The 55,308-nt window shown below is 45.2% G+C and overlaps 1 protein-coding gene and 2 pseudogenes across 2 annotated transcripts; 1 reads left to right on the plus strand and 2 right to left on the minus strand.

Annotated features, from left to right (window-relative positions):
- Positions 1-18,143: 18,143 nt before the first annotated feature.
- LOC147003928 (large ribosomal subunit protein uL11 pseudogene) lies at positions 18,144-18,705 on the minus strand (annotated as a pseudogene).
- An 8,529-nt stretch (positions 18,706-27,234) lies between these two features.
- Dusp11 (dual specificity phosphatase 11) lies at positions 27,235-48,637 on the plus strand. 2 transcript variants are annotated; one of them, XR_015047607.1, is made up of 10 exons: positions 27,235-27,654; positions 29,820-29,895; positions 30,402-30,533; positions 35,407-35,530; positions 36,536-36,596; positions 38,315-38,361; positions 38,781-38,856; positions 39,080-39,259; positions 42,249-42,503; positions 48,424-48,637. XR_015047607.1 is itself a non-coding variant. In XM_085840428.1 (9 exons), exons 1-9 carry the CDS (start codon positions 27,425-27,427, stop codon positions 42,418-42,420), a joined length of 1,098 nt encoding a protein of 365 aa, XP_085696554.1. In that variant the 5' UTR covers positions 27,235-27,424; the 3' UTR covers positions 42,421-47,266. The 2 variants fall into 2 exon arrangements, 1 of the variants encoding a protein (XP_085696554.1); XM_085840428.1 differs by lacking the exon at positions 48,424-48,637 and having other exon boundaries at positions 42,249-47,266.
- A 1,412-nt stretch (positions 48,638-50,049) lies between these two features.
- LOC147003929 (prohibitin 1 pseudogene) lies at positions 50,050-51,488 on the minus strand (annotated as a pseudogene).
- Between the last annotated feature and the right edge of the window lie 3,820 nt (positions 51,489-55,308).

The following is a 55,308-nucleotide window of genomic DNA, read 5'->3' on the forward strand; positions in this document are numbered from 1 at the left end:
CACAAAACATCTAATAGAAGAGACCAGACAGAGCATAAACCAACACGGATACACCCTACTTACCTGCCAACTCTTGTCTAACAGCTGGGCACATAGGCACAGGCTGAAGAACTAAATCTCTTATGAAATTCCTTATTTGTGACACCACCACCACTGAATAGCAAGGACAAGCATGTGTGTGAGCCGCCAGAACCCTGGTTAATACAGTGACACTGTCAAGGTCTGTGCTGTCAGCAAAGGTGAGAAGCGTGAACAGGACAGGATGCGTGAGGGGTTGGCCGTGGGAAAGGAGACGAAGCTGCAGGTTCTCACATTAGAAATTTATGGTATAGGTTCTTGTAGATGCCTGCTTTTGTAATGTACTGATGTCATAGCTAGGATGTTATTTCCCAGGCCAGAGTAGGAGGGGCAGGACATGTTTGAGTTGATTTCAACATTTTAGCCAAGACCATTTACAATCCTGAGTGGTTCTCATGGTGGGAGACGTATGTCTTGATGAGTACCAATGGAGATTGAGACAGAAAAGACATCAAAACTAGCATTCCAATAGTGTAGCATGTGTGTAAGTGTTAGAAGAAACTAGAGCAAATGAAATACATGATTCAGCTTGGTTTAATGAACACTGGGATACTCTCACTGTAGTGATAAATTCAACATTCAGTCCCAAGCTACCTGTGTTACCATGGGGACGCCCAAGTTCCATGCTCTCCCTTGTCATCTTTTTTTAAAGGTTTTATTTATTATTATACATAAGTACACTATAGCTGTCTTCAGACACACCAGAAGAGGGAGTCAGATCTCACTATGGGTGGTTGTGAGCCACCATGTGGTTGCCAGGATTTGAACTCATGACCTTTGGAAGAGCAGTCAGTGCTCTTACCTGCTGAGCCATCTCACCAGCTCTTGTCTTCTTTTTCTCCCCTTATGTTTTTATTTCCTTCCGTGTCTACAGGTCCAGGTGGCCTGTTCTTTCTATGAACATCTCAAACTGCTTTTCCCCTGAGCCTCCTTATTGCCCTGTGCTCCTTGGCCCCCTTTTTATTTCTCTTTAACTAGACAGAAGGCTCCTAACACTGGGAATGCTAACTTTTATTGGTTTTATATACCTAGTCTGTTCTTGAAAGCACTGTGTAGACAGAGACTGACATGGTCTTGATTTTTTTTTTTTTTTTTTTTTGCCTCTAATTCCCAAGCGCTGAGACTGAGTATATCATCAGTATATCATCAGGCTTTGACTAATCTTTGTGTCTGGGGTACCTGGTCATGTAGCTAAGTGTAAACCCTGCACCAAAACTGGGTACTATCCTCCATCAGGAAGGTGCCTGCCTTTGACCCAGTGTGCAGGGTGAGACGGAGCACGGCTGTTCCTGTGCCCGTGACTGTATCACACAGTCCTGCTCTGCCAGGGAAAGAAGACTTTCCTCTATCACACAGTGTCTGGGGAGGCACACATGCAGGCATGGAAGAGGAAGGGACATCTGCCCAGCAGGAAAGGGTCGGCCAGTCTCAGCTGCGATCGCACAGCAGCAGATGTGTTACTGAGTCCCCTTAGAGCTCAACACTACCGTTCACCAGCACCAATTGTGAAGTACTGCCATGGAAAACCTCGTGGAGGGCAGCTGCTGCTGGGAAGCGTCTTGGCCTTCAGTGCTCCTGTCTACACACCCAGCCCTTTCTCTATGCTGTTTAAAAGGTTTATTTTACATTCAGGAGCTCCCTGGTTTCCTTCTCTATACCTTGCTCCTAACATCTTAAGGTTTCTTTGCTATGAAGAGACACCATGACCACAGCAACTCTTATAATGCAAAACATTTCATTGGGGCTGGCTTATGGCTAAGACATTTAGTCCATTATTGGCATAGCAGGAAGCATAGTGGCATGCAGGCAGACATGGTGCTAAAGAGGTAGCTGAGAGTTCTATATCCAGATCATCAGGGAGCAGAGAGAGACACTGAGCCTGGTTTGAGCCTCTGAAAACTCAAAGCCCACCCCTAGTGACACACTTCCTCCAATAAGGCCACACCCACACCAACATGGCCTCATCTCCAATAATGCCACTCCCTCTGAGTATATGGAGGCCATTTTCATTCAAACCACAACCTCTGAGAACCCTGAACCCTGCCAGCCTGTTTTCTCACCAAGGAAACTGAAAAGACACTTCACGATATATGATCGACAAAATGTTTTGTCCAAAGTCACGACCATAGATGTCAGAGCCAGGACCACAGTTAGGGCACCGCCACCTTGTAGTTCAGCACATTTCCCTTTATCCCACATTGTTTTGACACTTCCCATTTAGGGAACTGCCAGGTTATACGAGTATTAAGGTTTTCTACTAACAGGATGAGAAAAAGGGTTGTTAGGTTTCACAATAAAAATTTATCTCTGACCTGAGACAGCATTAGGGAAGCAGAAAACCCAGCCTGACCAGGGTCACAAGTACCTTCCAGTCGGTGCCAGCACCGGGTCATCTTGTGCGCAGAGTCGGCGGACACCCCCAAGGTACCTAGAGGACTCTCCACGTGATCTTAGGACCACTGACCAGACAGCTCCACGCTCCTCAAAGGAGACACCACTTCCAGGCACTGTAGCACTCCCAGGATCTTTGACAACAGGATCCCAGGATAAAAGGAGCTTGGTCACACCAGTATTTCAGAGTCTCAGAGGAACTTGACGGCCAAGAACTCTGACACACCCAGAATCTCAGGTTCACAGGAGCCCACAAGCAAAGGACCACAGAGAAAGCTGGACTCTGAGGAGTCCTGAATCAACTGGGATTATAGGAAAGACAGGCTCCAATCAGATATATTGAGGACAGTAAATACTTGAGATAATCAGATGGCAGGAGGCAATCGTAAGAACAGAAGCAACAGAAACCAAGGTTACTTGGCATCATCAGAACCAAACTCTCCCACCATAACAAGTCCTGGATACATCATCACACCAGAAAAGCAAGATATGGATCCAAAGTCACTTCTCATGATGATGATGGAGGACTTTAAGAAGGAAATACAAGAAATCACAGGTAAACACCTAGAAGCCTTTAAAGAGGAAACACAAAAATGCCTTAGAGAGTTACAGGAAAACAATACCAAACAGGAGATGGAATTGAACAAAACCATGCAGGATCTAAAAAGGGAAATAGAAACAAGAAAACCCAAAGGGAGACAACTCTGGAGATAGAAACCCTAGGAAAAAAATCAGGAACCATAGATACGAGCATCAGCAACAGAATACAAGAGATGGAAGAGAGAATCTCAGGTGCAGAAGATTCCATAGGGAACATGGACACAACAATAAAAGAAAATGCAAAATGCAAAAGGATCCTAACTCAAAACATCCAGGAAATCCAGGACACAATGAGAAGACCAAACCTATGGATAATAGGAGTAGATGAGAATGAAGATTTTCAACTTAAAGGGCCAGCAAATGTCTTTAACAAAATTATAGAAGAAAACTTTCCATACCTAAAGAAAGAGATGAACATACAAGAAGCCTACAGAACTCCAAATAGACTGGACCAGAAAAGAAATTCCTCACGATACAATAATCAGAACAAAAAATGCACTAAAAAAATAAAGACAAAATGTTAAAAACGGCAAGGGAAAAAGGTCAAGTAACATATAAAGGCAGACCTATTAGAATTACTCCAGACTTCTCAGCAGAGACTATGAAAGCCAGAAGATCCTGGACAGATGTTATACAGACACTAAGAGAATACAAATGCCAGCCCAGGCTACTATACCCAGCCAAACTCTCAATTACCATAGATGGAGAAACCAAAGTATTCCATGACAAAACCAAATTCACACAATATCTTTCCACAAATCCAGCCCTTCAAAGGATAATAACAGAAAAAAAAAAAAAAAAAAAAAAAAAAAAAAAAAAAAAAAAACAATACAAGGACGGAAACTTCGCCCTAGAAAAAGCAAGAAAGTAATCCTTCAACAAACCTAAAAGAAGACAGCCACAAAAACAGAATCCCAACTCTAACAACAAAAATAATAGGAAGCAACATTAATATCAATGGACTCAATTCCCCAATAAAAAGACATAGACTAACAGACTGGCTACACAAACAGGACCCAACATTTTACTGCTTACAGGAAACCCATCTCAGGGGAAAAGATAGACACTACCTCAGAGTGAAAGGCTGGAAAACAATTTTCCAAGCAAATGGTCTGAAGAAACAAGCTGGAGTAGCCATTCTAATATCGAATAAAATCGACTTCCAACCCAAAGTTATCAAAAAAGACAAGGAGGGGCACTTCATACTCATCAAAGGTAAAATCTTGCAAGATGAACTCTCAATTCTGAATATCTATGCTCCAAATGCAAGGGCAGCCACATTCATTAAAGACACTTTAGTAAAGCTCAAAGCACACATTGACCTCACACAATAATAGTGGGAGACTTCAACATCCCTTAGTGTTTTCATTAATACTCTTAGTTTATGTATGAAGCACGAGGCTTGAGTTTTTATGCACATAATCATTACAATTTGCTTATGGTCACTCCCCCACTACACTTCCTCTTTGTTCTTTGCACCCCCAGCTGATTCCCTTCCCCCAAATTATGCACCTCAGACATTCATTTCATATATATATATATATATATATATATATATATATATATATATATATATATATCTGCATAGATATGTATGTGTGTATATGTATTCATATTTAAATTTATATTTCACATGTGAGAAAAATATAACTTGACTTGCTTGTGACCCAGAACCATCCCTTGTTGCCCCTTCCCTACTCTTAGAGCCTTCCATCCTCAGGCAAAATCCCCCCTTTGCACTCATGTCCTTCAGGTCACCTCAGTATTTGATTACAGGCTGAGTTATAGCCGGGCTACAGAAGTGCAGTCTATCCTTGGTTTGGGTCTTACACATTTGTGGTGGCCACTGCATTGTTTTGTTACCTTCTATTTTCAAGATGGGGCAACAGGAAGAAGGGAAGTAGATAGGGCTATCAGAAGGAGGTGTGTAGGTTGAGCAGCAAAAGGCAGAGCTGACAAGCTGTGAGCTTGGGCATAAAGACACCTTTATTCCCTAAATGAAGGGTTTATTTCTTCAGCCAAAGGCAGGAAGGGCAATGTTTCCGGGGTGGGGATGGGAATACATCTTCTGCTGATGGTGAAGGGACTACTTTCTCAGGTGAGAAACCCTTGAGAATCCAAGGGTTCAAAGTACTCAGCTTCAATAGGGTCCTCCCACACATCTTTTCTTTACTATTAATGCCCTTAACTGCTGACACCCTCTGGGGCTGGGACTTGGATTTTCACTGTAATTCAGCCAACCTTATGATGCAGGCTTCAGTTTGACTTTCCACAATTTGAACCCTGTGGCTGCTGGAGAGAAGACTCTCTTCCAGGCACATAGAAACCTTTAGACCGTGGATGTGCATCTGAAGCCACTCTGTCTTATCACCAAGTTCACTGCTGCCCTTCAACATATTGTGAGATACTAGAAGTCGGTTAGTTTTATCACAGAGTTCATCCGTTTCCTTTGTCAACTTATCCAGAGATGCTAGGAGCAACCAACCAGCAGCATTTTTTTCCGTATTTTTCCACAAATTGTCAAAAGTTTTATATACAGATCACCAAATCCACTGCCTCTCGAGATGAGTGAACCAGGATAATCAAGTGCCTGCTCTGACTCATTAAGTGTTACCTCCTTCCAGCCTAGCAAGGCTGGCTGAGACCATCTGCCACTGAGGTGGAGCCACCTGCTGTGCTTGCTGCTTCTCATCCCTCTCCTTTGATATGCCACTACCTGCCACCTGCCTGAGGCTGAACCGGCTGGCTCACCAAGATCTTCCAGAGTTAGCACCGAACTGTGATCTTCCACGAGTTCCTACTAAAAGGCTGATCTGACAACTTCAAAGGAACTTTGCATGAGTGGGAATGGGCCTCCCCTCTTCTTTATAAAGGGTGTTTGCCTACATTAAAGTTGAGTCTTGATCAGAATTCAGTCTTGACTCCACTTCTCTCTTTACCCGCCTAGATTCCCTCTTTTCTTCCAGATTCCAAGATGCCTTCCAGGCTCGAACCCAGGCTGGCTCCAACAATTAAAAACAATTCACACCCTGGGCTTTCAGTAATCTCTGGACTTCTACACAAGGTTTCAGTGACTGTAGGTGCTGACAAATTGGAAAGCCTTTGCCAGATATTCAAAAATATTCATCCTTTGCAGGCAAATGGATGGAAATAGGAAATATCATCCTGAGTGAGGTAACCCAGGCCCAAAAGGACATGCTCACTTATAAGTGAATATTTGCCATAAAGTACAGTATATCCATGCTATAATCCACAGACCCAAAGAAGCTAAAACACAAGGAGGCCACAAGTCCACGATATTTTCACACCTCAAAACATCATGTTAGAGTCACATCAGTAGGTGATTATTGTAAAAATGAAATAAAATATGTACCTGATGCCCTAAGCCCTAGAAAACATGGGGTAACATTAGTTTGAAGGGATCAGAGAAATAAGAGTATGTAGAGCCCTGAAGCCAAGTTCAGAAACCATCCAGAGGAACATTCTAGACTGTGATGTAGAAAAGGAAGACGTGACACTTTGCTTTGTCCTCCTGATTCATGGAAGGAAAATTAAGGTAAATGTCTCTCAATGTGTTCCCATTCTAACCCTCCCCTGCATCCTGCCTGCCTACAGCAGGCCCTCATCCAACCTCACTGAGGTGAAGGCTGCCTGAGAAGGGGTTCTATGACTCCTTCCAACATCAGTTCGACAGTCTCTCTGAATCTGCAGTTCTCTGACTTGAGCCCTGATTCGGAGGGCTGTGTGCTTTCTTCTTATACAAATACAAGCCCCTTGTGCCCTTCTGATGTGATGCTGTCCTAAGTCACATTATTTTACCCCACCTATCATTTCCCTCCCCCACTGCACCCTGAGTGTAAACACACACACACACACACACACACACACACACACACACACACACACACACACACACTCCAGACAGCTGCATGCCAGAGTGTCTATCATTCTTGAAGAGGTTACTCAGAGGAAGCCAAATGTAAAACTTAACATATCTTACAGTTGTATTTCAAGAAAGTTAGAGTAAAGCAGAGCTGAGGAACAGTGTGAAGGGATGCAGATCTAGGCGATAAACTCAAAAGAAAGGGAGGAAAGGATGGTAGGAGCCAGAGAGGCTCACTCTTGGAGCTAGGGCGTGGGAGGGATAGAGCAGGCTCTTAGCAGCTTTCTGTTTCCCTAAGTAGTGCATGCACATGTTTGCTTAATGATTCAGGAAGCTACAGTTGGTCCACGTACACTCACAACTAGGCCAGTGTTAACATACAAAGCTTTTAAATAAGCAGAGCCAAGTCAAAACAAAACAGGACCAAGTCATTGCACACCCAACAAACAAGCAATCAGTCTGTCAACCCAGCACCAAGAGCTGACTCATCTCTCTCCCTCCCTGAGAGCCAAGCTTCAAGGTGGCAGTCTCTATCATAACCATAACCTTCATCCCCTAACTAAAGCAGCATCCAGACTCAGCTTCCAACTTCTGGAGAAGATCTGAGTCCCCTTCGTGCTGGAGTTGGAGGTCCCTGAACATTCAACATGCCCTCTTCAACTGTCCCTGCTGTGTGGCTTCTTTGCCCCTCACAACCTCACTTCAGCCTTCAGCATCCACTGTGTACCCTGCTCCTCTCAGTAGCAACGCCTGAAAGGTCTGTGATCCAGAATTAAAAACACTGGCAAGAGTGGGCTTTTCTGGCTTCCTATATAAAGCCACAGATGCTGAGATGAACCATACATCTCCCTCTTGGCACATGCTGAGCCTAGGATTTTCGCTGCAACAGCCAAACAGGTCTTTCCAGAGTTCGGGGATGCTTTGTGGAGAGGCCCATCCCTCCTCTGCACATGTCCATAGCAGCTTTCCTGCTCAGGCCTCCTCCTTTAAGGTCACAGTTGGACCTTTAAGCACTCCTTGGTTTGTTGGGCAGTGAGGAAGGAGTTCACGTTTTCTGTTCAGGGGCCTCGCTTTCATCACAATTCCTAGACTCTTCCTTCACATGTTTCTCAGCATTGCTCTTTATTCTTGGGTGACTGCCATCTCTAGAGATGACTACACATTTTGTGGACACATGCCAAGACTTTACCTATTTTATATTTCCAGGCTCACCACTAAAAAGGTGCTCAGAACGTTACACACAGGGATTAAGTCTTCCTACTCAGTTTAGAATTAAGTTAGCCAAACTGCCTGCTTTTCCCTCAAGACAATTTACATCCAAGGCTGCCCTTGAACTTATAGGACACCCACTGCCTCACATTACTGTTGTACTGGCATTACTGTTGTGAGCTACCAGTCCGAGTCAGAACGAAATGTTTCTAACTATAGCATTATAGCAAATAGTTTAATTCAAGGGGCTTGTCTAAATCTGAAAACATCCAAATATGAATTCATTGATTTAAATGTGACCAGTGATCTGCCTAGAACCAGACACTGAATATCTTTTCTGAGAGTCAAAGGAGGCCAAAAATGAAGAAACCATCTTAACCGAGGAAGGAATTCTCTCTTCTTAAAATGTTTTTTAAAATATTTATTATTTATATGTAAGTACACTGTAGCTGTCTTCAGACACACCAGTAGAGGGTGTCAGATGTCATTACGGATGGTTGTAAGCCACCATGTAGTTTCTGGGATTTGAACTCAGGACCTTCAGAAGAACAGTCGGTGCTCTTAACCACTGAGCCATTTCTCCAGCCCCAAATTCTCTCTTCTTTACCTGTGTTCCCCAGAGGTTCCAATGCTTTCTATGGTGTTCTTATGGGCAGCAGAAGAAATGAGAGCAAGTTAATGAGGAACAAGCAGAGGGCTCAAGCCTCGGGTACTGTGAACTGCAGTGACCAAGAGGGAAAAGCCAGAGGCCACAGGTCCAGGTTTCCCCAAGCAGAACTCAGAAGTGGCACCCTGAGAGTCAAAAGTTAAGTCGCTGGGATTTCCCTCTGTGAGCCATTCTCTCATGAAGGCACCACAAAGAGATCACAGAATCTCCTTCTCCAACCTCTGGCCACAGCTGACTGGGAGCCGGGACCAAGAAACTTAATGTCAACCTAACTGAATGGAACATTATTTCTGGATGAGACCATGAAGTGTTTCTAAGTAAATTATGTGGATCCAAGGATGTTGTGCGCAAGGTCCACTCTCAACCTGGGTGGGTACAGTGTAGCCAGCTGAAAACAGCCCAGGACACACAGGCTGAGGAAACTTCTTCTGTATCTCTCCTGGGACTGGCATGCTTTCCTCTGTCCTTAGCAGAACTCCAAGTCTCCTGGACTCTAGGTTGTGGACTTGTGTTTCCCTGAGTCCTCTGGTCTCTGAATGATAGTCACATAAGTTGCTTTCCTACCCTCTAGTTTTCAGAAGTAGACTGAGCCAAGCTACCAGCACATTCCAGAGTCTTGGAGAAAGCCCATTGTGGGAATGTTCATCCATATAAGCCAAATCCTCCAAGGGCAGGCCAAAAGAACTGAATTTAGATATCAGAAGATGTCATCCCATGGACCCATCAGAGACTTGTTTCTAGGGGAGACCTATACAGAGTCCCCGATGTGGGGCGCCACCCCACATCGTCGCCATTATAAGATGGCGCCGACATCGCCTGCCTCTGGAGATGAACAAGTGATCCGCACATGTGCTGGCATTAACCGTTCATGGTGCCAGGTGCCGGCCTGACAACGTCACCTCGGGTGACAAGAATTTGGCCTATAGGGAATCGCCACGTCCGAGGCGAGAGAAATCTCCTATTTAAGGGAGGCGGTTTTCGGGCTTGGGGTCTCCGCCTTGAGAAGCTGATGCTCTCCCTCTCAAGACGCATTAAAGCTTGCCACAGAAGGATCCTGTTTGTGTGCCGCGTTGTTTCTTGCTGGCGGGAAAATTAGCGCGGGACATTTGGTGCCGAAAAACCCGGGAATTGTGACCAGACCATCGTCAGCACCTTCGGAGACCCCTCGGCGACGGGGAGGGTTCAGAACTGTGGCTAGACTACGCATCGGAAAGGTATGCCTGAACATGAACTCTTTTCTTTAACTCTTTCCCAGGCATTGGGTTTGTCCGGATTGTGGTTTGGATTTCCAGAGGCCATTATCATCGTTATTTTAGCTCTTCTACTCTTCCTCCTGGCCAGTTATATCTGTGAACATAGGCGGTGGTGTTAACAAGTTTCCAACAGCATATCAGTCCGTTGTAGATAAGCGGCGTTGCACTCCATCGCGGCGCCAAATTAGTCTCTTGTAAATAAAAGAGCAGAAAGGCGAGCCGTACTTTCGGTTTCTCGCTGTTGCCGTAAGTCGGACGTAGATAAGCCGTGGGCCGCGCCAAGACATCTTTTGATTCTAAAAGTGACTTAAGGCGGACGTAGATAAGCTGCGGTTACTTTTGACCCGTTATGGGGTCGTCACAGTCAATCCAAACATCACTTGAAAATCTCCTTAAGAAAAGAGACCTAAAGCTAGGGGACAAGGTTCTTAAGCACTTTGTTGAGGAGGTAGATAGAGTTGCCCCTTGGTATGCCGTTTCTGGCTCCTTGACCTTGGCCTCATGGAAAAAATTGGGGAAGGATCTTGATTTGTGCCCCGACTTACGTATGGGCACCAAAGCAGTTTGGAAGATGATCAAAAACTGCCTTGAGGATGAAACATGTGAGGAAGTCAGAAAAAAGGGACAAATAGCGTTGGAGACCGTTCAGGATGGCATGTCAGAATCTGAGCGTAGTGAGAGGATGGGTGCACGTGCACAAACTAGGAAGAGGATCCCAAAGAATAAAAGTGAAAAAGGACCTCCCAGGAAGCCTAAGAGGGCGGGAGAGAGGGGAACAAGCAGTATACCTGCCTCCCCACATGAGGAATCGGACTCCGAGGGAGTACCGATTTTTCAACCTATATCTAAGCCTGGGTTGTACCCAACCCAAGAGCTTGAAGCACTCAATATTCAAAGCTCTGAAGAGTCATCCGGAGCAGAGAGTGGGAGACTAGATACAGAGGAAGAGGAAGAACTTGATGAGGAAGCAACCAGATATGAGAGAGAGAGGTATTATCCTGATGAGAGGCCGTTAAATAAACGGACCTCTAAACCTGCCATTTCAACAAAACCTAATGCTTTACCCAGGAATCCCGTACAGACAGTTCCCTCTGCCCCACCACCTTATGAGATACGCCCTAAAGCTTTCTCATTGTTACCTGAAAAGGTGCATCGCAAGCTCAGGCTCGCTTACCCTGTCTATGAGCAAGATGGTGGGAGAGTATATGCTCCTGTTGATTATAACCAAATAAAGGAGCTTGCAGAATCAGTTAGAAAGTTTGGAGCAAATGCCAGTTTTACTCTAATGCAGTTAGATCGACTGGCATTAACCGCCCTGACGCCCAGTGACTGGCAAACAGTGGCGAAAGCTGTGCTACCAAGCATGGGACAATACATGGAATGGAAGGCCCTATGGCATGAGGCGGCACAGGCCCAGGCTAGGACTAATGCCGCAGCCCTGACCCCAGAGCAAAGAGACTGGACCTTTGAACTCCTTACAGGACAGGGTCCTTATGCAGCAGATCAGGTCAATTATCATTGGGGAGCTTATGCCCAAATATCCAGTACTGCTATACGAGCATGGAAATCACTCAACCGTAAAGGAGAAACTAGTAATCAGCTCACCAAGATTATACAGGGACCTCAGGAACCATTCTCAGACTATGTGGCCAGGATGATGGAGGTAGCAGGAAAGATTTTCGGGGATCCTGATTGTGCCGGACCCTTTATAGAGCAATTAATCTTTGAACAAGCCACTCAGGAGTGCAGAAGTGCAATAGCGCCGAGGAAAAACAAGGGATTGTCAGAATGGCTTAGAATATGTAGAGAGATTGGTGGACCGTTGAGTAACTCTGGGCTCGCCGCAGCCATTTTACAGGCACAAAGGCGACCTCCCCCTACGGGGGGCAGCAGTCGCACCTGCTTCAACTGTGGGAAATCAGGGCATCTCGCAAAAGATTGCCGGGCACCTAAGCAAAACCAGAGAACTCTTACCCTATGTTCCCGATGTGGAAAGGGTTACCATCCAGTCAGTCAATGCAGATCAACTAGAGACATTAAAGGCAACCTCCTCCCGCCTGCTATCCCTGTTAGACAGGAGCCAAAAAACGGGCCTGCGGGCCCCCGGCCCCGGGGCCCTCAAAAATACGGGACCCAATTCGCTGGGACCAGTCCCCTGAGCGAGGAGGCAGATCAAGCCAAGGCACAAGAATGGACTTGTGCGCCACCACCTCAATCTTATTAACACCTCAGATGGGGGTTCAACCTGTCCCTGCCATGCCCTTAGGGCCTCCCATACCGGACAACGCGGTGGGACTTATCATTGGCCGTGGTGCCCTTACCGCATGCGGACTAATAGTCCATCCAGGCATAACAGATAATCAACACATCCCAAATATGCAGATTCTATGCTCCAGCCCTCATGGTGTATTTTCTATTAAAAAAGGGGACAGGATTGCTCAGCTCCTCCTTCTCCCGCTGCTGGGAGAATTACCCAATCAAGATAAAAAACTTATGGGATCTTCAGAAATGGATTCGGCCTATTTGACATTGTCACTTGATTCGCGCCCGAAATTAATCCTTAACATAAATGGTAAAAATTTTGAGGGCATTCTTGACACCGGAGCTGATAAGAGTATTATTTCCACACATTGGTGGCCTAAAACTTGGCCAGTGACAAAATCTTCTCATTCTTTACAAGGCCTGGGGTATCAATCCAGTCCAGACATTAGTACCAACCGGCTGGTCTGGACGTCACCAGAGGGTTTAAAAGGATGCTTTTCCCCCTACGTTCTACCCCTACCTGTAAATCTCTGGGGGAGAGATGTCATGACAGATTTAGGACTGACTCTGACCAATGATTATTCATTACGTCTTAGAGAAATGATGGAGAAAATGGGTTATCAAGAAGGCCAGGGTTTGGGACGCCATGAACAAGGCGAACCGCGCCCAATCTCACACAAGGCCAATAAGGACAGAGCAGGCCTGGGTTTTTCCTAGGCGCCACTGAGGCAGTACGACCTATACCATGGAAAACGGAGGATCCTGTGTGGGTTCCTCAGTGGCCGCTAACCTCCGAGAAATTGAGCGTTGTAACACAAATTATTGCAGAACAACTAAAACTCGGCCATATTGAACCCTCTACTTCCCCCTGGAACACCCCCATATTTGTAATAAAGAAAAAGTCTGGCAAATGGCGTCTGTTACATGATTTAAGAGCTATAAATGGACAGATGTCCCTGTTAGGGCCTGTACAGAGAGGATTACCTATGCTGTCCGCCCTTCCTAAGGGCTGGAACATCCTCATTATAGACATCAGAGATTGCTTTTTTTCCATACCGTTACACCCTGCGGATAGACCTCGCTTTGCCTTTAGTGTCCCCTCTATCAATCATACAGAGCCAGATAAGAGGTATCAATGGAGAGTCTTGCCCCAAGGGATGGCCAATAGCCCTACTATCTGCCAACTGTATGTAGACCAAGCACTCGCCCCGATAAAGAGACAATTTCCACAAATAGTGTCTATCCATTACATGGATGACGTCCTGCTTTGCCATAAGAATCCATCTGTACTGCAACAGGTTTTTCCTGTGTTACAGAAAACATTAGAGCAATGGGGGCTACATATAGCCACTGAAAAGGTGCAATTGGCAGACTCTGGACAGTTTCTAGGTTCTTTTATACAGCCCAACATTATTAAGCCACAAAAAATAGAAATCAGGATGGATAATTTACATACTTTAAATGACTTTCAAAAATTGTTGGGAGATATCAATTGGCTTAGACCTTTTTTAAAAATCCCTTCAACAGAATTGAAACCCCTGTTTGATATCTTGGAAGGGGATTCTCATATCACCTCTCCTAGAAAATTGAATCCTTTGGCAGTGGAGGCACTTAATAAAGTAGAAAAAGCAATAAGTCAAGCGCAGCTTGTTAGAATAGATTATTCCAAGCCGGTTTTGTTATGTATCTTGGACACTCGAGGCTTACCAACTGCTGTCATTTGGCAAGAGGGGCCCCTATGCTGGGTTCATCCACAAGCCTCCCCTGCAAAGATTATCGATTGGTATCCGGCCGCAGTAGCACAATTAGCATTAAAGGGATTAAAAATGACAATCAAATACTTCGGCCTTGAACCTAATATCATTGTCATTCCCTATACCCCTAATCAAATACAGGTGTTAGCTGCTGCTTCTAATGATTGGTCCATTCTATGTGTCACATTTAGTGGAAAATTTGATAATCATTATCCAAAGCACCCATTGTTACACTTTGCCCTGACCCATCCATTAGTTTTTCCCAAAGTAACAAGTCATTCCCCACTTAAAAATGGTCTTGTAATTTATACAGATGGCTCCAAAACCGGGCAAGGGGCCTATGTAGTTAATAACATTACCCATATCAGACAATATTCGGAGGTTTCCCCTCAAATTGTTGAGTGTTTGATAGTATTAGAAGTTTTACAGCAATTTGATTGCCCGCTCAATATTATTTCTGATTCCTTGTATGTGGTTAATGCAGTTCGCCTGCTAGAAACTGCGGGCCTAATAAAACCTTCTAGTAGGGTAGCACAAACCTTTGAACAGATTAGAAACCTTCTATTACAAAGAAAACATCCCTTTTATATCGTACATATGAGAGCCCATTCTGGACTCCCTGGCCCCATGACAGAGGGTAATGAGCTGGCAGATCAGGCTACGCGACTTGTGGCCACAGCACTATCCTCACCACTAGAGGCCGCCAAAAATTTTCATAGTAAGTTTCATGTTACCTCTGAAACACTTCGCTGGCGCTTCTCTTTAACAAGGAAAGAAGCCCGCGAGATAGTCACACAGTGCCAAAACTGTTGTCAGTTTCTGCCCACACCTCATTATGGTGTCAATCCGAGGGGACTCTCCCCCCTACAAGTTTGGCAGATGGATGTCACTCATATTGCATCTTTTGGTAAGACGCAATACGTTCATGTGTCTATTGACACTTGTTCTGGTGTGTTATTTGCAACTCCACTTTCAGGAGAAAGGACATCTCATGTAATTCAACATTGCCTCGAGGCCTGGAGTGCCTGGGGTAGACCAAAATGTCTTAAGACAGACAATGGACCTGCTTATACCTCAAATAAATTCAAACAATTCTGTGCACAAATGCAGGTGACCCATATCACTGGACTTCCTTATAACCCTCAAGGACAAGGCATCATTGAAAGAGCTCATCGAACGCTCAAATCCTATTTATTTAAACAGAAAGGGGGAGCGATAACAGAGTTGCCCCCTGGCCCAAGAGTGGCACTATCCATGGCACTCTTTACTCTAAATTTCTTAAACCTGGACGATGCAGGAAGGAGCGCTGCAGAGCGCCACTGCTCGGAACCAAAGAGACCAAAAGAATTGGTAAAATGGAAGGATGTGTTAACAAATCAATGGAAAGGCCCGGATCCTATCCTAATAAGATCCAGGGGAGCTGTTTGTGTCTTTCCACAGAGTGAACAAAATCCTTTTTGGATCCCGGAGCGGCTAACACGAAGTATAAACCAAGAAGATGATCATTCTCCTGATCTTTCTGTGGATAACCCTAGCGCCAACGATAAGGACACATGAGTTTCGATGGGGAATCATGTCAACCTTCCCACTTCCAATGCCGGTGATGTATAACGCCCAAGTTTTCCCTCGCTTGTTTACTACTGATAAAGAATTAGGCCTTCCGTTTTTGCCCTGGGATTCTCAAATAGAACGAGTAGTGGATAATAGAACTCACTACCTTCTGGGTAGCCTATGCTTTAGCATCAATGGGACGGTGCCCAGTTATATTGGGTTACATACTCAATCTATGTCAAATATTATTAATGGATGGACAAATGCTACACATTGGGGCGGGAATTTTACAGAATTATTTGGAACCTGGCCCCGGGCTAATTATTCTGAAGGTCTCAGACAACCAAAGTTGGCCCCGTTCTGCCATGCAAAGGAGGACTCGCATTCCCCTTTGCCTTGGTCAGGATGCCAATCTCGTATGGTGGGATCTTGTGTGGCATTAATGGTAGTTGCACAGACTTGTCTCCTGTATCCATGCTTCTGGGAGGGAAGGTAGAGAAGGGAAGTCTGAGCTTCCCCTTAAATAAATCCAATAAGCATGGCATTCAGAGCACAATAATCCGCAAACCTATTATATCCTATTCCCCCGCACCAACATGCGTATGGCCCCCTTTTCTTTAGATTGTTAGTAATGCTTCCTTGCCAAGTAATTCCGATAAGCTTGATTGTATGATGCAACCATGTTATTATGTTCTGTGCTGGAATGCTTCTGAGTTCCCCTTGGCCCTGGTAGCACGCCTGCCCCGATTTGTGCCTGTTCCTGTGGAGGCCCCAAGTTCAATGGCATTATTCAGAGAAAGGAGAGATTTTGGAATTTCTGCCGTAATTGTGGGCATCATCGCAGCCACCGCTGTAACAGCATCGGTTACTGCTTCGGCCCTGACCCTTTCGGGCACGGTGCAGTCAGCTGCCACCATAAATAAATTGTCCTCTACGGTGACCACGGCCATGGAGGCTGGACATCTAGCTTATACCCAGATTCAAGGCAGGTTATTGCTAGTGAATCAACGCATAGATTTAGTCCAAGAGCAATTAGATGTTTTGTGGCAAGTTGCCCAATTAGGGTGCGAAAGAAGATTGCCAGGTCTTTGTGTGACCTCTGTACAGTATGACAATTTCACACGGGCTGCTAATCTTTCTAAAGCTTTATCCCAGCATTTGTTACAGAATTGGACAGTTGAATTTGACCAGACCCTGCGGGAACTCCGAACAGCGATATTACAAATCAACTCCACCCGCCTAGACCTGTCCCTCACCAAAGGCCTCGCCTCCTGGATTTCTTCAGCATTTTCTTATTTTAAAGAGTGGGTGGGGGTGGGAATGTTTGGAGCATTTTTCTGCCTCGGACTGGGCTTTATGCTTTGGCTAATTTGCAAAATTTATAGTAAAAACAAGAGAGAAAAAATTATGATAACTCAGGCACTCATGGCCTTAGAGCATGGAAGGTCAGCGGAAGTCTGGCTTGCGGCACTAAAACGGCAGTAGATGTTAGCAGCCGGTCGCCGGCCAGGCAGCTCTTGCACCCTCAGCATCTCTATGCGTCGCACGAGGATGAGTGCCTGGTTTGAGCAGCCCATGAGGGTTGTTGAGCTAAGCATCGCACAGAGAGATACCCCCGCTCTCTCTGGGAAGCATGCCGTCTTGAAAAGGGTTGCCTGTCCTAGTGTCCCTTCCTCAAGAAAAACGACAGAGAGATCGGTCAGGAGTATGTCGGGTCCCACCTAGAGCCTAGACAAGACCCCTGCACATATCTTTTGTTTTTAAATTATCTTTGGGGATTCGGCCTCTACTTCCGCCCTCCTTGAATGGGTGGCTGGCTTGCCTTTGTATAGAAAAGGGGGAGATGTGGGGCGCCACCCCACATCGTCGCCATTATAAGATGGCGCCGACATCGCCTGCCTCTGGAGATGAACAAGTGATCTGCGCATGTGCTGGCATTAACCGTTCATGGTGCCAGGTGTCCGCCTGACAACGTCACCTCGGGTGACAAGAATTTGGCCTATAGGGAATCGCCACGTCCGAGGCGAGAGAAATCTCCTATTTAAGGGAGGCGGTTTTCGGGCTTGGGGTCTCCGCCTTGAGAAGCTGATGCTCTCCCTCTCAAGACGCATTAAAGCTTGCCACAGAAGGATCCTGTTTGTGTGCCGCGTTGTTTCTTGCTGGCGGGAAAATTAGCGCGGGACACCCCTTTATGGAAATGCAGGCATAGGATGACCTCTTGAGACCCTGGGACTGTACGGTGATCCGTGAACACCTACAGCCTTGAAGAGCTGCAGCTCTGGGATCCCAACTGTGAGCAGCTGGTACAATGAGCCCAGCAAGGACATAGCAACGAGGTTCTAGACATAGTTGGGTTCCATGGTTTTTTCTCCTCCCCTCTTGAATGGAACTTAACGTCTTATGCCATTTTTCCATTGTGCTTTAGAAATGTGTGGATCGCTGACTGCACAGGTTACAGCTGAAGGCAGACTGTAAAGGTGTGGGCTTTTTTTTTTTTTATCAGATAGTCTTTTATTGAAATATTTTCTTGTTGCTTCTTAACTAGCTGGGCACTCCACTGCACCACTGTTGATGTCATCTATGATGTCATGAGGGTGGCGGCCATCCACATTGCAGCCCCACAGACTGTGCGGTACCCAGGATCTCCTTGATAGTTCCAGAAAGTTCTCTAGCCAAAGGCCGGTGTCTCATCTGCTGGGCAATGGTGACAATCTCATCGAAAGTAATGTTCCCACTGTGTTTAATGTTCTTCCGCTTCTTCCTGTTTCTCGGTGGCGCCTTGAGGGCTTTGATGATCAGGGCGGGGGCAGAGAGGGCACCACCTCGATCTGGGCCTGTCTGCTCTGGATGGTTTCACTGTAATTCTGAGACCTTTCCAGTCACCGGTAGCCTTGGCAACGTCATCGCCAACTTTCTTCGGAGACAGACCCAGAGGACCGAACTTCGGGGCCAAGGCTGATGTGGCGCCGACCTTGCCTCCGGTGCACCTCAGGTACACGACTTTGACCTCGTTGGGGTCGAACTTGGGCGGCATGGTGGAGGCGGCTGGTGTCGGATGAACCCAGATTTGGGACGACGGAAGAAAGTTGCACCGTTGCCTCCTCCGAGCCGAAAGCTGAAAAGCTGTGTGGGCTTTTCTATGCCTGTCATTGCTTTGTGTAATGAGACACAGAAGCATTGAAACTTATTAATAGGATTCAGGCACCAGTGCTGGGCAGATTCTGATCTATTCTAGCTGGACAATGCTGGCCTTAGACCACTTCCCAGCCATGTAACCTGTCACCTGTTATCTTAGTCCCACATGGCACTTCCTTCCTTATCCATGTCCAAAGGTCACTCCTCTGGTCCCCCTTGAGACTTTCTCCCTCTATCTGGGCCAGGAAGTCCTGCCTTTTCCTCTCCTGCCCAGCTATAGGCTGGTCTGCCCTTTATTTTAACCAACCAGAAGGTGATGAAGTATGTTTTACAAAATTCTAAGTTGGAAGATGCTTCACAATAATGACACTACCAAAGTCCTGGACTGCAGCCAGATCTCTACATACAGAAATCAGCATTTGAATACACAGTGCACAAAAACACCCCCTACAGCTGTTTCCTCTGGATCTGGAAGTGTGTGGACTGCTGACCACAGGTGACAGGAGAACTACCTCCACACATGCCTTTCCAACTCAGGAACCAGAGGTGACTTACCTGACCTTGTGAGCATCACACGTTTCCTGCCTGAGCAGATGATGCTCATAGGCTGGAGGCCAAATATTTTAAAATAATACTTCTCTACCCTGAGTAGCTGATGCTGATTGGAGTCACATCTTTTTAAGTGGTACTTTCTACAGCATGAGTGGCTGATGCTGATATGTGGGGGGCCACATCTTTTTGAATGTTACATTCCCCAGCATGAGTCACATCTTCAAGGGCATCTTCTAGGTCATGTGCCTGCAGTGGCTTGGTGGGTGGGGTTCCTATTTAACAGGCTTCAGGCTTAGTGACTGGTCATGCTGTTATCTTCACGGGGCTTTTTCTGCATCAGCCACCACCAGTCCAGCTGGACCAGAGTCTAGTGAAGTCTCTAGAAAATTGTTTAAAAAAATTTTTTTTGTTGTTTTTTGTTTGGTTTGGTTTGGTTTGGTTTTTTGAGACAAGGTTTCTCTGTGGAGCCCTGGCTGTCCTGGAACTCACTCTGTAAACCAGGCTGGCCTTGAACTCAGAAATCCACCTGCCTCTGCCTCCCAAATGCTGGAATTAAAGGCATGTGCCACCACTGCCTGGCTGTTTAAAATTTTAACTCACCCCAGAAGGCAACATTCTGAGCTATCTCCTCTTCCTGCTTCTTGTGCAGAGAAGAAAACCATTCAGGCATTATATAGTTCATATCTTAGGAAAAATATCTTTTCAGCATGGATATGTCCAAAGTGTAGGTTTGTTCTGGTCTAATGACCAGCAACGATTCCATATTCCCTGAATAGCCCTGAGTCATGGAGTCACTGCGCCCTACCGACTTACCATACAGGTGTCTTCAGGGAAACTGAAGTCTAATATTCCCAGTACACTTTTATGTGTGTTTGTATATATGGGTGTGGGTGCATGTGTGTGCATATGAGTGTAGGGCATAACCATCAGGTTTAGGTGGCCATCTCCAGTTGTGGTCTGGTCTACCTTAGGGTTTTTTTGGGGGGTGGGGTGGGAGCCTTTCATTTGTGTTGAAATTCACCCTTGTTTTGATTTTTGATGGCCATTAAGCACCAAGGATCAGTCTGTCTCTTCCTTCCTAGTGCTGGAATAAGCCTGTGACTGGCTGCCTGAGCAGCAAGAGGGCAGTCCAAATACTCACCAATGTCGACACACTGCTTCCCTGCCCACTCTTGTCTACCACCTGAGCCATGTGGGCGCAGGCAAAGCTAAATCTCATACTCAAGAAATCCCTTAGTTGTGACACCACCACCTTAGGTCCCCATGTCTCTGAATAACAAGGACAAGCATGTGTGTGAGCTGCCAGAACCCTGGTTAATACAGTGACACTGTCAAGGTCTGTGCTGTCAGCAAAGGTGAGAAGCGTGAACAGGACAGGATGAGTGAGGGGCCGGCCGTGGGGAAGGAGACGAAGCTGCAGGTTCTCACGTTTAAAATGTGTTATATAGACACAGAGCCCCCCTTACCACCGTGAAGCTCAGTGTAGGAGGAGGAAAACAGACAGAGACCCGCTGAGCACCAGGCCCTGCACTGGACAGGAAAGACTCCCACACTCCTGCTTCCAACCCCAGCATGGCTGTAGACACACAGAGCCTTGCCTAAAACCATGTGATGCAGTATGGCGGTGGAGGGGGGGGGGGAGGTGTCCACAGATTCACCTGCAGCCATCCCACACAGGTGGGCTGTAAATACCTAGAGGCCTGTTAGCTACCATGCACTGAAGACAGAGGCCACTCAGACAGAGCCCCTCCCTAACGCCGGCCAGCCATATGGCCCTCCTGCAGTGGGAGCCACTACAATGTACAAGGATGTAGACAGATGGAAGAGAAAGAGAAGTGGAACAGATTGAGCATTGTGAAGGAAGAAGGAACTGGAGTCGGGAGGATGGAGAGTAATAGCCTGCTGTGAGTGACCAGCCCTCCCACCTATGGCCATGGTGAAGTCCTAACCGGTGCTGTGGCTGAGGGCCCACGTCTGGGTCCATGACTATGTAGCAGTAGGAATCAGTGTCAATGTCATACATATGTGGCACATATTTCCACTCGAGAGCACAGGGATGTCCCTGGTCTGGGTAGGCACCAGGGCTCACATGGATGTCCAGGGAGGGAACAGAGCTGGCCCTACCTCTCACTGCCTATGTTGCTCTGGAGAGTTAGCCCCATCTCTCACCAGCCGCAGCGCTTGGTAGAGTGGGCCCTGTACTTCCCTGGACAGCCAAGCAGAGCTGGCCCTGGTGGTGGGGGCACTGTATTAGTTAGGGTTCTCTAGAGTCACAGAACTTATGGATAGTCTCTATATAGTAAAGGAATGTATTGATGACTTATAGTCTGCAGTCCAATTCCCAACAATGGTTCAGTAGTAGCTGTGAATGGAAGTCCAAGGATCTAGCAGTTACTCAGTCCCACAAGGCAAGCAGGCGAGGGAGCAAGAGCGAGACTCCCTTCTTCCAATGTCCTTATATTGTCTCCAGTAGAAGGTGTAGCCCCAGATTAAAGGTGTGTTCCAGCCACCACTATGGATTCCAGAAGATTAAATCTCCGAGTTCAAGATCATCTGGGATTAAAGGTGTGTACCACCACACCTTTAATCCCAGATGAAAGGTGTAGCCCAGATTAAAGGTGTGTTCCACCACACCCTTAATCCCAGATGATCTTGAACTTGGAGATTTAATCTTCTGGAATCCATAGCCACTATGCCTCAAGATCTCCATACCAAGATCCAGATCAGAAACTTCTATCTCCAAGCTTCCAGATAAGGGTCACTGGTGGGCCTTCCAATTCTGGATTGTAGTTCATTCCAAATATAGTCAAGTTGACAACCAGGAATAGCCACTATAGGCGCTTAGTCAATCCTGAGGGTGATTGCATGGGGGTGCTGGCCATGCCACTGTCTGGGATAAGGTGGCAGAGGTGGAGAGGTGATGCCTCACCCCCATTCACTCCTTAGTACATGTAGAAGTGAGGAGAGCTGGCCACATGGTTGTGAGACTGGGAGACCTGACCCTGACTGCCACTCACCAGCTGCAGCACTTGGGAGAGTAGGCACTGCACATCTCCTGGGCAGCACAGTAGAGCTGGACTTGGTAGAGGAAGCTAGTTCTAAGAGAGGGGAAAAGAGAGGGGGAGGGGGGAGGAGAAGGGGAGAGGGAGAGAGCTCACCTCCCCATACACACACACACTCATCTACCTTGAAGTATATAGGGTGAGAAGGTGATGCCCTCCCCCACTTTGCCCCTCTCCACTTGTGTTAGTCAGGAGAGCTTGCCCTACAAGACTGAGAATGGGAGAGCTGGCCCTGCCTCTCACTGGCTGCAGCACTCAGAATGGGCCCTGTGCTTCCCCTGGACAATGCAGTGGTCCTGATGGTGAAGGCACAGCTAAGATGGACTCCAGGATGTGAGAACAGGAGAGCTGGCCCAGCCCCTCACAGGCTGCAGCACTTGGGAGAGTGGGCCTTGTACCTTGACTGAGCAGCACAGTGGAGCTGGCTCTGGAGGCACCGGTGGGTGTTAGAGACCTGAGGGCACAAACAGAAGAGCTGATCTTGCCTCCTGCAGATGGCAGCATTGGGTGGCCTCACCAGAGCAGTGCTGGTGTGATAAAGGAGAGGCCAGTGGGCTGACTAGCTCAGCTACCACCCAAGCCCAGACCCAAGCCTTTGAGTTGGCCCACCCAAAATCTACATCGTTTGCCAACTGTTGGGCCAAGTGAAAGGGCCAGTCCTGATGATCTAAAACTACAGGATCTCCATGACACAGCTCAATACAGGAGAACCAAGAGGAATCCTTGTGAGGATCAAATATTGGTTGGGTCACAGAAGCCAGAGACCTCAAACCAATGGCTCATTGCAAGCAACACTTAGAAGTGAAGATGTGTGGCCAGAATGGTATACTGCTGGCCACACTGTGACACTCTACAGCTTGCACAATGAGTTGTTTTTCTATACTTTGTTTTGGTTGGTTGGTTGGTTGGTTGGCCGGTTGGTTAGCTGGTTGGCTAGCTGGTTGGTTAGTTGGTTGATTGGTTGGTTGGTTAGTTGGTTGGTTGGTTGGTTGGATGGTTGATTGGTTAGTTGGTTGGTTGGTTGGTTGGTTGGTTGGTTAGCTGGTCTGTTTGTGTGTGTTTAAATTTCAGAGCAGGGGAGGTTGAGATGATGTGCATTTGGTGCAGGATGTGAAACTCACAAAGAATCAACACAGAGTTAAAAACAACTAAATCAAGTGAAACACGTTATACAAGGGGAAGCCCTCATCCGTGCTGCCTTTTATGATAGCTGGCACCATGCCAATGTTCCCACAGCTGGTACTGTCATCTGCACTGAATTTGAGTTTGTGGCCAAGTTCAGTTGAATTCTTCATTTGCTCTCATGATAGGAGACAGAGACTGGGTCACTCTGAGAGAGAGAGAAAAAAAAAAGAGAGAGAAAAGAGATTTAACCCTGTTCCAGTCGTGCCAGTGGTCAGCACAGAATGTGTGTATACCACAGACTGCTCCTCAGGATATCAGAGAAGATAAGACACCAATGCAGTGACAACGCAGATGACTCCAGTGAGCAAGTCCAGCTGGAGACAGTAACACAGAGGAAGCAGAGTGATGGAGTTGGCACCAGGGACATCTGTGACCTGGGGACCATAATGCAAAGGGGCTCTTGGGGAGAGTTTGGCTTAAACAAACAGCTTAGATATTGGCATCATCACAGACGACTTTAGGTAGCTGTGAGTGAGACACTTCTCAGAGGGCTGTGCATAACCCAACAGTCACCACACACAGCCTTCTTCTATCACCAAGGGACATAGGGGACAACTCAGCTAGGCAGGATCCCAACGCATGCCTTCTACAGTGTGACAGGAGCCAGAAGCTAAAGGCATCAAGGCCAGACACCCTCATTAATTTAGTAAGTAGCTATCATACCCAAGTCTATCTCAGCACCTAAGCAACAATGAGAAAGGAAAACTCACTTCCCGATGTTTAAGGATGTTTAAGGTCTAGGGCTGAGAAGCAGCAGAAGGAAGAAATAAACCTCTGAGAGCTGCGTGTACCAGAGTTTGGATTCAGAGGAAATGGAGCAACACAGTGAAAGGATCAGAGCCCAGCGAAAGGATCATACATATCTCATTCTGCTCTAGAGGTCTTTGCATTCACAAATGTTTATTTATTATTATATCTAAGTACACTGTAGCTGTCTTCAGACACACCAGAACAGGGCGTCAGATCTCATTACAGATGGTTGTGAGCCACCATGTGGTGGCTGGGATTTGAACTCAGGACCTTCAGAAGAGCAGTCAGTGCTTTTACCCACTGAGCCATCTCACCAGCCCTCAAATTCAGACTTCTTGAGGTCTTTTCTTAGAAAATAGGCAACATTGTTTCCATATCTTTTAAAGAGCAAATTCTGTTCTTCAGAGTATAGGGTTTTAAGGAAGCCTTTCCGGGAGCCAGTTAAGACAATTTGTCGATTTTCTTGCATTTATAAACAGGTCTCAAACATAGAGCCATTTTGCTCTCCCAGAACCACATCCCACATACTCTCTGTTTATATTTGGAGGAACACATCACCATGACCGATTCCGGCATCATCCTTAGCTGCCCAATATGGGTATATAACTCAACACTGGACAAGAAGGCTGTCCCAGGTTGGATGGGTCTGAGAAGACAAAAGCTGAGAATTCCTAATGAGTCCAGCCAGCCATGTCTGATCCACCAAGGAAGGCAGGCCAGGGAACTTCATGAACTGGCCCCACCCTGATTCCCCAGATCACGCCAGGGAAACGCTCTGGTCTGCTAGGTGGAAAAGGAAGAGGGGGCGATCTGCTTTGTCCTCCTGATTCAGGGCAGTCAACATAAGCTGAGCTTCTCTGTTTCTTCCTAGCTGGGCTCTTACTGAGAACAAGGCTTCTTTGTTCATTCATGTTTAATTATTTTTTATGTCTAAACCATCCCAAGCTTTGTTCTCCAGCCTCTAACTCCCTCTGCTTCCCTTCGGTAGGAAACAGCCAACTCTGAATCCCCATGACTACTTCAAACTCCATTCAACAATCTTTCTGGGTTTCAACTCCGTACCTTCCATCCCGCCTCTGTGATGCTTTTCTTATGTGAAGAGGAGCCCCTCTGCCCTTCTGGTGTGCTGTCTGGTATTACTGTCACATTATCTTGCCCCTCTTGTCTTTCCTGCCCTCCTCCACTGACTTATCTAGTGTAAACCCATCAGACAACTCCATAGGAGAATGTGGATACGCCTTGAAGGCATTAGAATCCAGAGGTAAAAAGTATGTATTTTGCAATTACACTTTGACTTATCAAGCATTATTGTCAGAATATTCACCTTAAAATTATTGTAAATATTATGAAAAATGAATATAAGCTACATTTAGAAACTTCAAACTAAAAGTTTAAACTTATTTTAAAATTTGCTCTCATAAATTTCTATAATCTGGGACTTAGTTCACTTCTCTGCAGATGACCTCCCTGTACTTTGGTCTTCCACTTGTACAATTCATATGTTCCTGGCAAGCACGGGTCCTGACATTGTGTAGGAACTTCAGACTTGAGCTCCTCTTTTATTTCAGGATTATTTTTGGTGCTTGCTAAAATATAAAGCCATGATGTCCACAGCTATTGTGACACCTGGCAAAGTGATATCAGTAAAACTGGCTGTGGATGGAAAGGTGAGCTGACAGCATTTTTGACAAATAGAGTGAATTGCTTTTTTAAAAGTGTGTTTCATCCCAGTAATTTCTTGTCTAGGAATTCAGATGCAGTATACACCTATAGGAATGTTCACACCACAGTGTTTTCTGTAATAGAAGATCAGAAACACAAACCAAAACAAACAAAACTCCAATCAGGTTAATTCTAGAGCTGAAAAAGGAGCAGGCCAATCTCTGTGATTTCAAGGGGAGGTTACTCTACAAAGCAAGTTCCAGATCACAGAGCATTACATAATGAGAACTTACCTTAAAACAAAAAAACTCCAAACAGGTGGAGGAATTTCAATATTGGAATGGTTTAAAAAAAAAAAAAAAGTTGGACCTGGCCATGGTGGCGCACGCCTTTAATCCCAGCACTTGGGAGGCAGAGGCAGGCAGATTTCTGAGTCCGAGGCCAGCCTGGTCAACAGCGTGAGTTCCAGGACATTCAGGGCTACACGGAGAAACCCTGTCTCCTAAAAGAAAAAAAAAAAAGTTGGTATTTTTAATTATGTTGGTTATAATAAGTGTACTGTGTCATTCAAAATTAGGAAGAATATGTATGTTTCCCTGCCTGTGACACTATACACACATATATGGATGGAGAAATATGTTAAATATATCAAATAAGGAGAAATATGTTGTATAATTTTGATTTATTTTTTTGGCGGAAAAAAAAGATACACGCGTGTGAAAGCAAATATCATGTATATACAAAATGTAAACAATTGACAATGTTCGCGAAGAATGCAGGGATCAGAGGGTGGGGCTGGATTGTCTGTTCCTCGTTCAGAGCAGTTCGGGTGGCAGGTGGCGCTGAGACCCCAACTTAGAGCGTTTCTCCCTGGAAGGTAAAGCCCCTGGATGTTCCCCAAGCTTGTTTTCCCTGATCTTTAAAATATACAGCTAGAAAGAAGCTCTTTGTTCTCTATAGCCAGCAAAAAGCCTTTTTGTTTCTATACTGTACAACCAGAGATGCCTGCCTTCCTGTGCCTAGGACACAGAGATAAAAATTCAGAAAGAACTCACTCCCCACTCCTGCCTTGTAAATTTCACCAAAGACGCCCAGAAGAGCTCTTCCCAACTCCTCCCAACTCTCCTCCCAACTCTCCTCCCAACTCCTCAGCTAGCTGTTAAAAGCCCCCTACAGCAGGGCGGCGAAGGGACTTCGTCCTCAGCTAGCTGATAATAGAACCTCTTGCAGTTTGCATCAGGTGGGGTGTTGGCCAGCTCATCCCGGGACTTGAGCAGAGGCCCAGCATCGGGGGTCTTACAGCGCTAGCAATTATTCGCATAGCTGCAAAACCGGCCTCCAGCAAGGTACAGCACAGTCGGAACCGACGGCAGGTTGGCAAACCCTACTCTCAGAGCGACGTGTGTCGTCAGCACGGCAGGGCAAGGCGCATGCGCCCTAGCGAGACGTCGACGCGTCGCGTTCCTTTGCTGGATCCCGCCGCGTCTTCTGGCCGCCTTGAAGTCGCCCCTTTGGCCGCTCTGGCACGCTTGGCGTTGGGTGGGCGGCATCTCTGCGCCCACATGAACCAGCATTATGGCCGATATGGTCGCGGACGGGGCCGGGACTTTGCTGCCTGTGCCCCACCCAAGAAGAAGGGCAGAAACCACATCCCCGAAAGGTAAGGCGCTTTGGTTCCGGGCTTGGCGTTCCGGCTGCCTCCGCGGCCTCGAGTCTCCGAGTGCTCCCTGGCCTCGCGCCCCGCCGCCTCCCAGGGTCCTCCGCGCCGAACCCCACCACAGCTCCCCATCCCGCATTCTGGGGTCTCGGGTCTGTCCCGACCGAACTGTGGAGCTCGGGCCTGGGCGGAAGTGCGCAGTGGGGCGCGGCTGCCAGTATTGAGGCGTCCCTTGATCTCCGAAGCCACAGGCTTCTGCTTGTGTAGGCGCTGTGCCAGGATCCGGCCCGAGCTGTCGACACCCTTCGCTCGGTACCAGCTCGAGGGGTTCTCGGAAAGCGGAGGTGTCCTTTGAGGGAGTTAACCCTGCCTGGGCCAAGGGCTAGTTTTAGGATTTTGCTCACAGGTGCTATGAACCCTTTACTTGCAGCTGTTTGCTTCCCCTCTCCGATTTCATCTCCAGAAAAAACGTGGCCAGACCGGCCTCTCCCCTTCCTAGAATTCATCAAATCCTTTTTTTTTTTTTTTTTTTTTAATCTCCACAAATAATACCTAAAACTCAGGATGGACAGAATGCTCTGCCCCGACTTCCCGGACTTCAGTAAGCACTTCTTTTTTATGTTTACAAATGAGCACTATCTAGAATTCGAGATGGACGCGATGGCCTCTCTTCCTTCCCAGACTGGATATCTTTAGAGTCTGTCAGCTAACCTCTGACATTATCCCAGTGTAGAACTTGACTGACAGCTTGCAGAAGACAGCTGTCTGTCCACTGGACAATCCATTTTTAATCCATTTTATCCTTATATAGTTAATTATTTTAACTATTAATTACTAAGTAAAGTATAAGTAAGTTATAAATAAATTGTTTATTGATATTTTAATGTAGCTTATTACTTCATTATTAAATTATCTATTGGATATAAAATTATTAACTAAAAATTAAAAATAATTTTAGGTATTGCTTATTTGTGGAGATAAAGCAAGATAAATATCAAGTAGTAATTGTGAGACAGCTCATAGATGTAAGATAAAGCTTGACTTTAAGAATAAAAACCTGCGGGGCAGTGGTGGCGCACGCCTTTAACCCCAGCACTTGGGAGGCAGAGGCAGGCGGATTTCTGAGTTCTAGGCCAGCCTGGTCTACAGAGTGAGTTCCAGGACAGCCAGGGCTACACAGAGAAACCCTGTCTCGAAAAATAAATACAAAAAAAAAAATAATAATAATAAGAAGCCAACTTGTCATGGCCTGTAACACCAGGTTCCATTGCTCTGGGGCCCACTATGTCTCCAGTCTGTCACCAGTCTGTGTTCACTCTCTGTACTCCAGGGATGTGAATGAACCAGATTTATTTGTAAATCATGGCCATAGACCAACTCAGCTGTGACTCTCCACACTGACTTCTGATTCTGAAGTTCGGGTTGTAAGAACTGGGAGATTTCTACATATTGAGTTGATGTCACTGGTGTGGAAACTAAAAACAATATGCAGTGAAGTATTGAATTTGAGGTCTATCAGCCAGTGTGTAGGCATTCATTGATCCTTGATGTTTTTAATAATTTTAGTTACCATAAAAAGTATGAGTTTCATGATGATATTTTCTACATGTATGGCATTCTACTTTGCTCATGTTCACCCATACACATACACCTTCCCCTTTCTCCTGCCCACATTTTGCTAGTTTCATTCCTCCCCCTAAATAATTCACCACAGTTTTCATGTCTCAAATATATATTATATGTATATACATTATATATTTAAAACTAGATTCCAGACAGGAGGGGAAATATACACTATTTGTCTTTCCTTTTCTGCCTCTTGTTGCCCCCTCCCTCCCTTAGCCCCCTTCCCACTCCGACACAACCCCCCTTCTATTTTCATGTCTAATATCACATTGTATCATATTTGATACAAGGCTGGGTTTGTTAGGCTGTTCTGTTCTGGCAGTTCTAGGTTTTAGATATTGTTTGTGGAGACCTGTGTGCTGTTTTGTTGTCTTGTATCTGTTTTCAAGATGGGGAAACAGAAAGAAGCATAGTAGGTTGCTACTTGTACAGAATAAATAGGTTGAGAGACATTCTGTGTGTGTTAGGTGCCCAGTATCTCAGAGCCTTATTCTTGCAGACAAGGTTGGCATTCAGTTTGACTAACAAATACCGTTTCACAGGTGGAAAGACTATGTCCCAGTTGGGCAGCGGATGCCTGGGACTCGTTTCATTGCTTTCAAAGTTCCTTTGCAAAAAGTAAGTGAAAATTAATTTAGGATCTTTTCAGAAATATCAATTCTTGATTGAGAGAATGCTGGCTCTCAATCAAGAATAATTATAATGTGTTATATTTTGTGTCAGCCTGACTAAGCTAGATCATTCAGTATTCACCGTCTTGATATGGTAGTTGCTGTGCTGGAAATTCAGTAGAAGGGGGGGAGGTGTTCATTTGTAAAATGCATTGAGATTTTAAGGCTTAGGCAAATAGGAACAAGTTTCTATTTTTCTTTTTTGTTTTCTTACTTATTTAATGTTGACTAGGACATTCTAAAGTTTTTCAGGCAGGGAGACACAAACACAGGAATATGCATATATTGAAGTGAGCATCTCTTCTTCCCACTAATGGAAGAGAGATGTTGCGAGTTTCTAGAGGAGTAGGAACAGCCCTTGGGTCTCACTGTCCTCATCTCAGGGGGCTGGGATAAGAGCGTCGTGTGCTACAGGGCTTCATGTGGGTTTGCTCTTACTTCACTCTCTGACAGAAATTTGAAGCAAAGCTTATGCCAGAAGAATGCTTTTCCCCTTTGGATCTGTTTAATAAAATACAAGAACAAAATGAAGAACTTGGATTGATCATCGATTTAACATATACTCAGCGCTATTATAAAGTAGAGGTAAGTGGACCTCTGACTGAATAAAAAAACAAACAAAATTCATAGTAATTTAACAGTTTTCATCCTATGCTGATGCAAAGACTAAACTTCATTCATGGGTAGTAATAACTAACTTTTAAAGAAAAGCAAATAGTTTCCCTAATTTCATGTAGAAATGAGATTGGAGGCCAGGCATGGATGGTAGTTAATGGCTATAATCCCAGATCTTAGGAGTCTAAGACAGGAGGATCACAAACTCAAGGCCACCTTGGACTACATAAGTCTTCAACAATGCAAAACACACACACACACACACACACACACACACTAGATTGGAGACATGAATTAAACTATAATATATAGTAATTATTATTAGTCTCTTTAATCAGAAAAAATTCTATAACCATTGAACATTAATTCTCCCTTCTCCTATGTGCCAGACCCCTAGTAAACCTCTTACCTGCTTTATTACAATGAATTTCCTCGCTCTAGGTATCTTATAGAAGGAGCTCAATGTAACATGCATTTAAATTTTAAATTAATTAGAATAGAACTCTGTCGTTTCCTTTAACCTCTCCTTACCCCACCTTCACATCCATAGCCTCCTACTCTTTATTACTGTTGCATGTACATGCAAGTAAACAAATGCAACCTGCTGAGTCCGTGTAGTTGTGCTTGTGTGTGTGGCTTTTTTCAGGCTGACCACTTGACGGTACTTATATCTGAAGACTAATTCTTCCTTTCTCAGACATTTTTAATTGCCTGTAGTTCTTCATCCAGGGGTAGGGCCCTCTGCAGTTCCTCCCATCCATGTTGGCATGGCAACTGATGGGTACTGTTCAGATCTGTGTAAGCACCCATAGTGTTGACATTTCTTTGTTGTAGCCTTCCTTGTCATTCATATGAAATATAATCTTGCAGCTGACCTCCTGGTCCTGGAGCTCTTATAGTATTTCTGCCTCTCTCTCCTGAGCTGTTCTCAGAGCCTTAGATGTATCAGTTAGGGCTGAGCAGCTCGCAGTCAGTTGTTCTCTGCATTTTGGCTAGATGTGGCTTTTTGTAAACTGTACGCTGCAGGAGGAAGAAAGAACCTCTGACGAGTTAGGATAGTTACAGTTACCTGTGGATTGATGAGGGTTTGCCTGCTTGTATATATGTGCACCACAGACCTGTCAGTTGTTTGTGAGGACAGAAGTAGGCTTTATATCCTGTGTAACTGGAATTACAGATGGTTGTGAATTGTTGTGTGCTAGGAATTGAACCTGAGTCTTCTGCAAGAGCAGCCAATGCTCTTAACCATTAAGCCATCTCTCCAGCCCCAGTATCATGTAATACTTGGCCTTTCTGTGACTGAATGGTTTTAGTAATTATGTCTCTGACATTTATTAAAGCATATATCAGAATCTATTTCTTTTCTGGCTCAATATTAAGTTATGTGCATATGTTCTATAATAGATATGGTCCTATCTATTTTACCCCATGCTGCCTTTTGAATTCCCCTACCCCTGTGTATGTTGGAGGGTTGGGGGAACTGTTATTCTTTGTTTTGTTTTCATGAGAAAGGGTCTCATGGTGTGGCTCTAGCTGGCCTGAAATTTATTATGTATACCAGGCTGGTCTCCAGCCCACAAAGGCAGCCTACTCCTGCCTCCATGTGCAGAGATTGCTTGTGTGCGCCACCACACACAGCATGCTTTGTCTTATTTTAAAGAACTCAAATATTATAGAATTCATCTCTACGTCTTTGGTATGTATATTTAAGATCTCTACATCTTTGGTATGTGTATTTAAGATACAATACTTTTTCCTTAACATCAGTTCTTTTATATCAGATACACAACTTGATATCTCCTAACTGTCATAAGAATTGTTAGTTTGCAGTTGGTTGTCTGTTCTGATTAAGTCTACACATTGCTGTCCGTGTCTCTCTCTTTTTGTCCCTCCCTTGAGTTCTCGATTTGAAGAATCCAGCCAGGCTGTACCATCTAAATGTTAGCTCTGTGCCTCCACGTGCTAGTACCACTGGTTAGTTCTCTGCCAGTGGGCTGGCACAGCCAGATTCAGGATTCTGCTTTTCTCCCTCCTCCCTCCTTTTGATCTCCTAACCCCTGGTTTCCCTTTCCTTTCCCTTTCCTACCCTCCTTCCCTCTCTTCCTTATTGTTTTGTTTGGGGTTTAGCTTTTGAAACAAGAGTCCTAGTATCCTGGTATCCCTGGTTGACCTAACACTCAGGATGTTCCTCCTCAGTCTCTCTAATGCTGGAATTATAACTATACAGCACTCCACCCACCTCCCTCCCTTCCCCTTCTTCCTCCTCCTCCTCCTCTTCCTCCCCTTCCCCCTCTCCCTCCCCTTCTTCCTCCTCTTCCTCTTCTTTCTTTCTTTCTTTCTTTCTTTCTTTCTTTCTTTCTTTCTTCCTTTCTTCCTTTCTTCCTTTCTTCCTTTCTTCCTTTCTTCCTTTCTTCCTTTCTTCCTTTCTTCCTTCTTGAGCTAGTATCTCCTAGCCCCGCCTGACCTCAGTCACCGAGGATGGCCTTAAACTCCTGATCCTCCTGCCTCTACCTCCCAAGTGCTGTGATTACAGGCATGGACCACCATACCCAGCTTGATTTCCTTTTCTAAAAAGTCTTTATTTGTTTTAATGTGTGTGTGTATGCTGGCATGAGTTTATGTGCAACACATTCATGCTGGAGCCTACAGAACTTAGAAAAGGGTATCAGATCCACTGGAGCTGGAGTTGCAGACAGTGTGATTGGCTCTCTGGGTCTTGGGAACTAAACCCTCATTCTCTTCAAGAACAGTTAAAGGCTCTTAACTGTGAGCCTAATTTTCCTTTTAACATGGCGATTTTGAGCATTTCTGTATATTTCGAGATGGGTTCTTGTTATGTAGCCCTGACTGATCTTAAACTCCTGTGCTCAGCCTACTGAGACACAAGGACTACAAGGGTGTACAACCATGCCTGCTGTGAGATGCTTTCACACAAGTGGTCATGTATCCTTCAGTTAGGAGGGCATAGAGTGAGTGGTTGTCTCTTATGGTATTACTAGTTAATTAATGACTGATCTATTAATTCCTTTGAGGCTTCAAAAAGTTGATCTTCTTTTTCTTTTTTCTTTTTTGAGACAGGCTCTTGCTGTGTAGCCCAGGCTGACTTCAAAGTCAAGATTATCCTGCCTCAGCCTCCCAGGGTCTAGGATTACAGGTGTATGCCACCTTACCAGGCTTTACAAGGTGAATTTTATCGTTCATGTTTTATTTAATGAAGTTTCTGTTTGTTTATTTACTCGGTGATATCCACAGGATCCTTTCCTCTGTGTAACAGCTTTCAAAAGAATAGCTTGGCTCCCTGATACCTGCCAATAGTGACTAGTCAGATTTTATTTAATTAGTTAAATTTTTTCTGTCATTACAAATGCCCCTGTAATTGCCTTTTTGAATTGGAGCCCAGGTGGAGGGCCTCTCTTTGGATACTTGGGGCTTCTCAGTTTGGCTCCTAAAACCTTTTTCAGACAATATTATTAAGAACCTCATACACATATAATACACTTTTCTGATCACAATTACTCGCAGCTAATTCCTCCTGATTTACACTCCAATGTCATGTCTTCTTTTTTTATGTGTTTTTTATATTAAGTTCACCACATGCTTGATGGTAGCCATGGAGGGTAGGAGGAGGAGTCAGACCCTTTAGACCTGGAATAGCTGTGAGCTGCCTGGTGTGGGTACTGGGAACTCAACCCAGGTCTTAAGCTCTAACCCTCTGAGCCATTTCTCCACCCCACCCCCACTTTGCCTTTTAAAAGTAATCCACCAAGTCCAAAATTAGTGGTGCTCAAGTGCACATGCATTAAAGCCATCTACTGGAGCATGGCCAGCTACCCAGGGCCACACTCCTGAGGAAAACTGACCTCCCTCCCCAAGTAGCTATTAAATGCTGCCGATTGCTCCTCGGCTAGATTAAACCATTTCTCAGTGCTAGCCTTTTAAGATACCCTGATCACGTGTGGTCACTTTGTCTACATGAAGGAAGTTCCAGGCTCATCTTAGCTATTTCCTGTCCCAAGCTGACTCGAAGCTTGGTCTGCTTTCAGTGTTGACAGTTTTTCAGATATACGAGTATCGGGTGTATTTATTGCTAATAGACGACATTGTTCTGAAGCTTTTTTGTAGAAAGAGCCAGGAACTCTGTAAAATTCATGATAGTGCTTTCCAATTACACCCAAAGTTATAGATTTTCATCTAACCTCTCTTTTTTTCCCTGAGATTTAGTGTGTGTGTGTGTGTGTGTGTGTGTGTGTGTGTGTCTGTGTGTGTGTCTGTGTATCTGTGTGCGTATCTGTGTCTTTCTGTGTTAGTGTCTGCCACATGTATGTAGGTGCCGGCTGGGTCTGAAGAGGGCGCCGGATCCTCTGGAGCAGGAGTTACAGGCTGTTGTGAGCCATCAGACATGGGTGTTGAGAACTGAACTGCGTCCACTGGAAGAACAGCAAGCACCGCTAAGCTCTGAGCCATCTCTCCAGCCCCCTCCTCCCCTGTTCTTTCTGTTAGTCATGGCTCCTTTTGCCCAGCTCATTACTACTTTGTGCAGGGACAGAAGAGTGAAATAATTATTAGGTAGAACTGTTCACATGATGTTTAATCACACCACATATACACCCTGATTCACATTGAATTTGGTGTGTTCCATATACCTAGTGACTGTCCTATAGTCTTAATGTGAAACAAGTTCTATTTCCTGGTTGAAACAGCTTTGTAAGAAGTAGCTCTTTAGTCAGAAGTGCTATCTTTCTTAGTGAGTTCATCATTATCAGTTTATATTCAGGCTCCTCACATCTTTCATTATCTGCTTACAAATGAAGTAATGTGTATTTGTCTCTGTTTTGCTTTCTAGGACTTGCCAGAAACTATTTCTTACATAAAAATATTTACAGTTGGTCATCAGATACCTGATAATGACACTATCTTTCAATTCAAATGTGCAGTTAAAGAATTTTTAAAGAAAAATAAAAACAATGGTAAGTCCTTATGGTTTTTTGTTTGCTTGTTTGTTTTGCTTTCCTTGTCTGACTCTATTGTACATTCTGAATAGGTTTAGAGACTTTTTAAAGAATCTCTTCTTTTTAATTCTGTGTGTGTGCTTGTAGCTATGTACATATGAATGCAGGTACTTGAGTCCAGAGGCATCAGATTCCATCATGCTGGAGTTACGGGCAGTTGTGAGCCATCCATCATGGGTGCTGCAAACTGCATTTGGGTCCTTGACAAGAGCAGCTGTGCTCCCAAGCACTGAGCCGTCTCTCCAGGGCAGTTTGATACTGTTACTGACCTAATATTAGGTCTGTTGTCTTTGAAAATGTCAGCTGGTAGTAATAAAGTGTTTTTCTTCTTGTTGGCCACACAGAAACAAACTTGAGTGAGAGCTGTGTAATATGATGGAAGTGTTGCCCTTTCCCTGGGGCTTAGGAGTGAGAGGTAGAAGATTAGAAACACAGGGTCCAAAAGTTTCATAAAGAGACAGTAGAAGGCAGAGACTAGGAAGCAGCATAAGTGGGCCAGGAGACTTGTCCATGTCGTACATGATGACGGCGTCTCTACTGTTCTTCCATCTTGAGTGTAGTTGTGGTTTTTATTCACTGTCATGAGTGGAGGCCGGACTGAGGGCTGTAGCTTAAATGCAGAGCACTTGCATGGCTTACATGAGTCCCAGTTTCACACTTCAGCACACATATACACACATTCCAGTTTCCTCTTCATATTAAGACAGCTCTCTTTGTCTAATTTGACCTGGTGGTACCTCTACACTCTGCATCATTTTATTTAACCAGTACTTGCAAAATTCCCACAATGATGAGCTTTTGGTAGGTTATTCTTGATAATTCTTGATAATGTGTTTTTAAAGCCACTTTACTTTTCAACATAGCTGCAATATTTTGGTAACTTGTAAGCCTTACTTCTCAGAATATTGTAGAACTTATTTTTGGTGTATCTTGTTTCTTACCTCTGCATTTCCTATTCTATAGACAAACTTATTGGTGTCCACTGCACCCATGGCTTAAATAGGACTGGCTACCTCATTTGCAGGTGAGTTGCCAACCCAAAAGTCAAATAGTGGTATGTGTGTGTGTGTTTTACAATGATAATCTAAACTTAATAGAAATGGGTTAAGTAGAAAGCAGTGTTGCCTCTACCCAGAGACTGCCATCAGCAACACTGTTGTAGACTTCTCAGATGCAGGTGTAAGCATAGCCGAGTGGCTTAAAGTACAATAGACATTCAGTTTTGCAATTTAATATGCTGTAGAAATCTTTCTGTGAAAGTATTTGGAGACCTTATTTTTTAAAGGCTACCCTGTTTTTGGTTTTTTTGGTTGGTTGGTTGGTTGGGTTTTTTTGCATACTGATGAACATACAAGTCAGAAGTTTGGGGGTTGATAAAACATTAAAATGGTCTGAGCGTCTTTGGATCAGCTGTGCACTAAGTTCAGGTGCATTCTGGTGCTTCTTAAGGAATTGCTGTGCTGTGTGACTTTATGTTCATTCACACAAAAAATCCTTACGAAGATAGAGTTTCTCTTTTTCTTTTCTTTTTTTTTTTTTTTTTTTTTTTTGGTTTTTCAAGACAGGGTTTCTCTGTATAGCCCTGGCTGTCCTGGAACTCACTTTGTAGACCAGGCTGGCCTTGAACTCAGAAATTCACCTGCCTCTGCCTCCCAAGTGCTGGGATGAAAGGCGTGCGCCACCACGCCCGGCTTTCTGAGATATAGTTTGTGTGAGCAGTGTGGGTGCTGGCAGAGATACTTAAATTTCACCTGCCTCTGAAGCAATAAGGAAGACTGGAATAATTAAAGTAGGAAGAAGAGTGTCGAGCTGTCATTGTCAAGTGCTGCAGAGTAAGGAACGTGGTACCTCGTGAGGGAGGCTTTGACCTGTCTCATCAAAAAGACAGTACATTTCCGAGGAGGGTTTCAGTGACTTTCTGAAGGTTACCTAGTACTGGCTGAGTAAGGGCACAGAAGAGACTATGGCCTTAAGACTCAGCTAAGAGCCTGGAGTAGGATCCCCATACACTGCCGGGGCCCGGTGGGCGATGCGGTAAGTATGGCATTGAGTCAGTGCTAGGCCATGCAAAGTGCTGTTTCAGCTGCTTGGGTTTTTTGTTGTTGCACTTTGGGGGGGAAGTGTGTTGAACCCCATCCGTTTCTGCTGAGTAAAGAATATTCAACAGAGGCAGAGGCAGGAGTCATAGGTTTTTGTATGAATTGAAGTGTTGATGGTCACTTGGACCCGGGTGTCAAGGTCATTTTGGTAGAAGCATGCTGTCATCACCTTCAGGACGCTGGTGGGGAAATGAAGGTGAAAATCAGGAAAGTGGGTGACAGTGACGGTAGCGCCTGTTTCTGGCCCGTAGCGTTTGGCTACATCACTATTTCCCAGTTGTTCTGTGTGTTGGCTACTGATGAATACTCGGTGATATGAAGGAAGCCTCCTGGGTTTTTGTTCACAAAGCCGTTTGATGGAAAGGACTGCTGAATCTACCTTTTAAACGTTTGCCAGTTTGGTCGTGCATTTCCTTTATTAATTATATTGTTATATTAATATAAGTACCTTTATTAATTCATTTCTAAATTAGTCAATCTTGGGACTGGTTTATGGTCATGGCATGTCATTCTGTGCCTGTTGGATTAGATATGTAGTATTTTCTTAGGATTTGTATATCTCCACTTGTAAGTGAAATTGGACCTGTTTTGATTTTTTTTCTTTTCGTATATTTAAGTGACCCGAATTATGTTGTTTTGTTAGATATTTGATTGATGTAGAAGGCATGAGGCCAGATGATGCAATTGAATGTAAGTATGAGGGGGCCACGATTTTTCCCTTCCTATAAAAGCGAAAGGTGGAAATGGTAGAACCACTTTTCAATTTTTGGAAAAAATAATGAATATGATGCAATATAAGATGACAGAGAGGAAGAGAGAGAAGGAAGGAGTTGCCTGTGGGGCTGGGGATGTGGCTCAGCGGCAGAATATCTGCTCGGCGTGTCTGGAACCTGAGTGTGGTCTCCAGCACCAGAGGGAGGAAAGAGCAAGCAAGGATAGGAAGAGCCTAAGGCAGCCTCTTGCCACAAAGCTTATGAGGAACATGTGTGCAGTAGTGAGCTGTGCCAGCCTATGACCAGTCAGTGAGTACGAGCTCTGATCTGCGTGCTCTGGGCTAGATTCCTTCTCGTGCCCCCGTTTCTAACAGCTCATCTTCATCCGCTCCTCAGTGTTCAACAGCTGCCGGGGGCACTGCATAGAAAGGCAGAACTACATTGAAAACCTGCAGAAACGTCATGTCAGAAAGTAAGTCTTGCATTTCTTAGGTGAGATTTGTGGCTAGGGAAGCCTCTTGGGTATAATTCAAGCGGCACATTTCCCTGGCAGCGTGCTCACTTTCTGAGTAAAACCTAAACAGCCAGGAGTGGGGAAGGAAATGAGATCAAATGTTCACAAATCAAAATACAAAGTTACTAGACTGGCCACTGGAACTGGAGTCTGGTGACACTGTGACACACTTCCTTTTCAGGAACCGGAATGTTAGTGCACCTAGGACAGATGGCCTTGAAGACTCAGCAGATCCTATGGAGCAAGTCCACACCACCAACAAACCTGTGAAAAAAAGGCCTAGGAAGAACCGGCATGGTGGTCATCTGGCATCTTCCCAGCATTTCCAGCACCAGACCCAGAGCTCACCGTACTCATTCAGGTACCTGTGCTGCTCCCGTTCCTAGAACTGAGGTGGAAACTGTATGTTAAGCCAAGGGAAAGTCCGTTGTGATGATGACCAGCAGTTGGTACTTCCTTCCTGACCAGGGTCAGTCATGCTGCTTAGCAAATCAAACACTGGATGGGGAATGTGTAGCTCTTCAGACACAGCTAAGGATAGGAAATGTTACTTTATTTATTATTTTATTTATCTATTTATTTTAGTTAGCTTAATCTAAGAGGAGTTAGATAGGTCTACTAGAAGATAAAATCTGCGTTCTTGGGACGAAACCTAAGATTCTATCTCTGAGGTCTATCCCTGCGCTTTAAGACTCTAGTTTTTGGAATAAGGAAGGCTGCCATTTAAAGAACAAATACAAAGCCAGGCAGGGTAGTGTGCCTGTGCTCCCAGCACTGGGATATAGAGACAGGAGGACCAGGAGTCCATCCTTGGCTATGGAGTGAGCTCCACGTCAGCATAGACTACATGAGACTCTGTCTCAGAGAGAGAGAGAGGGCTGAGGGGAACAGAGTAGAAGTCCTAAGAGAGACATTTACACATGATTTGAGCAGATTAAGTTATAAAAGAATTTCAGTTGGGAAATGGGAAAATTCTCTGTTCAGTCAAAATTGTCTGTTAGAATTCTCTAGAGGAGAGAGGGTGGGCAGGTAGATGAGATGGGCCTTTAATAGAGTGAGCCTGGTGATTCTCTCTAGGAGTCAGGAAAGGCCAGAGAAGCCTTGGATAGGAGTGGGAGGGCAGGGGAGAGGGCAGACTCGCCTGTGCTGTTCTTTGTACTGGGACTGTTGTCCCGATAGGTGATCTGTGCCCGCCCACATGCAAGCAGGCCTTCTTTATTCTAGGCCTTCTTTAGTCACTCTGCTTTTCATGCTGCAGTCGTTTTTGGAAATGCTCTTGTTGACAGATGCAGAAATAAAGCCTCATGAGCTCTGTAGCTGTTCCTTTCTAGTCAAGATGCTACATAAAATTAGCAACCAGCTTGCAAAATGTTTTGGCTGTTAATTTAGCTTAAGTTTTTATGAGCATTTGAGGGTTGTACCAGTCAGGCTGGGTTTGAATTTGTCTCCTTACTCTGCCATTCACACTATGTGCAATCTTGGGTGAGACCACATCTCTAATTTCCATTCTCTGAGCTGGAGATTTTCCTCTCTTCTCTTCTCTTCTCTTCTCTTCTCTTCTCTTCTCTTCTCTTCTCTTCTCTTCTCTCTCTTCTCTTCTCTTCTTGTCCCTCATTTTTAAAAATTAGATATTTTTTTCATTTACATTTCAAATGCTATCACAAAAGTTCTCACTCCCACTTCTTGGCCCTGGAGTTCCCCTGTACTAGGGAAAATAAAGTTTGCTAGACCAAGGGGCCTCTCTTCCCAATGATGACCGACTAGGCCATCTTCTGACATATGCAGCTAGAGACACGAGCTCTGGGGGTACTGATTAGTTCATATTGTTGTTCCACCTATAGGGTTGCAGACCCCTTCAGCTCTTGGGTATTTTCTCCAGCTCCTATATTGGGGGCCCTGTGTTCCATCCTATAGATGACTGTGAGCATCCACTTCTGTATTTGCCAGGCACTGGCAAAGCCTCACAGGAGACAGCTATATCAGGGTCCCTTCAGCAAAATCTTTTTTTTTTTTTTTTTTTTGGTTTTTCGAGACAGGGTTTCTCTGTATAGCCCTGGCTGTCCTGGAACTCACTCTGTAGACCAGGCTGGCCTCGAACTCAGAAATCCGCCTGCCTCTGCCTCCCGAGTGCTGGGATTAAAGGCGTGCGCCACCACGCCCGGCTCCTTCAGCAAAATCTTGCTGGCATATGCAATAGTGTCTGGGTTTGGTGGCTGATTATGGGATGGACTCCCGGGTGGGACAGTCTCTGGATGGTCCATCCTTTCGTCTTATGAGCTGGAGATTTTCAAATGCATAACCCATAACAATGGTTGTTACCTTTCTACATCTGTTAAAGCGAGTTGGTACACTGTAACACCTTCAAAAAGATGCTGCTGGTAACACTGAAGGTGGGAATAGTTTTAATGGCCATAAAGATGTTCACACCTGATTAGTTCCATTTTGAGACTACACTTTTCAAATCCTACTGTCTTAAGACAGAGCTAGGTGCTCTGTGTATAGTAGTATACATTACGAGATGCTAATCCCCAAAATATTGATGGTAGAAAAACTGGTAGTAGCCTGTGATAATAAGAATGGGAATACAGCTAAGTGACCATAACCATACTGTGACATTTTTAGAAAAGGCACTGAAATTGAAACTTACTTTTAACAGTGAAAATAGTAGTAGGAGCTGGAGAGTTGGCTCAGCAGTTAAGAGCACTGGCTGCTCTTGCAGAAAACCCACATGGCTGCTCACAGCCAACAGTAACAGCATTCGGAATGATGGAAAGGGATAGAGACCAAAGAGGCAACTAACCAAATTTGACCAAGTGAAAGTGTGTGTGTGTGTGTGTGTGTGTGTAGGGGGGGGGGTTAGGCCTGCATAAGAGCATCCTGAGTGTGTGTGTGTGTGTGTGTGTGTGTGTGTGTGTGTGTGTGTGTAAGTGTGTGTGTAAGTGTGTGTAGGGGGGGGGTTAGGCCTGCATAAGAGCATCCCGAGTGTCACTCTTCACACTTTGACCTTATCTGAGGTAGAGCTTCTTGTGGTTCCACTGCGCATGCCAGCCCAGCTGCTCTCAAGCTTCAGAGATCCTCCCATATTATCATAGGGATTACAGACACATGCTACTGTTTCTCAGCTTTCTGTGGGTTCTGGGGATGCAGCCCCCAAGTCTCCAGCACGAGCTGTACTCACTGAGCCATCTCCCCAATCCCAGCTCCATTTCATACAAATTGAAGAGAAAGATAAGTGATTATCTGCTTGGGTCATCCAGGTAGGAAAGAGTGAAATTAGAGTATCTGTAATATTTTATGAAGCTTGTTATTACATGTTAATCTTGATAATGATTTATTGCTTCTTGTTTAAGAAAATGGTCCCAAAATCAGAGTGTTTACCAGAGAGACCTTGTCCCTCCTCCTGGTCCAGCTGGAGAGGACTGTTCACAAAGAAGATTCTTCTGGAGTGCGAGGCCAAATCAGTGGACTGCTGAGAGTTACCAGAGACCTTTCTACCCATACTACTGGGAATGGAACCTGTGAGGCACACTGCGGCTGGACTGTCGTCGGGGCCACCTGAGACCAGAGCTGGACAGAAGACAGCTGAGTGGCTTTAATAAAATCAGGTCAAAAGAATTTAGAAAACTTTCTGAACATTTTTAACTGTTCAAACTGTTGTACTGTCCCGATGTATGTTAGACTGCTCTGTGCTGGCGGACACGGTGGCTCCGGCAGTCCAGAGCGCCTCCATTCCAGGCCTCAACTTTTCTCAGAGTTCTGAATAGATAACAAATTCTAAATTGCCTTCTGTTTTCCCTGTATATTTCCTTTGCTCATCTTGTAACGTGTTGTGTAGGTGCGGAGATTCATAGTGTTTTACCATGTCCTTTACTGACAATCTTTATGGGTGTGTTTTCCATGACTGTTCAGATTTTCTACTAAAACTCTAGCCAGGGGACAGTTCTTCTCTTTGCACCTGTTCTCTGTCCTTGTGGGACTCTGATCAGCGTCTTTCCCTTGGTGGTCAGTGTTGGGATTTGACCAGCTTCTTACTGACCTGCTGACCTGCCAGCTAAGGCATCTAACACAGAGAAGGTTCAGACTTTAAGTCCTGGTTGATTGCCAAGTTGGGTAACTGCCACCAACAGGGTAGAACTATCCAGGAGGCTAGAGACCCTCTGTAGATTTTAAAGGTTGAACAGACATCCTTGGATATCTGGGAAAGCTGAGGGTTATGCTGACTCCGAGGACCTCGACTCAGGATCTCTGTCCACTGGCCTCCCACACTAGAATGGTGCTCTTCTCTAGGACACACTTCAGGCTACATGGAGGTGCTAATTACTTGTCCTTAGACCTCACTCAGGAAGTTGCTCCTCATATCACATCAAGTCCACAGCAAGTCTGTGCTACGCACAGTAGTTTTCTCTCTCTCATGTATGAACATGTGGAGGGAACTTTTCCCTGATGAAGTCCCGGCAGATCATGTATTCCAGCTTGCAGCTAATTTTGCTCAAACTTTAGTCAAGTTGCTCTGCACTCCAGTGATGGCTTTTTCTCTACCCATCACATTAACAGATTCAAAGTGCTGCTTGCTGTGAGACCCCCCCCCCCCCCAGGAATTCTTCCCCAGAGTATACTGGGTCAGTGTATTGTCCAGTGTAAGAAACTGGAGCAGACAGGAACCAAAAGAGGACTCAGCTGGGACAGGCACAGAATGCACCCAGTCTGGAAGGTGTAAAGAGCACATTGACAAGCAGCCTCTGCAGGACACTGCCAGGTAGGGTCACTGCGCGAGCTCTGCCACCGTTAGGAATTGTTCCTGCCACCTGCCCTGTTCCTCTCTACCTTTGAATTGCCAACACCTAGTTAAAACCACCTTTATCATTGGATAACTCATAACTAACTTTCATTCTTACACACTCGTCTGGCTTCTGTCCATGTCACACTATACAAAGGCCTAGTGGAAGGACACTTCTTTTTTAAAGTTTCTAGTGGTCTATTTAGTATTCTTAAGTTATATTTACTTTAGAAACATACATGAATATTTTCTCAGGTAGCTTTCCTGAAATTCCCATGGAAAGGCACCCTGCATGTTTCTTGATTGTCAGTCTCAGAGCCTGCCTAAGGATTTCTTAAGTATTTTCCTCTTTTTTTTTTTTTTTTAAATACTCTTTCAGATCACCATTGCTTCATTTTCCAATTTATAATAACATGCGTTGATGAATTCTTCCTTTGGCAAATGAAGATTTAGCTCTCAGCCTACCCACTCACTCCACAGCCCTTTGCAGCCTATGATGAAGTTACTAGATAAGTGTGGTCATCACGAGCGTCGTGTTCATGACTGTGGGTTCTTTCTGGTCTTCCTCTTTCCTTAACGTTTTTGCCTCATTCATTTGGCCATTTTTCTGTTGATTATGTCACAAATTCATCTTCTCCATCTGATAGCATTGTAAACCGTCTCAGTAAATGATGCACCCTTTTGATTTGACTCCTTTTCTGGACCTTCTTAAAATGCCCCAGTTAGGTGCCAAGTCCAGATGGCAGGGCTGCCATGCTAGAGCATCACAGACTGAGGGGTAGCAGCTATAGGAATTTTTTGTGTCTCATAGTTTTAGAAGCTGGGAAGGATGGAGTCAGCGAGAATTTCTTTTTCTAGATGACTGGTACTTCACTGTCTTCTTGTGGTCTTCTGTGTCTTAACATCTCCTCCACTCGTCCCTCCCTCCCTTTCCTTTTTTTCCCCTTATGATACGCTGAGATGCATCCCCAGCTCTGTCTTCTCAAAGATGCCAGGTCATTAGATTCAGACTCACTGTGGAGACCTCATTTGCCCTGAAAGACTCCCCAAATGCAGTGATATTTCAGATACTGGGGCTTAGAACTTTACCAGCAATTTGAGGAAACACAACTGTCCATAGGAGGCAAACTGGCTGTTCCTTACACGTGGGGCATAGCTCCCATCTGAGCTCTCTTCCCTCTTGTCATTTATTTCTTAGAACCTGGGTCCCAGGGTTCTACTTCCATGACTATCATTTCCCATTTGCTCATTATGTCCTTCAGCAGCTTCTCAGGCCTGGGAGGGTGTAACAGCCGAGCCACTGAAGTGGGATCTGTTTGCTTCTCTGCTCCTGTCCTTTGATGAGCAGTAGGTGGGCACTTTTCAGAGTCCTAGTTCATGGTGTTCAGACGGTTGCTGTTGGCTCTTGAAACCCTGTCTCCTAATCTCAAATCTTTGGGACCTGTAATTCTTCTCTTGAAGTCTTAGGGTCTTCTTTATCTCACATGTCATAGTGTGTTTTCTATCCACCACGACATACACCAGCTGAGCCCTTTCAGTGTGGCAAATGTAAGAAGTTTTTATTTAATGCTCTTATATTAGCATTAATCCCTAGCCCTAGTGCAGCTTCTAGTAGGATGTTGGACTTCTTTCCTGAGATTACATCTGATTTAATTATCTGTTTTTATTTTTATTTAACCTTTTCATGTTAATTTCTCGCACTTTTCTTCTGATACATTGGGGTGGTAGATGCTGGGATTGGCCAGGGCCTCGAGCGTGCCAGCAGACATGCACTCTGTAATTGAGCTATACCTCCAGCCTTCTTCAGACCTCTATATGTCATTTATAGAAACATAATAAAAATACAAAAGATAAAGCATTTTCTGATATTTAAGTATGTTACATGATTTTTTAAAAACAGACACAGGGCTTCAGTATATTCCGCAGGCTAGCCTTGAACTCCAGGGCTCCAGCAGTCGTCTGCCCCAGGCTCCAGAGCAAGTAGGACTTCAGGTACCTGCTCTCGTGCCTGGCTCTAGATTTTAATTTCTAAGAGTTAACTCATTTTTTTCTTTAAAAAAAAATAATAACTACAGTATATATCTTGACTATTACATGTTTGCTACACTCACGTTATGGAGGGAGGTTCCATGTGGAATCCGAATTAAACAGCCTTTCCAGTAAAACTTACAGCTTCCCAGAAAACAAATTCCTGTGTTCCTTTCCTCTTGGAAGAGTCAAATGGCTTACGGCCTTGGGGCAAGGACTGCCAAGGCTTTCTGTATCTAGCTGCCAGCTGACTTTTCAAGTCCTTTGTTTACCCCTCTGTCTGTATACTAGCCATTTTGTGGTCAGACAGACTGTCTTGAAAGTTGTTCTTTGGCTGTAATCTGTGCTGTGATCTGAGCCAGGCATCCATGTATGAACCACTTTTCTAGAAAGCCTGCCCCAGTGAGTGATCTCTTTTTCTTTTTGTGTACACTGTACTAAAAGACTACTTCAGGTTCTGTGCCACCATGTCAAGTAGCACAGTATGACAGTACCTTTTTGCAGGGAAGGATACATCCAGTCTTATCTTTGCAAATGAGTCTTTAAAATCCCAAACTATATCTTTAATCTCAGCACTTGAGAGGCCGAGGCAGACAGATCTCTGAATTCCAGACCAGCTTGGTCTACAGAGGGAGATCCAGGACGGCCAGAGCTACCTAGAGAAACCTTAGCATGAAAATGCAAAAAAACATTCCCAGCCAAGTGGGACACATTGACTCTGGTCACACGTGGTACCTCTGGCCTTTCTTTATATATACATATATATATGTGTATAACCCCATTTTCAACTAAAGGGGGATGGGACACGCTAGGCCATGGCATCTGGCTCCTTGAGCTGCTTGCCAGAGAGTGAGGTGGATAATCCACTCCCCCTGCAGAGGACAGGAGGCGCCTAGCAAGCAGACAACGTCCTTCCTGTTCTGCTGTAGATCACTTGTACGGTTTCATTAATGAGCTTCCAGAGAAAGTCCAGACTGAGACTGTCATGCCAGGGAGCCTGGTGTCTTCTTGGCTTACTGAAGCAGGGCAGCACGTTGTATCACGTGGCTTTGCTGTTCCCTGCTTAAGACCTTTCCTCACCATTCTGTATGTGTACATCAAAGGAAATACCAGTGACTTAATTCTTAATTCTCTCCTCAAGACCTGCTTTCTGGAGGACCTCAAGTGTTTTATAGATCTGGCAGCCATGCACTCTTAATGGTTCGACATGATTGATATACCTGGTCTCTTCCTGACTTGACATACCACAAAAACTTGGAGCATTTGAAAATACCAATATCAGTTATTTCGACATAACAATTTATCAATAATTAATGTTTCATTTGAGGTTATATTTGCATGACATGGGGGTAAATTTTAGAATCTGGATTAAGATTATATTCAGTTTAACAATGAGGACAGCTATGACTGCTTATGTAAGTCCCATGTCCCAGCATAACACCCTGTCATGCAATTCTGAACCAACTTCCATATGCTATATAGTGGTCTCCCTTGATTCTGGAGGAAGAAGGGCCATTAGCTCTGAAATAACTTTTTTAAAAAAAAAAAAGAAAAGAAAAGAAACTACAACAAATTCCTTTCTAGGATAGGCTTTTGTGTACCCTGACCAAGGAATTTACAGCAGCCCCAGACTCCACCCTTCCAGCTTCCTCTGGGTCACAGCCTCTCCCATCAGCCCAGCCCCTGGCAGCTACTGATACAGTTTTCCTCTTACCATCTCTAAAATGCTGTGCAGGTGAAATTAGGATGTGGACTTCTGAGTGGGGTTTCTCGTTTGGCTACTGGCTTTAAGGTCTGTGTTACAAAATGGATCGACAGGTCTCACTTCCCTCTGTTGCTGAGTTGCTCTTGTATATGGTTGTCTTACACTTTGCTTAATCATCAACCACTTAAAAGATATTTAGGTTGTCTGTAGGGTTTTTTTAATTTAATTTTTAAATATAAATTTTTTATATAGCATTTTATGTAAACATATTTCCTTCCCCCTCCCCTTGGAGTGGAATGCTGCCATGTATGTTTAACTTTATAATAAATTATCAAATTTTGCCAAATAGGTGTACTATCTTATATTCTACCAACAAGAAATAGCAATTAATTGTGTGTGTGTGTGTGCGTGCGTGTGTGTGTGCGTGCGTGTGTGTGTGTGTGTGTGTGTGTGTGTGTGTGTGTATAAGGTATCCTCAGAAGTCACTGTCTACTTTGGGACTTTTTTTGTTTTAATTGGTTGATTGGGTTGGGTTTTTGTTGTTGGTTTTTTTGTTTGTTTGTTTATGGTTGGTTGGTTTTGATTTGGGGTTTTGGGTTTGATTGGTTAAGACAGGGTTTTTTGTATAGAACTGCCTGCCTGTCTCTGGAGTTCTGGGATTAAAGGCATGTACCACCATATCCAGCTCCACATTGTTTTGCAGGGGATGGGAGTTGTTTGTGTTTGGGATGGGGTATTTTATTGGCATAGAGCTTGCCTGAGTAAGCTGACTGGCCAGCCAGTGTCAGATATCTACTTGTCCCCACCTTCCATCTCATACCCCCTGAGCTGTCTCTCTAACTCAAAATTTAGCTATTTTGAATTAAAAAGATATGTTGTCTCACTGTGCTTTTGAAATGATTTTTATAGATACAATTGATATACATTATAGGTGTTTTAGTTTGCTTTGGTATATGTGGTGGTTTGAATAGGTATGGCCCCCATAGACTCATGTGTTTGAATGCTTGGCCCATAGGGAGTGGCACTGTTAAGATGTGTGGCAGGCTTTGAGGCCTAGTCCTATGCTCAAGCTACATCCAGTGTGTCTGCTGCCTGAAGATCAAGATGTAGAACTCTCAGCTCTTTCTCCAGTACCATGTCTGCTGCATACTGCCATACCGCCATGATGATAATGGACTAAACCTCTCAAACTGTAAGCCAGCCCCAAATAAATGTTTTTCTTTATAAGAGTTGCCATGGTCACAGTGTCTCTTCACAGCAATAAAATCAAAACTATGTTTGTACATGTGTCTATGTATGAAGCTACAATGAAAGTACAGCAAAGCCGGGCAGTGGTGGTACACATCTTTAATCCCAGCACTTGAGAGGCAGAGGCAGGTGGATTTCTGAGTTCGAGGCCAGCCTGGTCTACAAAGTGAGCTCCAGGACAGCCAGGCCCTGTCTCGAAAAACCAAAAAAAAACAAAAAACAAAAAGATGAGCTGGAGAGATGGCTCAGTGGGTAAGAGCACTTACTGTTCTTCTGAAGGTCCTGAGTTCAAATCCCAGCAACCACATGGTGGCTCACAACCACCTGTAATTAGATCTGACACCCTCTTTTGGTGTGTCTGAAATCAACTACAGTGTACTCATGTATAATAAATAAATCTTAAAAAAAAAAAGAAGAAGAAGTAGAAGTGCAGCAAATCTGTAACCCCTTTCCATCCAGTCCTCTCCAAAGAATTACTACTGAGCTCTCGGGCCACTGTAAATTTGTTTTATATAGATGGAGTCGTAGTGTGAACCCTTCATGTGTCTGGCTGCTGTTACAACCTCAGATACCATTCCCCAGGAACTCCTGTCTTTTGTTTGAGATAGTATCTCACCATGTAACTCTAGCTTGTCTGGAACTTGCTATGTAGACCAGGCTGGCCTCAACCTCACAGAGATCCACCTACCTCTGTCCTGAGTGCTGAGATTAAAGGTGTGCACACCCAGCTCCAAACTATGCTCTATCTCTTGTTGAGACAGGTCTTGCAGCCCTTGGAAATTTGCTCAGTAAACTAGGCTGGCTGGCCAGTGATCCTGGGGCTCCATTGATTCTGCCATACTTGAGCTGGGATTACACGCACACAACAGGACTCCAGGACTCCAGGACCGCACTCTGCCTTTTTTTTTCTTTTTTAAAGATTTATTTAATATATGTGAGTACGTTGTTGCTGTATTCAGACACACCAGAAGAGGGCACTGGATCTCATTACAGATGGTTGTGAGCCACCATGTGGTTGCTGGGAATTGAACTCAGGACCTCTGGAAGAGCAATCAGTGCTCTTAACCACTGAGCCATCTCTCCAGCCCCCGACTCTGCCTTTTTTATCTATCTATTTATTTAAAGATTTATTTATTTATCTTATGCATATGAGTACATCACCATTGCTCCCTTCAGACACACCAGAAGAAGGCGTCAGATCTCATTACAGATGGTTGTGAGCCACCATGTGGTTGCTGGGATTTGAACTCAGTGCCTCTGGAAGAGCAGTCAGTGCTCTTAACCGCTGAGCCACTTCTCCAGCCCTTTATTTATTTTTTAATGTGGGTTTTAGGGAGCCAACTCAAGTACCTGACTTGCACTTTTTCAATCTCCAGGGTTCACTTCAATTTTTTTTTTTTTTTTTTTTTTAGAAATCAGAAGTAATTTTACCTTTATTTCCTTCACTTTAAGCCAATCTTTAAATTTCGCCGTGATTTCTGGGGTAGGGCAGAAGGAAGGCATCATTCAGCATGATGGAGACCGTGGCCCGGCTGGCCTCACTGGGGAAGCTGGAAGAGCACAGACTGCCCTGCTGGTAGGTAGGTGATGTCCCCAGAGTGGCAGAGCTGGTATGCAATGTCCTCAGCAGCTTCCAGCTTGCATAGCTCAATCAGGCCAGAGCCTGCTGTGGCCAGGGAGTTGGCAGCTCAGCTGCCTTGGAGTCACCCTCAGCAGAGATGATGGCCGCCTTCTGCTGCTTCAAATCTGGCTCTCTCCACTTCCTGCTGAGCCACCTGTTTGGCTTCTACCAGCTTTGTGAACTCCTTCCCGAAGGTCAGATGTGTCAGGGACACGTCATCCAGGATGAAGCCCAAATGTTGCTGCTTGCTCTGTGAGGTCATCGCTCACTTGCCTGGAGATAGCTCTTGCTGGGTAATCAATTCTCCAGCATCAAATCAAGCCACCACTGACATGAGGATCTCCGTGGTGATAGACGGCAGCACCAGCTCATCATAGTCCTGGCTGATGTTGGTGTAGATACGAAGAAGCTTGGCTGGCCACCGGCCAGAAGAGGATGCGCAGTGTGATGTTGTGCAGGTCTTTGCTACTAGTGACGGTACTTTCCGTGGTCGAGAGCGGCTCTGTGTCCAGCATCCACGTGATATAAAGCAGAGTTCACGCCTCCTGTAACTGCTAGCACCAGGCCGACCTTTCCATGCACTGAAACACGAGCAGCCCCTTCTGTTGCTTCCACTCACGCCTGGCTTTCACTCTGACCTCCACAGGATTCCTCACTTCAAACCTTTAAAGCAGTAAGCTTCTGTGACGTGCTTTTATCATTTTACACAAAGAACTTCAATATATGAAGCTGAGTCCTTCCACACTAGTTCTACATTTCTTCTGTTGAGATAAATCTATTTGTGTAGAATGTCTTTTCTTGAATTTTTACTTCATCCATGACTAAGGTTGAGTCTCTTTTCATATGGCTTGTATTTTTTCCTTTGACATGTTTTGTTTGTTTTGTTAAGTGCTTATAATGTATTAACTAGGTTTTCTTCATTACTTTTTCTGGATGTCAGTCCATATAGATGCGTACTGTATAGATGTTAGACTGTACCTTCGTGCCAGGCTTATGTCATAATGAATGTAAAAATTAAAAGCAAAATGAGGTTGTAGTTCAGTGGTAGAGTGTTTGCCTACTAGCATAAAATTCAGGGTTCCACACACGGTTTGTAAGCCTGCAAGCCAGTTTTCTCAGAATTCTAAAACTGTTGCCAGAAGTGCTGCTCTCCCTTGCCGACCTCCTCCAGTCACTGATTTAGACAGCCCTTTCTGGTGTGCTTTCTCCATTGTCCTAATTAGGAGAGCATCACTGGCAGCCTGGCGTTCCCACTTTTCCCGTTGTCTTTACTGCACGCATCACCAGACACCTTTCATGCCATGCAAACAAAATACTGATAAAAGACAAACGCCAACCAAGGAAAATAGAAAACAAGTTATGGCACGTTTAAGTCTGCCTGGGAAGCTCAAGGATCACACACGACCTTCCTAACCCACTCTAGATATAAAGATCAACTTTGTTAGGTAAGTCCCGGATGCAAGTTGATGAGGGAGGCTCTGGGGTCCAGGGGTGCTTCCAGTGACTGATGGGAGCAAAGTGAAAACTGATCGTGGGTTCTCCAGTAATGGAAAAAGTGTGTTCACTTTACTTAGGTTAATACTTTTCACATCTATCATAAACCTTCAGTAGACTTTACAACCTGACCTCAACTTCCACTCTCCACCCATAGATCCCTCCCGCAGGAAGGTTCTAACTAGACTTTGCTGGCACATTCTGCTCGCCCAGGGAGGCATCAGCGGAAGGAAGCACTCTCCCGACGTTGACCTCCACTTAGGCGGAGACAGAGCTTCTGGACGTGGAGGGGTTTGCTTCCGGGGAACGATCATCTAAGCCGCGCGGCAAAATGAAAGTGGTTCCGCCCAGCCGGAGCCTCAGCTCTTTCTCTGCGGACAGTTTTGCGGGCGAAGTACGCGTGCCTTTGCCCGTGTTTGTCGCGAGCCCTCCCAGGCCGCGGGTGGAGAGCGACTTGGTCTCAGGAGCGCGGCTCTGGACAGAAGCCCGCTCGGCTGTGCGCGCCGGGGCGCCCCCTGCCGGCGATACCCGAGGCTGAGGCTGGAGGAGCCGCGTGCGGACCGCAGGGCCACAGCCAGGCCCAGCGCTGGGAGGGAGGCGCGGTGGAGAGCAGAGTCGCCTCCATCCTCTGCTTTTCCCGGGCCAGCGAGCGGCCTTGACAAGAGGGACCCAGACAGGAAGCCCTGAGGGTAGTAGGGACGCCCTGTTGGAAAGCCTGACCAGCCTAAGCCGAGGGCAGGCCATGCCTTCCGGGCTGGAGAGGAGTCAGGCAGGGTCCAGACTCTACATGCTGGTCCCAGTGACATAAAGTTAGTGCTTTAGCTTCAGCCTGACTTCCTCCTGAAGGACCCTGTGACCACTGGGATAGGCTAGAATTGTATCTTGGTGGCCTGATATTGTGTATCAGGAAACTATTTACAAATAGACCCTGCACCGTTTTTTTTTTTGTTGTTGTTTTTTGTTTTTAAATTTTTGTTTGTGTTGAGATGGGATCTTGCTGTGTAGCCCAGGGTGGCCTCGAACTCTTGTGTACTGAAATTACAGCCTCACATGCCTGGGTGAATATCTATCTTATCTATCTATCTGTGCGGTACTGGGGATCAAACTTATGCCTTTGCACACCAAGCCAGTGCTTTATCACTTAGCTAAAGCACTGTTTTTGTTGCTTGAGTAAAGGTTGGACTACGAACCCCAGGCTGTCTCTGAATTCTCTATGTAACCCGGCTAGAAAGTTCTCACTAGGCAGTGAGTGATATTTATTTATTTTTTTTTTTTATGTAAGTACACTGTAGCTGTCTTCAGATACTCCAGAAGAGGGCGCCAGATCTCGTTACAGATGGTTGTGAGCCACCATGTGGTTGCTGGGATTTGAACTCTGGACCTTCGGAAGAGCAGTCGGGTGCTCTTACCCACTGAGCCATCTCGCCAGCCCCCGACCCTGCCCCTTTTGTGTTAAAAAATCTTAGACAATTCCAGCAAATCAGAAATGAACATTTGACTTTGGTATTTGTTCTCTTCAATATTTTTTCTTTGTGTACAGGTTTTTAAAAATACTATAGTTGGGACCGGAGAGATGGCTCAGAGGTTAAGAGCACTGGCTGCTCTTCCAGAGGTCCCAGGTTCAGTTCCCAGCACCCACATACATGGCAGCTCACAACTGTCTGTAACTCCAGTTCCAGGGGATCTGGCACTCTCTTACATGCAGGCTAAACTCCAAGTCATATAAAAATAAATACATCTTAAAAAAAAATACTATAGTTAGTGCTCCATGGCTGTAGTCCCAAGCATTTGGGAGGGAGAAACAAGAGGTGTGTTGAGTTCCAGGCCAGCCTGATAAAACCTTCACAAAATCCAAAGAATTACAACAATAAAATAGTTGACACTTTTGGATCACCTTTCAGCGACCAAAAGCTTTCATTTTTGCTTAATAAGTTCTCTCTGTTTTGCTTAAATGAGAGAAAAATTCCACGGTTTTGCTGTGCTTTTGTGGTTCACACATTTTGCATTCATGTGACTTAATTTGAAGCCTTTGCAGTTTCCATTGCTATCAGCATTGCAGGTCTGGTCTGGGGAGATGGGAAGGCAGTCTGGGGATTGAATCTGGGGCTTTGTGTAAGTACACATCTGCAGAGCCAACGCTGGGTGAGCCTGCATCAGTAGCTCTCAACCTGTGGGCTGTGACCCCTCTAGGGTTGAAAGAGCCTTTCAGAGGGCCCACCTAAGACTATGAGAAAACACATATTTACATTTCGATTCATAACAATAGAAAAATTGCAGTCATGGAGTAGTACCACCATAATTTTATGGTTGGGGGGTCACCACAGCGTGGAACTGTATTAAAGGGTCACAGCATTAGGAAGGTTGAAAAACCGTGGATTAGATGCTGGGCTGCAGGCTGGTCCCTCTCTATGAAGCTGTATCCCTAGCTGTATGGTGCTGACTCCTTGTCATTTCTGCCCTAAATGCACCTCAAGGTGATATAGATTTCACTATCTGGGCTGTGTCATAATGGACAGGTCACATGAATCTTAGGCACACTGTTGGTGCTGATGGTCGATACTGAAAAAAAGTTCCTCTTGCAAACAATAAACTTACTAGGCCCACAGTGTTTTGGACAGAGAAGCCCTCGAGTAATTGAGAACCGTGTTTGTCTTTATGTCTAACTTAGCTATTTGACAGGGTTCCTCCTGGGATCCAGTACTGACTGTTCATTTCCAGGCCACCTTGTTGGCTGGGGACTTTTCTAACGTGCAGCTTGCACACCTCAGGACCCTTGTTTTTGCCAGGGCCATCCACACACCTCTATCACACCTGGCACTCAGCTTCCCAGCTAAAGGCATGCGTGGCCTCCCTCATGTGCATCTGGAATGGGATGTCTGCACTATGGACTGTGTGTGTGTCCTGTATAACCAGGGCCCTGCTGGTGTTAGTCACTCCTGTAAAGACCCTGCTTTCTCAAAGATGGTCCAGCCTCAGCAGCATCCCTGTCTCTCTCGCATCCCTGCTCAGGAGACCAACCTTTCCTGAGGTGTAAGCTCTGGGTGTCCTTTCTGATAAACCTCACTGCCTCCATCCTGACATCTCAGCATCTTCTTCTCTGGTCCTTGTTACAGCTGTGAGGGTTTTCCATTCTCCCCTGGCTTCAGAACTCCCTCAAAAAAACCTGCTATAGCTTTGCTACCTCTTTCAGAGAACCTGCTTGCCAGGCTACAGTGGGCCTGGTAAAAAAATGGGGATAGCACAGTTCTCATTGGCCTTCAGGTCAGGGTTTAGGACAACGGCAGAGAGCCTCCCTTCCACAGGGTCAGCCGGTAGAGAAAGCTGTCCTTGCTTGTCTTAGGGAAGCAACAGCTCAGCTAACTGATGTGAGAAGCATGATGCGCAAGCTCAGAGCAGCCTATAGAACTCTTGTAGCTGTCCCTGTCCAGGACCCACCATCTGGATGGCCGCATAGTTGGGGATGAAAAAGGACAGGATGGCTGAGTGAAGGCTGATGGGGAGGAGGAGGAGCAGGAGAACAACATGGGAAACCTTAGG

This window comes from Mus caroli, unplaced genomic scaffold (assembly GCF_978045245.1).
Source record: "Mus caroli unplaced genomic scaffold, Mus_caroli_1 scaffold_7, whole genome shotgun sequence".
Taxonomy (NCBI): Eukaryota; Metazoa; Chordata; class Mammalia; order Rodentia; family Muridae; genus Mus; species Mus caroli.

Bases quoted from the DNA above. Each gene is read 5' to 3' on its own strand.
- Dusp11 (XM_085840428.1), top strand. From the start codon at position 27,425: ATGCGCCCTAGCGAGACGTCGACGCGTCGCGTTCCTTTGCTGGATCCC. The intron at 36,597-38,314 runs GTGAGTTGCCAA...TTGTTTTGTTAG, and splicing joins ACTGGCTACCTCATTTGCAG to ATATTTGATTGATGTAGAAG. The intron at 38,362-38,780 runs GTAAGTATGAGG...TCCGCTCCTCAG, and splicing joins GCCAGATGATGCAATTGAAT to TGTTCAACAGCTGCCGGGGG.